The sequence below is a fragment of the Symphodus melops genome (assembly GCF_947650265.1).
Source record: "Symphodus melops genome assembly, chromosome: 13".
Classification (NCBI taxonomy): domain Eukaryota; kingdom Metazoa; phylum Chordata; class Actinopteri; order Labriformes; family Labridae; genus Symphodus; species Symphodus melops.
Genome location: NC_136703.1, coordinates 6704626 through 6765573, shown reverse-complemented (window position 1 = coordinate 6765573; position 60948 = coordinate 6704626). Strand labels below are relative to the sequence as shown.

At 40.4% G+C, this 60948-nt stretch overlaps 2 protein-coding genes across 8 annotated transcripts in view; one reads left to right on the top strand and one right to left on the bottom strand.

Annotated features, from left to right (window-relative positions):
• The first annotated feature begins 417 nt into the window (after positions 1-417).
• LOC306833673 (oxysterol-binding protein-related protein 2-like) lies at positions 418-22595 on the top strand. The gene is made up of 14 exons (XM_079359106.1): positions 418-531; positions 9060-9422; positions 11215-11335; positions 12846-12921; positions 14138-14272; positions 14379-14476; positions 14614-14796; positions 14954-15061; positions 15990-16079; positions 16329-16449; positions 16763-16888; positions 17350-17473; positions 17669-17759; positions 18084-22595. Exons 2-14 carry the CDS (start codon positions 9386-9388, stop codon positions 18184-18186), a joined length of 1413 nt encoding a protein of 470 aa, XP_079215232.1. The 5' UTR covers positions 418-531; positions 9060-9385; the 3' UTR covers positions 18187-22595.
• An 8127-nt stretch (positions 22596-30722) lies between these two features.
• Positions 30723-60948, bottom strand: part of bsna (bassoon presynaptic cytomatrix protein a) — a 141755-nt gene continuing 111529 nt past the window's right edge. For 2 of the 7 annotated variants that reach the window (XM_079359081.1, XM_079359082.1), the window contains 14 exons: positions 56283-60948; positions 55579-55620; positions 54847-55017; positions 54104-54360; positions 52484-53420; positions 47912-50414; positions 46563-47054; positions 44843-45168; positions 41745-41838; positions 40448-40579; positions 40110-40165; positions 37840-37976; positions 37318-37411; positions 30723-33010 (listed from right to left, as the gene is read on the bottom strand). The exon at positions 56283-60948 is cut by the window's right edge and continues 650 nt beyond it. In XM_079359081.1, coding sequence (XP_079215207.1) covers positions 40125-40165; positions 40448-40579; positions 41745-41838; positions 44843-45168; positions 46563-47054; positions 47912-50414; positions 52484-53420; positions 54104-54360; positions 54847-55017; positions 55579-55620; positions 56283-60948 — 9661 coding nt within the window. In that variant the 3' untranslated portion in view covers positions 30723-33010; positions 37318-37411; positions 37840-37976; positions 40110-40124. The remainder of the gene's footprint in view (positions 33011-37317; positions 37412-37839; positions 37977-40109; positions 40166-40447; positions 40580-41744; positions 41839-44842; positions 45169-46562; positions 47055-47911; positions 50415-52483; positions 53421-54103; positions 54361-54846; positions 55018-55578; positions 55621-56282) is intronic. The other 5 variants (XM_079359083.1, XM_079359084.1, XM_079359086.1 and 2 more) reach the window with 3 other exon arrangements.

The window sequence follows — 60948 nt, the reverse complement described above, 5'->3', positions numbered from 1 at the left end:
AGCTAAATTATTGATGGGGGAGATACCACACAATGGCAGAGCCGATGTCTGAAACACAGAGTTTGAAATGAACACCAGCTTTTCCAATGACAGATGTTACACAGCAACATCCATGGTGGTAATACAAAGAAAATGTCACATTTTCTAAGAAAATGTTTACTTGTATGTTTTGTGTAAAAAAAAAAAAAAAAAAGAAAGATGCCATAATATATCATTTGTGTTCATTGTAAAGTTTTAAAAAAACTCCGAGATTTGCTTTGTTGTATGTCAACAAATCATGAACTTATTTACTGTAGAAAACACAAAGGAGGAAGTATTGGTTGACGCCTTTCATTCTTAATATTAGCCAATCAGCGTGTTTTCTTCGTGGCCAAGCATTCCGTGCCTCACACATCATTTGCTGCCGGCAATATCTGTCATACGTTTAACCACGCCCACATTACAAGCGACTTCCGCCTCTGTGTCAACCGAAGGCTATACACTAATTTCTGTTCATGTCTGCGGACTTGACACGCTCCACACACCACCGAGGTAAGACCACAGCAGCTTGGTTGTCTCAGGTCTTTTTGTTGCGTGTTCAAAGCCACACATTGTGCTTCATCTTTTGTGTACTATGACAATGAGGGTTGCTAACTATGCTACTTAGCTTACTTTTTTTTTAGCCGAGCTGCTAGCTGTCAAAAAGGGTTCACAGAGTCCTGTCAGAGGTAGAGCTGTCAGCTCGGTGTTTGTTAAGGACTATATTAGTACCCCATCTGCCTACTCAATTGCAATGCCCTTGTTTTAACTTGTTGGCAGGGGGTTGTTGAAGTTTAAATTTGGCAAGCCAGTTCATCAGTAACTGGACTGTATTTGCTAACGTTAGCAAGGAAACTGTTCACGTTAGCATAGCATTTGGGATGGGTTATTCTCGGCACCTCTTATTTGTGTGGACAAGTTAACAGCTTTTAATGGGTGACATAACTACTCCATGTAATCGCGACCTCTATATTATACCAAAAAACAAAAGAAACAAAAAACAAAACAAAACAGGAGGCTTCTTGTGATTTTTCAGAATTATGACTTTCACTTCTGATCTGCCAAAGGTAAAATTCGAGCTCGATTAATGTAGTCACAGGAGCAAAGGGTGGAGGAAGATATGGTATATAACTGAGAAGGAGAGACAAGTTACTGATTGAAACCTCTCTGCCTTGCTAACGTTTAAAGAAAACTGTGATGAAACTAGCAGCACTTATCTCATGCAGAGCTTAGGTTAAAGTCACCCCTTATCACTTTTTTTTTTTTTTTTTTACAACTTCAGCCACAGTGGGAATGTTCCCCTGCCTGTTTCTCCATCTCTATCTCGATGTGACCAACAGGGCAGACTAAACACAGCTTTGTCTTCTCATGTCGGTGCACTGTAAGTCATTGACATCAAGGTTTTCACTGACACAGCAGCAGGATGTTTGTCTCTTCTCATTGAGCAGCACAGATTGTGTTGCTGACCTCTGATGGTGACTGTGACCAGGAAAAGTACAACACACACAAAAGTCAGTTCAAGAGAGAGAGACATTTGCATCATTTTGTTTAGTGTATAAACAATATTTAGACTACCTCAGGAATATTACATTACAAGACATATGAGAGTGCAGACACATGTCTGATACAGTAACCGCTTACCACGCTATTCCTATTTCACAATTACTACACAATTACAAAGGAAGACCTGAGGTGATTTGTTTGTATGTTTCCACTCTTGTAAAGCAAAGCAGTTTCAGTTAATCAAAAAATAAATATTTTTTGTCATTATTTTGATATTTTTTAGCAATTTTGTTTCTTCAATCAAGTGCTTAAGAAAATTGTGGGGAGAAAAACCCCCCAGCTTGTCATGGCGCTATTATGTACATACAAGTTGCAGCATTCCACTTAAAAATACATCATACACAGTACAAATCGGGACAATAACATTGACGATGTAACTATGTAACCTTTTGGATTTGGATTTTTACATTTGTGGGAAGGTAGGTAGCTGCAGGCTTATGGATGGATGGACTTTATTGATCCCAAGCTGGGAAATTGTGGCATTACATCACCAAGACATCAAATACACAATGTTAGTACTTAGTAATAAAACAATATAACATGGAATACAAAGTAGAAAAGCACTACAAATGAACAAAATATAACAGATAAGAATAAGAATAATATATACACCAGGATTTAACTTAAATATTCCAGCTATTCAAAAATGTGAGAAATTAACTACGTCATTTGTAAGTCATTTTTAACTGAATGTAACCGTACGATGCTGGAGTAGATGAACATGTGCAGAAAACAGTGATGACAGTTGTAAGTCAGCAGTATTGATATAGAGAGCAGAAATCAGTGATACCTGTAATAAAGTGCAACAGTTAGAATAGACAAGTTATGAACTGAAACTATTGACTATCATGATGAATTAACAAGACAAGATATGACGTGGACTTCAGTGATACCTATATTCAAGTGCAGGAGTGTCGACAAGTTAGCAGGTGAAACTGTTGACTAATGCCTACATTACATGAGACACCAGACCGTTCTCCCTGGAATTACAGCTGTTGTCATTTTGTTATAGGTCTTCCTCCCAGAGGCACCCTAATTGCCCCCTCAGTTAGTTGCTGTGGAAATTGTCTCCATTTGGCTGCCTTCCATCCGACAGAACAGCAGAGTGAAGCAGGTCGCCATAGATAAGAGATGTTTGTGTTTGTGTATTTAGTGGTTGCCTTAAGTGTTGATTTTGTAAACACCTTGCAGGACATTTCAGTTACGCGTGTTTGAGTTCCTGTGGTTACTTTAGGGAACAGGAAAGTGATTTTGTAAGGCATGTCTCAAACACAGTTGAGAGGGATGTTGCAGTGATCGTGGTGAAAACGCAGTTTAAAGCCGATTTTAACATAAGTTACAAAAAAAAAAGGGTCTATTTCTAAAATGCATCTGGATGCAGCAAAATAATTGTTGTAGATTTTAAAATGCTGCAGCCTTTTAACTATTTTCTTCATAGTCAGTAAGCATGTGAAAATGCACAAAGCGAGTCCTCACTCACTTTTGCAGTTGCACCGTCGCTGTTCATGTGTGCCATATCTGCAGTGTGTCGATTCCACATGGGGATAAGGCAAAGTTTGAGTTTACAATAATCTAGGCAACCATCCAGGCAACAGAGAAGCAATACTATATAATTTATGATACAGAGCAGTAACTAGCAGCCAATCAAAAACCTGTCTGATACATGGGCAGTGTTTTGTTTTGCTCTTCTATGATTGGCTCACCGTCACTGGGAGTGCATGTTGGGGTAAAAAGTAAGATCTGGCCTTTTGTGTGCTGGGCATGAAATTATTGAAAGATCTTTAATTCTTCAATATAAAACCTTGCAATCATTATTTTCTGAGATCTGTCATTTGTTACAACCTTTATTTAACCAGGAAGAGAAACTTATTGAGATTAAACATCTCTTTTTCAAGAGTGTCCTGGACATAACAAGCAGCAACACAGAGTTGCGCAAAAAAAAAAAAAAAAACTGAAAGAAAGCAAGCACAATGTTATTCTGTGTAAATTCAAAGGTTATCTTGTCCTGATAACCTCTCAGGAAAAAAAATCAGCCCAAGTGTAGCTTTACCAGCTGAACCAATCACACAACAGGGTGGAATCGCAAATGATGTTGATCACAGAACTTGCCTTTGTGCCTGTGTTTTACATGCAGTACTGAGCTAGGAGTGTCACCGTGTTTGCATTTCAGGGTGGACACCTACAATAAGTTTCAAGGTGAGATGCTGAGCAGATTTTCTATCTTTAAACCTGTGTGAAAGTAAGACTCATCCTAGCAGGTTTTACCTCCCGGCAGCAGGTATTGCTGGAACGTGCTGACTCACGCTACACTCAATGGTGGTTTGTGACAGACTGTGTGCTCAGCATCCTTCTCAGAATGAGACAGTGTTGTGTTCCCCGAGGATAATACACTGAGTTCCTGCAGATAAGAACATGAGGGGAGCAGGCTCAATTTTTTTTTTTTTTTAAAGAAGAGACAAGACAGATCCAGTTTTTACACTGAAAGAAAGAAATGGGAGACATTGATTGAAAAATGGCTGATAGCTTTAGTTTTTGCCTGTAATGAAGGTCCACAGTTATAATTTCTTTGGCCGAATAACTAATGTAATTTAAAACTTGCACTTGCATTAAACATGTTTTGATCGCAGATTGATTTTTATATACACACACAGTCTCATCCTTCTGTAGCCTTCTTAAACCAGCACATGAGCTTGACAATATTTGTGCTGCAACATATCCTGTAATATATATATAGCAATACATATACAGCAATATACTGTCGGCTGTTTAAGCACTTTCCCGTGTTGCTGAGTTTGTCTCAGCTCTGTTATTTCTGTTTACATGTTAGCTGTTTGGGTCAGAAAATGCTGGGGCTAGCTAAACTGCTATCTGTGCATTCCTGTGTGTCCTGGACTCAATCAAGGTATCATCTGTTTTGCTGCTAGTTCTCTCTCTGCACACCAGGATAGATGCCGTTTCTTCAGATGTGAAGTGTATTAAAAACTTGTTTGTAGGCCATTTAGAAAGATGAAAACTCGTGCTTGCTAGTCTTGTGATTTACCTTCATTTCTGTCCCCCCAGACAGCACAGATCAATTCTGCTGTGAATGTTTGTATATTAGGAGCTCATGAAAGATAAAAGTAGCAGAAGTGAAATTTATTTTGTTGTGATATGATGGCATCCGAAAATCACATCTATTTGTAGGATGTTTTTCTGTGTTGTTGAGATGAAAAGAGGAAGTCAAGGATGTCAAATTTCCCTCAGAGACATCACCTGACTACAGAGTCACCTTTGACAAAATCAGGTGTGTTCGAGGGAGAGAAGTTCTGTGAGCCTCTAAAGACATGAGTCCTTTTAGCAGCCATGTTGTAGTTGTATTATACTGAGTAGTCATTATGGGATGTTTGGAGTTTATGTGCAGAGGTGAAATGGAGACGACACTCATCTCCAGCCTATCAAGCTTCTTTTTATATGATGTGAAAAAAAAAGGGGGGGAAAAAGTAGGGATGTAACGGTTCACAGAGGTCAAAGTTCATACTTTGGTTTTGGGGTCACTTTTGGTCCGAGTTTGTTTCAACAGGAAAAAAGCAACAACACGTCCAGAATTCATATTTCTGTATTTCTCCACTGACAGTGTAGTGCCAGTTACAGTTTGCTCCTCTTATGTTATTTGAACTACCTGTGATAGCTGGTCCAGCCTGTATTAAACATTAATGAAAAAAGAGGAAAACAAAATAATAAAGCAACACAGAAATGAATCACATCTCCTGATTTACATTTAAAAATAATACAACATCTACTGTAAGACCACCACATAAATAAACATGCTATCAATGTCTCATATTTCTGATATTGACGTGTGAGGTCACATGGCTTTAAGTGCCACAGGATAGCCATCCATCTGTTGTCAGTACAGTCAAAAGTGGACGCAGTGTTTAATCTTGCTCAATCACAGCTGATGTACTCCAGTAATGGACCACGGACTGATTTATCTGTGCACAGGATGGGACACTTCTCTTTCACACTTAAAGCCGTCCTTTACTGCTGGAGGCGTGCAGAGGTTTAAAAAAGGCATTAGCTTCTGCAATGTCTTTAACTCTGCTTGCTTTCACCACAAGAGGACGTATTCATCATATGACTACATTCACTGAACTGGGACGGTGTGGGACGAACCAAAATACTGTTACACTTACCTATTAAGAGTATCAGGAGGTTGGAAAAATCTAAAAGAAAAGGACATTTATATCCAACAGAGATATTCAATAGCCTAGTGTTTCCAAAGTAGACGCTTGAGGCTGGTTTCAAAAGAGCCACAAGTCCCATACACACCTCATGTTGGAGTAAAATGTCCATTTTGAAGGTAGACATTAACATGTTTACAGCCTAATGCGGGGAAAAACAAAACAGCTGCAGCTTTTTGCCTGCTGTTAGGTTGACAGAAAGTTTGATAGTCAGCGTTTCCAAAATGGCACCTGCCATTGATAGGCTTCCAAAACAGCCATAAGAAACCAATGGGTGATGTCACTCTGGCTTTGTCCATTTTTATTTACAGTCTACTCTACATATCTATAAAAACAAGGTATATGAACCCCTCTCTATCATCCAGTGTTTTATTTTGAATACCAGTGACAGCCAGTGGCTTGTGTTTGACCACGTATCGGCTTTCAGCTAAACAAACCACTTCACCATTGTTTCTGCTGCTTTGTCAAAAGGTCAAGGGGATCCTGGAAACTAATTCTACAATAGAAAATGTTCAGCTCTGCTTCGATGCAGCAACTGGTGAATGCAGGTTTTTTTCTTTGTAGCATACAGACAAGTTAAGTGAACGATCACACGTGAGATTTGGGGAACTTAAAGTGCTTCCTTTTTCTTCCTGATTGTATTAAAGGTTGGTACATTGTGTTTCCTCACTCACATTGTATCTGTTGTGTGCTGTACAGTGTGTGGTTGTGGAAATGACTTGTGGTATGTTTGTCAGGGTCTGCAGAGGTGTGTCACTGATGATTGGAGGCGTGTTAATAGAATAGACGTGTGTTATTGTGGCTGTGTGCCCACACTGTTTTGTCGCTCAGTGCAGGGCACTCTGTCTCACATGGCAGCAGATCGTGTTTCTTCATTTATTTCTCTGTGTATCTTGTTCTTCATCTTTTGTCGCCCTGGCTTTGTGTTATTGTCAGCCCTCAGAGGACAGCTCAGAGAAAAGTTGCACACACTGGACTGATGAATGGAATTTTCCGGTTTTGTCTTTTAAGTTGAAATGGCCATTGAAGTTTTTGGCTTTTTGTTCAATCAATTGCTATCTGGGGATTTCAGGATTCCAATTTGGAGAACTGAGGAATGTTGGATTGTTCAGTTGGGATGTGTCGGTAATGACCAATTCAAATCTTAATAATGACAGGTGAAGTCCTGTGAAGCCTCTTTGTTCTTGCTGTTGACAGATGGCAGGTTTCTGTCGAAGTGTCGTAAAGTGTGGAAGAGCTCACGAGGAATAAGTTAAGCAACAATAACTCATGCAAATCCGATTTTTAGCTGCATTGGCTTTCTTCACAGACCTATAGGTTCGTGTAATGTGCTTTTTCTTAAGGTTTCAGTGGAGCAGCGCTGGAGAATTGATCCATTAAAGTTACAATTTTGGCTTCTCGGAATCATTAAAGCAAGATAATGGAGATGAAACGGTTACTGTGCCGCATGCCTTGCTGCCGTCTAAGTTTTGTCACATAAATGTTTTTGTCATAGTAATTTGGCCACATACATCTCCTAAAATATGATTATGTATTTCTAAATGTTTTGCATTGTTATATATGTTTAACTCATTTATTTTCATTGACTACCGGTACTTGTTCGTCAAGTGTTCAGAATGTTCAAGAGTTGAGTGTTTACAATCGATGAATAGATGTGATGCTCATACTGTCAAATGAATGACGTCATCTTCATCCTCTCAATATTAATCAAAATAATAACGAGTAGGATTTTTGCCCCAAGCGAGCAGGCCTAACTAATAGCTGAGAGAGACCTACGTGAATACAGAGATGCCCTTCAGCAAGGCCCCATGTGGTTGGGGGTGCCTGAATATAACCTTCTCACCTGACGTCTCTTCATACTTTGAGGCATGTCATGAAAGACCTAATGAATGGCAGTGTCACTTTTCCTCTGTTGCTTGTTCTAAGTTCATCATGTTGCCACATTGACCTCTAGGTTTTAGGTTGATTCTTAGCAGGACATGAGTAGAACATTGAGTACTGATGCACGGATAGATGTGAGATAATCACAACGATAGGCATCTCTTGCTATACAAGCTTAAAATGCAGGCAGGCGTCTGGGTAATGTGTCTCCGTATCCTCAGACTGAGAGTACTAAATGCATTTGAGATTGTTAATATCTGGGACTTCTATGGTGTAAGTATTGGGTTGAAACCAGGAGCAAGCTGGTTAATTTAACTTTCAGAAATGCACCAAACTCGATGGCTGGGTTCGATTGGTTTGTGTAAGTGCAGACACAGTTTTCTTTTCTTCTATTACATGCCAACAAAAACAACAACAAAAGCAAGGTGGGACTTTTTTGTTCGAACAGTTTGTTCTCTTCATCAACAACATTATCAAACGAGGTCGCCCAGGCCAACATTCAAACAAAGTCTAGAGTTAATGTGTACAATATTTCATCCTAAGATCCACTTTGTCTGCTGTTAATATAGTTGTTTTTGTTTTTTTTTAGGTTTGTAAACGCTTTGTGAAAAGTATGCCAGAAATGTTTTAGGTTTTTTTCCGGACAAGAATGTATACTCAAATGCAGCAGCTTGGATGAGAAAGGGGATAATTGACACTTGTTCAACAGAACAATGCATTTACAAACCAATCATGAATAACGTTGCCTGTTAGGCTTTGTAATTTGCTTTGAAGTTGTTAGGACAGCATGGTCAGTTTAAGTTGGTGGCTGTCTTGAGTTTACAACATTTGATAGCCGATGCACCATCAGAAGCTAACAAAGACCAAGAATTTTGTCTTGATGGTGGTTTTCAGATGATATAATCACTCGACTAGAAAACTCTTTTGCACTCAGCAGGTCATAATAAACAAGCTTGTTGCCCTGCAACTAAGCAGTTTATTTTAGAGGGTGTACCAAAATGCTTCTGATAACTATTAGCTTGAATGCCCAATGAGACTGTCTTCTAACCATAAACAATAGAGCATAGTGCAAGTAAGCCCGAGCCACCCAAGACCTTCCAGAGAGGCGTGGTTGAACACAGCTCATTTGCATTTAAAGCTACAGACACTGAAACAGCCTGTTTGGAGCTGCCCTGAAAAAGAGGGGTTTATAAGCATGATCAAATACAGGATCAGAGTGGATTTATAAAAAGGAACGTCATCCATGTTTAAGGGAGCTCTGAGATTAAATTAAGACTACTTCAATGATTTGTGGACGAGGATAATAATGTAACCCTTTAAGAATCTTTGTTCTGACCTGAATCTCTCGATAACTCTTGTTTCTCTTTGTCTCTGCAGGTTACTAATTTATTTCCCTCAAAGAAGTCAAGGAAACACAAACCACACTTTGAAGTAACTTCAACTGTCCAAGGCCGGGGCCGTCTGTCAACCAAACAGCAGACATCTCCTGGATTCATCCTACTGTGGTCACACCAGCTGCTTGAACAAGCACCAGACTAAGTGTGGGACATTGTATTTTTAATGAGCGTTTTCTTGCTTCTGTGGTGACTATCCAGAGGGATCTACATCGACAAATCTTCTGATCTCTGTGAGACTGGATCCAAGTAGAACATGTGCTAGGAGTTGAACATTTCTGCGAAATAAGTCGACTGCTTCTCTCGAAGATGAGCAATGAAGAGGAGTTCTTTGACGCCGTCACAGGTGAGAGTGCGTGTGTGATGCTTCGATGACGATATGGTCTGATGCAGTTATGTATATATATATATATATATATATATATATATATATATTTTTTTTTTATAAATCAGCATCTGATTATTATTGTGACATTGTTTATGCTTCAAGAGCATGAGCATGCCTATCATAAAAGCCTAATGCTAACAGAACCCAACCTGACCTTGTCTGAGTATTAGCTCAATAATTCAGAGGTCTGCTGCCCTGGCTTATGATCAGTGATGTCAACAACACCTTGTCTTCTGTGGGTGTCTTTTAGCTCGGTGTGTGTGCAAAAATAAAAGAGAGAAAAAAACCAAAATGCATTCAGTTCAGTGAGTTAATTTGTCTATGTACTCAATACAAATTAGAACAATTATTATTGTTATTATTATTATTATTATTATTATTATTGTTTTTCAATAACAATTTCATTGAATTTTCAAACAATCTAACAGTGAGCCGACATGTTCAAACACACAAACGAAAGGATGAAGATCAACCACTACAAAAAAAGATGACAATACCATATCTAAAACCAGAAAGGGCAAATAAAGTTGAACATAAAACAATTTTTACTGTCTTTCTAATGTATCCAGCACAGATGACTGTCACATTGGTCAGCTAAAAATCAACACTTAATTACCTCATGTTGGTCCTGATTGGAGGAAGTTCACAGAAACCATCGACTTGTATTGTTTCAGATTTCTGCTGCTATGGAGGGACGAGGTTGTTTAGGTTTAAGTCAAAACCTACAAGCATGCTAATGTTACATTTACCATATCAATGCATTAGCTAATTTAAAAAAGTCTGCATTCAATGAAACTAATGCTTATAGTGTTCCTTTGACTCATACATTTAGTCTGAGGCGCAGCTCGATGAGAACTTTACCGTCTGACTCACCAGACTCTGTAAAGATACAATTTAGAAGTGTAGAAGTGTTTTCCAAAGAGTGTTCATCCTTTTGTGGCGCTTGAAACACCTGGAAGTTAAAGGAACTTCACTCACCATGAAAGCAACTTTCTTGTGATGTTAGACAATAAACATGTTTGTATTACTGATCTTTAAAGTTTAAACACGACAACGCCTCTTTCTGACCAGTTCGTGATGTTCAGTATTGATCTTTTCTTGAATATAATATATTCATGTGAGAGGTTTTGCTTTTTATGTATACTGTATCTAACATGACGTACGTGAGGAACACACCTAGTACCTTTGGTGTCCCACTGACATCAGAGAAGGTGTGTTAAATAATAATGAATCCTGTTGTTTATTTTAAGCTTTTGTTTCAGCCCCACCTGGAGATCACTTGAACTCCACCTTGCAGCACCTAATACTCGAACGCCTTGTTCATGTCCTGGCATAGAGCCAGGTGTAATTCACACACGGGTGCATTATCGTCAGGCACGGTAATTCTGCTTCATACACGAGTGTAGTTCAGACCAGAATCAACAGACAAAAACCTTTTTTTCTCCACACAGTTTGTGGTCATTTATCCTCGAGTTAGCCATAGCTGTGTAAGGAAGAAGATCGTCTGCACTATTTCAGGCAGTCAATAACATTTGAAAGTCAAACACAGGCAGAAGTACTTGATGTAAAACATTATGCAAATGTAAAATTCATAGGGCTGTTTAAACTTTAAACAAAAACCCCACACTTTCTTTGTCTTTAACGGTTGTCAGCGCTGCAGTGGTGAATGAGCAGGTATTCGGATCTTTGGCTGCCAGTGTCATAAAGTGTCAGAAATATAAGCTCCTGTCACGTTTTTTGTTCCCCCCAGGCCTGGATTCTGACGAGTCGTACGAAGGGGTGTCAGAGGCCAGTTTCAAAGATGCGATGTTTGACAGCAGTCAGAAGAACAATGGATCAGTGCCGCAGGAGAACGGCATCAAGAAGCACAGGTACTGCTGCATTCCTGCAACACATTCCTCCTCGATTGTTTATTTGTTGGTTTGTTTCTGTACTATCTCTTTGCTCCGAAACTATTAGAGCCTCCAACTGAAACCAGTTTGATGAACTGGGCAGGGTCAAAACTCTTACTCATAAGGACGTAGTGCCCTGATACAACTACGTTACATGATCAAAGCTTATGTGTGTTTTATTTGCAGACATTCAAGTTCTTATTTCCACTCATTCAAATGGATAAAAAGTTATTTTTAATTTGTATTAACTGCTGACTTAAAGCTGTATTTCAGTTTTTAGTAAGGTTTCAGTTCCATTCATGTCGACAGCTTTGATACAGCACTGAAGATCACCTTCAGTGCATCCAGAGACCTCAGGGAAAAGGGTGTGGATTCTGGAATAATTCACACTTTGTCAGCGTCATGTGTTTTATTACTCAAGGCCAGAACAAAACCCGAGGCAGGACAAAGGAAAGTTGCAAAACTCAGTATGTAGCAAACCACAAGATAAAAACTTTACCACGATAAATCTGATCTCATGTATAAAAATGTACTGTATCCTTCCTTACCAGTAACTCTTTATACCTCGGGGGGTTTTTTTGTTTTTTTTCGAGGGGAGATCTCCTGTGGGAAGAGGTGACCTACCTAAAACAAAATGTGCAGAAGTCGCGGACAAAGCAACACAGTTTGCTGAATGATGCGATAATGTGAATATTTGCCTTCATATCAATGCTAGGTGTCATTCAACAGAATCAAACGATCAACAAACATCCCAAGAACAGTAAACGTAATGCAGCAGTTTAATTACATGCATGTAGATCGGATCAGCTGCTTGCAGACATTTTAAGCGCCGACTCCAGTCACAGGACACAGACGTCACTCCTCCCCTCCTATTGGTTGAGTTCTCACATCAGCTCACTGGGACTTGCTGTGGAAAAAATACTGCGTGTCTGGCAGGAGAAACTCCGGAGGAAGTTTGAGCGAGAAATTCATCTGTTTGCATTCACACACACGCAGCTCCTCCAGGAAATATCAGGAGTTATCTGCAAGTGTGAAAGCCCTATTAAAAGACACTGAGAAGAAGACTTTCAGACAATGAACAGACATTGTTCATTGTATGAATCTTAACTGCTCATGTTCACGAGTGCAGGGGGCAGAGTTAAAAAATCGATACTGCACGGTTGAACTTGTGTTGCTGTTTTTTTGTTGTTGAAACAAACTTTATCAGTTCATCGTTACTAACTTGTCAGATGGCAAAGCTGATCTTTCAAGACACTTTGTACTTATTGTCACATATTTGGGATGCTCTCTGTTGGCAACACACTGTTGTTGATGTGTACGCTGCTGCTCTGCAGATAACACAGTTTACAGGGGGGGTGCTGACTCTTCTCTTCCCTTGTAGTCTCTTTTGCAGTCGTGCACTTGAAGATTTATTACTGTTTGAGTGTGCTCCTTTTTCTGCTGCTTTACATTCAAACCTTGTAATTTCGTTCTGTTTTTATCCCTCCAGGACTTCATTACCTTCGCCCATGTACTCCAGAAACACAGTCAGTGTCTGGAGTATCCTGAAGAAATGCATCGGACTGGTGAGGACCCACAGATTTCAAATGCTACTATATATGTATATATATGTATGTGTGTATGTATATATATGTGTGTATTTATGTATATGTGTGTGTGTGTGTGTGTATTTATGTGTATGTGTGTGTGTGTGTGTATGTATGTATGTATGTATGTGTATGTATATATATATATACACATACACATACACATACAGTGAGAGAGAGTGTAAACAACAGCATTAATATTCCAATGACAGATACATTCTATACAGTAGAGTGACACCTAGTGGGTGACTGATATAAAGATGTGACTCGATAATAGAGGCCCTCAGAGCTCAGTGGGGTTTAGGATCAGGTGTTTAGTAGATCGCATGTAAAGCTAAATCAGAAGTTGGTCTCCAAACTCACTATGAAAAAGAAGCTGCTAACAGGTGAAATACTCAGAAGTGTGACTGAATTAAAACATTTAGAGAGCGAGATTTTTTCAATCGAGGACGCACCACCGTCTTTTACATCGGAGGTATGGAAGCGTTTTGGCTTCCTCGAAACAGAAAATGAAAAAGCTGAGAAGATACTATACAAGAAGTAAACTGTGTGCAAATGTTGCAAGAAGACAGAGAACTACAGAAATAGCAGAACCAACGTGATGCAGCATTTAATCGACAACACAATAAGAAGCTGCAATCAGCTCCCCTTGTTGAGCGAAAAAAAACATGAAAAGGCCAAACCTCAACTGACAAGCGGGTTTGAATCCTTTAAAGAAATCTTTTTCAGTTATCATTTGTCTACTGCTCATTGTAATTGTGAGTTGCTACAAGTTTGAAAATGACAGTCTGCTGTTCTATTTAGCTATGATCATCATTCTGCCATCATTTCTTACCTGATAGTGATGGTGATGCTAAAATTTAAAGAAGAGCGCATCTTGTTTGTTCAAAGTCCCTAAAGATGTAGAAGTTAGTTCAGCGGGATGAAGCCTCCATTGTCAGGTTGTGGCAGCTCTTTGAGAGGTGAATCTTTCCCATGAGTTGGCGTCGTTTCGGGACATTCAGAGACGCCCACAGGCAGCATCCCAAAGCAGAAATGACTGCTTCAGTTTTCATGCTCACAAACTTTTTATACTACATTTACTCATTTTTATTTTTTTCGGAAATGTGGCCTGATGATTAATAAAAGTCTTCTGTTGTGTTACAAACTCATAATGAATATTATTAATGCTTTATACGATATTATATTGTCACAGGAGCTGTCCAAGATCACGATGCCCATCGTCTTCAACGAGCCTCTGAGCTTCCTGCAGAGAATCACAGAATACATGGAGCACACTTACCTCATCAACAGAGCCTGCTCGCTGCCTGACTCCATCGAGCGCATGCAGGTCAGACACACACACACACACACACACACACACACACAAAACAAAACTAAACAAACACATCTGCTCCACCATGTCACTCTCATAATCTGTTTTTATTCGTCTTCAGGCAGTAGCAGCTTTTGCAGTGTCAGCAGTTGCGTCTCAGTGGGACAGAACTGGAAAACCCTTCAACCCTCTGCTGGGAGAGACTTATGAACTTACCAGGTACTTACACAAACTCTCTCACACACACACACACTCACACAAACACACACACGTTCACTTGCACAAAACAATGTTTTTCTAAGATCAACTGTTTTTAAAAGGTTGATTTGTCTGCTCTCCTCCGTTTCCTTCTGCAGAGAGGAGCAGGGTTACCGGCTTGTATCAGAGCAGGTATCCCATCATCCCCCAGTCAGTGCCTTCCATGCAGAGAGCCTGTCAGGGGACTTTGTCTTCCACGGCTCCATTTACCCCAAACTTAAGTTCTGGGGGAAGAATGTGGAGGCTGAGCCTAAAGGGAACATCACTCTAGAGCTACTGAAGTGAGTCCAAAAGAGTTGATGGTAAAATTGTGTGTGTTCATATAAACAGTTACTCATGCTCTTTTGTCTTGTCCCACCCACATGTTCTCTCCATCTTTTTTTCCCCATTCCTTCATGTTGTTGTCCTCCTTTCTCGTCCCTCCTTCTTCTCCTCCAGACACAACGAGGCATACACGTGGAGTAACCCTTTCTGCTGTGTACACAACGTGATCCTGGGCAAACTATGGATAGAGCAGTATGGCACTGTGGAGATAGTCAACCACAGGTAACGTTCAAGTGTTGGCAGTTTGTTTGTAGCACAAGTGACTCTGAAGTCTGATGACCAACAAGAACAAGAAGCTTGAACACTATTGAACACTAAATATCTTGTTCTGTTGTTTTAGTTGATCCAATGTTAGAAAAGAGTTTTAATGCATCACAACATTATATAGCTCTCTGTGACAGCTCATTATTTTCAGACTGTCCATATAACCTGTCATGTAAATTTAGGAGGATATATAACAGAAAAGCATGGCTCGCTGATAGCCTCATGCTTATGTCACGAGCTCCATGTGCAGCCACAGTCATCGTCGCAGCGGTCGTGGGTTCAAATTCAATCTCGGCTCTTTGCTGCGTCTTTGTTAAGTGAAGGATTTTTTTTTTTAAATATTTGACTAGATTTTGTAACGCTGTTGTACTGGATTGCTGTAAACTAAGTTTAACATTTTTTATTTTTTTTTTGGAAGATGATAATAAAGTGCCTTCCCTGTCCTGTCTTAGTCTGCACCCGTTTGAACCATGGTTTCTGAAGTTCAAATAAAGGACAGTAAAACGGTCTGTTCATCGTAGTCCTGGTCGGCGCCTTCATTCACTCAAAGCGCTTCAAACTTCAGCTTGTTTTCTCTCTTTACGTCTCCTCAGACTAACTATTATTCATGCAGGCAAGCTCTGCAGAGCTTTTATTTATTTATTTTTTACCCTTATTTTGTTCACACTTTTTGTCATGTTCACACGCTTGCACTGCTTCACACCAGCAGCTGTGAAGCAGCCGTCAGATCCCTGTCTCTGCATAATCAGCTCCCAAAGAGCCTCCCTGTTGCTCAGGAGGAAAGTGTCAATACCACAGTTATAAGTCGGTAGTTTTTGATCTTGCTTTAAATGAGCTAGTGAAGGGATGTTAGCTTGCTCTCCTCACCTTCTCTTTTCTCTTGCAGCACTGGAGACAAGTGTGTGTTAAATTTCAAGCCTGGTGGGATGTTTTACAAAGAGCTGCACAAAGTGGAGGGATACATCCAGGATAAGAGGTCAGAGTTTATTCTGATGATGTTACATCATCTACAGTATGCAAGTTGTGGTTCTGATCTGCCTCTTCTTTCTCCTTCCTCACTTGTTTCTGTTCTTTCTTCTCCTCTCTGAAACTCTTCTCCTGGACTCCACTCTGTCTCTCTCCTCATATCGTTGTCTTTTTTCAACAATCACATGTTTTCTTTTCTTGGTCTGCCTCTCGGCTCTTTCTACTCCCTCATGTTTTCTGTCGACATCCCTCCGTCCAGTAAAAAGAAGCACTGTGTCATCTATGGGAAGTGGACTGAGTGTATGTGGAGTGTGGACCCTCAAGCCTACGAGGCCCACAAGAAGTCCGAGAAGAAAGGGGACACCAAGAAGCAAAGAAATGTGAGAATGATTTAAATAAAGACTTTACATTTCCGCCTTTATTTGAACACTTATTTATCTTGTCTTATTTTATCTTGATTTCCTTCTGCTGTCAAAAGCTTTCTGTGTGGTCTCATTAAGGTAAACCAACAGGCTTAAATAGTGCTGAGGTCTTTGGTCTATTGAGCTTTAGTATATATAGTAAAGTGTGTTTAGCTGTCCCTGAAATGTGACACAGCTGGTACCTGTATGTAGAGCGTATCAATGAAGACACTTCCATTTTCCCTGACCATGTTGTTCACACAGCAGCCTTAATGAACAGGATTTCTTCCAGGAGGAGCAGGAGGGTGCTGACAACGATGATGCAGACGACATGCCTGAGGTCCAGGAGACGGTGTCTGTCGTGCCAGGGAGCACCCTGCTGTGGAGAATAGATCCCAGACCAGCACATTCTGCTGAGGTATTATAAATAAGACACACTCAGGGAGATCCACAATGAGTGGTTCAGAGACATGAAGAAAGGAACAAATATTTGTTTCATAAAGTTGGCCATTTTAAAGTTTGGATATTACCAAAAATTCGATCTTTCATCTTTTGCTTGTCCAAAACAGAAGGATCTGATGGATTCATAAAGGAAACCGTTCATCAGCTTTTTAAATCAACAGAATCAGAGTTGATGCTAATTAGAAGGAAGTGTATTTTTCCTTAAGCCTATCAAACAAAAACCTCTGTTGTACTCTCTCTCTCTCTCTCTCTCTCTCTCTCTCTCTCTCTCTCTCTCTCTCTCTCTCTCTCTCTCTCTCTCTCTCTCTCTCTCTCTCTCTCTCTCTCTCTCTCTCTCTCTCTCTCTCTCTCTCTCTCTCTCTCTCTCTCTCTCTCTCTCTCTCTCTCTCTTCCCCCCCCCTCCCTCCCTCCCTCCAGATGTACAACTTCACCAACTTTGCAATGTCTCTCAATGAGCTGGAACCTGGTATGGAAGCCATCTTGGCCCCAACGGACTGTCGCTTCAGGCCTGACATAAGAGCCATGGAGAATGGCAACATGGGTAATTTGATTCCAAAGTAAAATTGAGTTTTGTTTGGCTAAACATCCAATGTCTTGTTGGGCCAAAGTGCATGATAATACTGTCATCTGCTGGACGTGTGTCGCTATCGCATGCGATCTATTAAGATCCAACTGTGCACTCTTCACCTGACATGATCCGTTAGCTTAACGTTTTTTTTGCGTTTTTCATGTGCAGATGAGGCCAGTCAGGAGAAGGAGAGACTGGAGGAGAAACAGAGAGCAGCCAGAAAGGAGAGAGCCAAGAACGGAGAGGAGTGGTCTACAAGGTGGGAAACATGCTGCCACGTGCACACTGAAATGTACTGGTAGACATACAGGTGGTCAAAACAGATCACTACTCCTGGGCTGCATGGTGAAAGCTGTGAAATATTTGCCAGATCTTGTTACAAACACACAAGTACAACAAATATAAGTCACATATACAAACATCAATAATACATGTACAGTATAGATATAAAAAGCAAAGTAGAAATTTGAAAAAGCTGAAAAATGTTTCTATTCCTCGATATTTTTTGGCTTGTGCTCAACATGTTGTGATGCATTAGGCTGGTGGATTCTGCAGACTGTTAATCTGCTTGTCTGTCGCTCAGGTGGTTCCAGATGGGCACCAACCCATACACTGGCTCCCAGGGTTGGCTCTATACTGGTGGCTACTTCAATAGGAACTACCAAGATCTTCCCAACATCTACTGATAGCCGTTAGCATTCCTCCTCTTATCACCTGCGAAGATCTGCCTGTCAAGAAACGGAGTTTTCAAATAACCGTTTCCATTCCACACCCTTCATCATCATCATCATCATCATCGTCTGTTATCTGACTGACAGATCAGGGGGACCTACAAAGGAGCCGAATCCCTTCCTGTCAATAGCGGTCTCACATCACGGCCTGCTTTGTGTCTACTGCGTCTTCAGGTGTCTTTTCCTTCAGAAATCGAAATCTTCTCTTACGTGTTTTCTCAAGTGACGACCAGCAAACCTTTTCCATTTCTATGCTTCGTTGTCTCCAAAAGCACAAGAACTATTTTATCTCTGACATGACTAAGTGGTCAAGAATTGCACACTGAAGCTATTGTACATGGGGGTGGGGGGGATGAATAAGATCCATACTGAATGTGGAATGTTTCTCAATCAAACCCTCTCATCGGAGGAACCTGCCAAGCCCTCGAATGGCAACAGCGTCCTTCAAGAGTTAATATAAATAAGAAAAACACAATTAAATAAAACCTAATCATCACAGTGATGGTGCTTTGAACATGGAAGGACACCCACTGAACAGGAATCGGGGAATGTGAAAGATTCCCTGAGGATGGAACTTGAGGATGCTTTGTCTCTTGTGGGAACAGTCGAACACTCGTTATATGAATGCAGATTTTTAGGAACAAAATTTAGTCAAATTAAATAAAAGAATAAGCTTATTGGTCTTCATGGATCAAATATCTGGAACACTTAGACTAAGGTGTATGTATCCATATAAATCAAGACAATGTTTCCTCTTTGAAAGAGAAGAAGGTGCAACCTATGTGGGATCATAAAAGAATCCACAGGAAACAAAAGAAAGAATAGGGCACAGGTTCAGTGACATGTCTGAATTGTGACTAAACACTCTGACTTCAGCTACTGTATCCCTGTTAGAATAGCTTTTAGTATTAACCCCAGTAAAAATGTACAGTATGATTAATGGTATAGTCTGAGAGCACAAAGCGAAAGGTTTCTATGCAGCTTGGAGAAAGCAGCTTGTCTAACCGTGCCTGCTTCTCGTACGCCACAGCTGAGGTTTACTGAAACAGGCTTCACACGTCATATTTTAATCTTCCCAGTGGTACATCTTCTGAGGGAGTTGTCTTATGCCCAAGACTCACTTTAGAAGCATATTTGTGTTTTCATCTCCAAAGGGAGGTCAGAAGTCTGGCTGAAGCTGCTCATGCTGGTTCAGTCTCCTACTCAAAGGTACTGACCAAGATACCTGTTTGAGTTTATAGCAGGAATCTGCTGGATCTAAAAAGAAAGAAAAAGAAGACCAAATCTGGTTGTTAGTCTGCATGTGCATGAAAATCTGCACATGGAAGTCTAAATTCACCCCACAGAGTTAAACTCGAACTGACTGGATCAAAGGATTTTAAAGTGTATATTTAGTACCCACGTTACACACAAGCACCACCTGTGTTATTCAGAGTGGCTGTGGGGATAAAAGAAGTTAATGAAAGTAATACATGCACATTTATCATGTGAATGAATGTCTAAATATGTACAGACACTTGAAGCCATATTAACTACAAGAGTGAACGATTGTTGTGTGAATGATGTGAATCTAACAACGGCACTCTTCGACTCTTTAACCTTTATTAATCTCACCGTCTTCGCTTGAATGAAAAAGAAAATGTTCTTCATGTCGGTGTAGTATAATGTGACGTGTTGGGGAATCACTTTTTCTGCTGTTCAGTTGGATTTGATGTTGGGAATGGTTGGGTTACTAAAACACACACCTAGAGGGTCACTACCAAGGTCACTCGAAGGAATACAAGCTCACTTCAAGAGAGAAGTAACATGACTCAAACATGGATGCTACAAGAATGAAAACAGAGACACACGATGACTACAGAGACTTAAAATAGTATAGATAACAACAACAAAGAGATGTAATGTTGTTTTAAAGAGGCATGTCATGTTTTTTTTCTTTTCAACAGTAAGCCTTTGTGCTACAAGCTATCCATGGCAAATTTAATTTAAATATTTCAAAAAAACCTATCCACACGATACTTATAATAATGAATAATTAAAGGTCAGATATTGTGCAAAATGCACTTCAACATGTTTTTCTGAAACGATTGTGTGGCCCTCGTCTGCCCATAAACCCCTCCACTTATGAGAAGAGTCCATCCTGTCTGTATTTTGCCTGCTCCTCTTTTGCTCAAAGATGCCGTTTGGAGATTTTGCAGTTACCTCTCCTCCAGGTGGATGACACCTCCACAGCTAGGCATGATCAAATACAGGACCAGAGTGGATTATTAGTAAGGAACTTCACAGATATGTTTTGGGGAGCTCTGAGACTTATTTAAACAGTTTTAGAAGATGGATAATATGTGACCTTTAACAGGAAAATACACACGTTAAAACAGTTTGTCAGCAGTTTGACATCAAACATCTGAGCTCAGTTAGACATCCATTTTTCTTGGTGCCGTGTTCAATGAAATCCATGTTTAACCCAGCTAATGTTGGAACTACAGCAGCTCTAACACTTCATGCTAATGTTGGAACTACAGCTGCTCTAACACTTCATGCTAATGTTGGAACTACAGCAGCTCTAACACTTCATGCTAATGTTTGAACTACAGCTGCTCTAACACTTCATGCTAATGTTTGAACTACAGCTGCTCTAACGCTTCATGCTAATGTTGCAAAGACAAGATAGTTTGATATTAACTCTCAGTATTTTTCCCTCAATCCATCTGAGAATGATCTCATTTCCAATTTGGGGTTGAACATGTAGAATGTATTCTGATATTATATTTACAGATTTGTGAAGAAAAAAAAGTTTGAATGTTTATTGGAAGTGTTCATTTATAATCAGAGATTGGAGAATGAATCACGTTCATACTCCTTTATTTCATATTGATTGTATCATCCTTGGTTCAGAATTTCAATCAGATCAATCACTATGAAGAAAGACACCAAACCATCCGCTCTACAGGTTATCATAACACTTTAATTCTGGGTGTTGTGTTTTTACTGCAAATTCCCGCTTGAAAGACCCTTTGTTGAAAGAATGAAAGTGGTCTCTCGATTTCGCCCGCCCAATGTAACATAAAATGGCAAAAATCTACTTTGCTGCCCCATTGTACATAAGATAAAATAAACAAATTCCTTTAATCCCTGCATTTTACCAAACAGAGGTTGAAATGTCATTTTTACATCAATGCATTTAGAATTATTTTGTATTCCTCTGTACCTACTCTATGCAACATTTGCTTCCTCAACATAAACAGTAATGTCTGATGTGTCAGTGTGAAGAATCCCTAACACCCCTCACCACCGCATTCCTTCAAATGATGACTCTGCCTTTTTTTTTTTTTTTTGGTTTATAAACACATTCCAAATATTTGGATGTCACTATAACTTGAACTCGTGGGCACTACAACCAGCCTTGTTTCACATCTTGGACCAATTTTTTTTTCTTTTTTTCGTTTTAAAATCTAAACATTGATGTCAAACTTTGTACCCACGTTTCCTTTTGATTATTTCATTTCCTTTTGTTGTTTCCTTGATGTGTGTTATTTATGATATTTCAGGTTTTACAATGACACTTATGAATTTGTTTAGTCTTTCATTGAGGCTCTTAAACTTTCCTTTCACTTAATAAATACATTTGATCTGTTTAACGAGTAACAGAGCATTTAAACTTAAGACTTTAACATTGTTCTTTGAACTTACATTTTACTGATGCTGTCAGATCTATTGACCAATACAGTGTGTATGAATACAGGCTGTGTTGAAACACTTTCTGGAAGTGTAAACCCAACATGAGTCATTTCTGTATTTTTGACTTTTCATTAAAAGGGTTGTGGTCACAAACACTACTTGTGATGATTATAACAGGTCGATGTGAGAATAACATGGTTTAAAATGCTACAGTAGTAAATAATAAATGAAGAATCAAAAGATTTTCATGGATTTTGACAGCAGAGTAATTTCAGCGGGTAAGCGGGCAGTTGTCATAGTGAACGTATTGAACATAGAAAATTCATCAGTTCTCTAAACATCCAAACTTTGCTCCGTCATTAGACTAGATTAAGTTTTTGTGTTGCTTTGAGTGTCGGTCCCTCTGTTGAGTTTTACCCTCCTTCTGTTGGACTGTATCACACGGTGTTGATGTTATATATAAATATGTGTACAAGTGCTGCACAGAGGTAATCACAAGCAAAATGGCATATTATTTTGTGCAATTGATTTATTTTTATAGTATTTAAACAGTTTTTGGTGAGAACAATGTACCAGATGTTTTATTTGGAGGTGGGGGACAGTTAGAAAGTCATATCCAATCTGTGGACAGCTTGGTAGAAACATCAACTGGGGAAATGTCTACTAATAAAAAAAAACTAATTTCAGTTTTTGACCATGTCTCCTTCTTTTATAAACGGGCACAACTGTACATACTGTACTGAGGAAAAAACACCTCTGAAAATGAACATGGGTGGAACAGTGGTAAAAGGGTTTTAATTGGGCTGAAATATCACTTGGAGGTATTCCATCATCTTAACTTACCTGAAGAAGCCAGGCTGAAACTATAGGGCTGCCGTCTCCCAATCAAGCCTCAAGTCGTTCTACTAATGCAATCCAGCCTTATCTAATTAAGGCTGAGTCAAGACAGGCTTGCATAGCTTTGTGAATGACGCAGGGTTTATAAGAAACTCAAATGAGTGGAAAGACAATGAGGGGAAAGACAGGGGAAAGTTGATGTTGGTGGTACAGTTCAAAAAAGGCTGGTGATAGAGCTGTATGAAGAATTCAAAGACATTATAAAAAAAGACAAAATTGCAGACAATAGTAAGGCCAAGGCGTTGACATAGAAAAATGCTGACAGTATAAGTCCATGTCTATTGTGTCAGCGTCGCATTGAGTCTAATGGAGGAGAAACTGGCACACAATGTGACATAACATAACCAAAGCAGTTTTCCCTGTCTACACAAACACCTTAGCAGTGTAAGGAGTTCCTGATCTTGGAAGGAGTTTTCCAATAGTTGAGTTTTCAGTGACCTAAAACTCTTTTGCATATGGAAGCCAGAAACGCACAGAAAAACCAAGCCCACCCTCGGGTCTTGAAAATGAAGCACATTTCAAAGTTGACACTGGAAGTCATATACACACAACAGCCAAAAAAAGACCTTTAAACAGGAGAAATTAACATGTCCAAAAAAGGAAATAGATCTGATTAGTTATTGTCACCACTGGCACATAGTTTGAGGGGGATTTTTTTTTTTGTCTCCATTTTGATTTTGAGAACGATGTGCATTATTCATTGTTAGGCACATGATTGACAGGTGGGCGCTACTTGGATGGTCACAGCATCCAAGTCAGGAAGTTGTTCTTCTGACTTCAGTGTATTTTGTTGTGTCATTGAAATGCCACATATCCTGACATCAACAACAAAAGCTCAATTTGATTTTCTTCACCCACAACTAAAGGGGGAAAGGTCTCAGTGATGTGCATCTCTGCGGAGGATCTAATAATATTCCCATGATGAAGAAAACTGTGATATTCCTCTGGTACCTGAGGGGACCTCTGGTACCTCTGGAATTCCTTCACTGTAGATCTCTGATAAATTTGATATCTCCCAAGGTGCATCCCAATATGTAATTGTGGAGATGTTAGAGCTCACTTGTCAACTTGCTCCTTCATTCATTACTTGGCCATCGGATTGCGAGAAGCGGTCCCATGTAGTATTCTTTCACCGAATCTGTGCCATTAATGGCATTGTAGGAGTGACTGATGGTTGCCACAATAAAATCAATTAGCCACCTATCAGGTTAGGGGAAAATCTAAATAGGAAGTCCTTCTACTCAGTCTTACATCAGGGCATAGTTAATGACCAGGGGAAGTTCATGGACATCTTTACAGGCCCTCCAGTGTGGGAACATGACTCCAGAGTGTTTCCAACACCTGGAGTGACTCCATGTTGGCCCTACAAGCTCCTGCGAGACACTGCTTACATCTCCCACAACTACCCCTTCATCATCAACCCCAAGCAGGACAATGGAGCTCTAACAAAGGACCAGCAGATGAACGCTCTGATCAGCAGTGGCAGAGTCGTGGTTGAGCAGGCTTTGGTACTCTTGAAGTGCAAATGGAGGGAGCGAAGGGGATCTTCAAAACAGTCATGTGGAAATCATTGTAAAAATTATTGTTGCCTCATGTGCCCTGCAAAACATGTGCATCGCACTGGCAGATGAGACATGCAATGAAGATCCGCACAGATGTCCCAGACGGTGTGCACGGTGTGTATGTGTGTGGGCGTGCATGTGTAAAGATGCTTTTGTCTTACTATGAAAGTCTGTTATTGTGAAAGCTTGTATCTACATGTTGAAACTGTTTTTCTATTCTTTTATGTTAAGCACTTTGTAACATGCTGTTTTAAAAAGTGCTATATAAATAAAACTTTACTTACTTACTTACTTAGATAGATAGATAGATAGATAGATAGATACTTTATTGATCCCGAGGGAAATTCAGGAATTACTTACTTACTTACTTACTGACTTACTTACAGGAGAATGAGAATCAGGACTGAGGAAGCTCAGTCTGTACAAGCCGCTACAATTTAATTCTCCCGGAGTGATTAAAAAGTACTTAGATTAATTCTGCCTTCATTTGCTCAAGGTTACACCAAGGCCTCGGATCTGGCAACTAAGACAGCTTTCGCAGTTCCTATTACAAGAACATGTACATCACAAAGCCCTCCAATTAGCTCATCAATATCATGAAAAAACTGAAGTTTAATCTTTCCTCTCTTTGTTGTGTTTTTGTCTTTCACTTTTTTTGTAGCCCTCTAACAAGGCATGCAACTTCCTGCCTATCTTCTTATGGTCAAATATTTCATTCAACTTGTCTGTCAGTTTTTGAGGAATGTCTTGCCAGAAAGCAATTATTTTGCTTCTGGCTTGTTTGACCTTTTCATTTAGCTCGGATTTTTAGGAAGGTTGTCATGGCTCTCTGAGGTACTTGCAGTCAGATCTATGAGAAAAAGAGTCTCCTCCATAGTGAATGTTTTTTGCTGTGTTAAAGTGGTGGGGTTGTCGGAGGTTCTGCTACTCTGACCTACAAAAAGATACAACAAAAAACAAGATCAGTAAGTGTCTTCCCATCAGGCACAGTTCCCTACATCATAGTTATCAAAGGCCAGGAAATACAATATTCATTGTAATTCCATTCATAACTACATAATGCTTTCATACACCTTGTCACATCAGTCATCTTAAAGATAGATAGATAGATAGATAGATAGATAGATAGATAGATAGATAGATAGATAGATAGATAGATAGATACATTATGGATCCCGAAGGTAATCATATTAAATGAGGGGTCTGTGGTCTAATGTGTGTCAGTTAAGGGGTAAATGATGTGAAGAAGTTTGAGAACCACTGATGTGCACAACACACCCAAAACTTAAGTTAAACTTCAAAACCAATTCTGCTGGAGGACTCATGATTGTTTTAATTGTAGTTAAACAGCTGCTGAGGGGTCAGAGCCTTTTTGGACAGGGGAACTGACACTCTCATATCCAGTGTTTATGGATGCTATTTTCCCAGGGGCCATGCTTGGAGAGGCAGAGGTGATTTAGAAGTGCCTGTGGGTTTAAGGAAGGGATTAGAATGTTAACATGATTAGCATAGTTACACTTAGCTATACTAAGATACTGCCGATGAGTGACAGACATTTGGGCATATTTTGACCATTGCATGTACGATGCATGTATTATTCTCCCATGTGAAATGTTATATAAAGGTAAATATATATAGGTTGTGCATGTCAGTGGTTCTCAAACTTGTTCAATCATGGATCAATAAACTGACACCCATTTACTTTCCTTGGCTTTTATCTCTAGTTGAGTGTTTTATCCCAACAGCACTGTCCACAAGAACGTTTACTATCGTTTAGCGTTTTACCTTATTTTTAAATTGTAATGTATTTTGCCAAACTAACTGTACAGCACTTAAGTTGACTGACCTGACTTGAAATGAGTATTTGTATTGTAGAAGGACTCAATGAGGTTTATCCCAGTCAATTAACAGCCCACAAGGGTTTGTGCTGGGGGATGTTTTTTTATGCCATTGCAAACTTTGCACATTCTGCAGCGGTTTGAAGTTATCAGCCTTCGGGGTCCTTACACTTGCCAAGCAACTCTGGGTCAGAAAAAAGTGTGAGAAAAAGTGAAGGTTTTTTATTGCAAACAAACTAAAAAAAACAGCTAACGTGCATAAGATGTTAGTCCTTTAAACAATACGTGAACAAAGACCTAATAAATAGATTAATTATTCATCAAGTTAAGGAATAAATGAAACTCGATGAGAGGATGTGGTTTGAAATACTCATAGTTCGAATAAGAGCTTACACACCAGCTTCGTTTTGTTTTTATGCATTTGTCTTTTATTTATTTTTCCTGATTGAAATGTATTGTAAGGTCATAATTTGTCATTCATCACATTACATGGCATGATGCACCAGGTCTACTACACCCATTTACAGGAGGAATACACGGAAACATACACAAGGTTTTACAATGGGGAAACAGGAAGTTTAGCTCATTGCACTTACAACAGTGAATGGAACACTTTGTAGTCGTTTTTAGGCTCTCAACCTTTTTCTGTGTTTTATTTTCACCCTCTTTTTGTCATACAATTGGATTATTTTATATATTTATATTTTTTACACATCTCCGGTTTTCAAACACCCTCTCACCCCTCTTCATCTCTTCCATCACGCCATAAAACTATCCCTTGACCCCGCCCCTCCCCCCATAAAGAAATGACATGGAAGCCAGAATATTTCCCCCCTTTTTTTAGTTTTTCATGTTACAAACACAACATGTATAGAAACTCTACACAGACCAATATGTTTTTATTTCTTTTTTTTCATTTCCGAATACAACTTTTTAATGAGTTTGAAACAGTCCGCACGAGCCAGCCACATACATCGTACCCAATGATTCTTTGTTTTTAAGTAATTGTTCAAATCAACTCGATTGGTGTTTTGTTCCGTCTTTATACACACGTGGTGCAGGGACGTTGAGACTTCCAAATATACAAACAGACACACACACACACACACTCCAGCGTGTGCCTCTCTCATGCCCGTGTGCATGTTGCATGTGTCTGTGATGCTCTTAGTTTGAGTCTTAGTTTTCTACATGTCGTAAAGGAACACATCCTTTATGGCATTTACATAACAATATAATATTGTTAGTTCAAAGTGAACCTTGGTCAGTTTTAATCTGGTATTTACACTGAGGAGAAAAATATGGCAGACCGTGAGGTGGGAGGTCAAAGAGGTTCAAAGGGTCAAGGTTGGGGGGGTGGGGGGGAGTGGTGTCCCAATCATGCACTTGTAATTTTACTTTGATGATTCATTACAGGTGAAAGATGATTTAACGCTCCCCGACGGTGTTACTGTGAAAGATGGACTTGGTAGATTTCCTCTCATGTTTTAGTTTATTAAATCATTCCTCTTTTCGTTTAACAACCTCTCACCTATAAAACATGTATTTATTATCCATTTATATATATATAGATATATATCTATATATATATATGTATATTTGTGTTTTGTTAAGTCTTTCTCCGGCCCTGCTATACATCAACTGTCTGTCACCACTGCTCATGCAGGTACTACACTACATACTGTACAAGCACTGTTTGCTACCTTTTTCTGGATAACACAGATTTAAAGACAAAGTCAGCTTTTGGGGTTTTTCTTTTGAAAAACAGATCTGATGAGAGCCAAATATCTCGTGGCTTGGTATATTGGATTTTTTGTATTTTATTGCAAAATTAAAGAGTATCATTCCAAACACATAAAACTGTTCAAGGAAACTTTAGCTCTGAATATTGAAACAGTACTTTTTTTTTTTCACTCAGGATTTTCTTCTATTGTCAAATGGGTTAAGGGGTAAAAGGAAAAATTAGCCCATTTCATTTCAAATCTGTTCACACCATATAACATAAAACACAACTCTATGTTGTACATTTAACTGTTGTCTACATTTGTGCTTTAGGCACCTGTTCAGAACAGGTGATTGCAGTAATCTTGATTGGTTACATTTTTTGGCTCTAGACAGACGCTGCAGAGCGTAGACAGAGACCACTACTGGCTTTAGGGCAGTAACAGAATGGCTTTCTTCAGTAACCAGTATTGTGTTGTTCAAGCCCTTGCTGCTATGCATATTTAAGTCACCCTCAGTGTTTTCACACAGGAGAAACAAAAAAAGGAACATTTGGATATTTACATCTAAATGGCTGCTTCATTGGCATTTTACTAAATCTCTGTAGTTATTACTCGCAGTGGGACGATTACATCTGTGTCGTTAGGCTGAACATCAGATTTATTGCACCTGCACAAATCATCCATTATTTTCTAACGTGTAATTGAATGTCTTAGTTGTGATTCTTTTAATTCTTGCTTTCCTGAGGCAGAAGTTATTTAGTAATATCTAATCTCAAATGTTTTACAAACTTCCAACACATATGACTAGTGGAAATTGGTATGTTGAGTAAATTTAAACTCTTTATCCAAATGTGGATTCTACTTCGACAAGCGTTTCCTCTTTTATCCTTTAATGGTTTATTCACTGATCTGATGGCAGTGTACCTGTGAAATCACTGCTCTAAGCTTTAAACAGCTTGATGGCAACAAGCAACCTGTGAAGGAGAAATTGGATCCAAACACGACCAAAATTAAATGATTTCTGTTTCAAGTCTGTGATTCGTCTAAGCACTGAACTGGCATTTCCAGTCTGGAACAGGAACGACAATTTTACACAACAAATTTTACACACTCATGCGTTCAAACATCCAGGTCTAATAATGGCGACTCCAAGAACTATCTTCCCCAAGAAAATGGGTTTTCAATGTGATTTATATTGGGCTGTGCATAAATCAATATATATCGATAAAATCTGCATAAACATAAACTTTTCATGTCACATGATTTCAAATAATCTCTTTCTTTACTCCCAGCCTGCTCTGTAATGCCTCGCTGTATGATAAAATAAATTCTAACATAAATAAATCCTCTCATTAATGCTTAACAAAATATATTTATAAGAACTTCTTTTAAAATGTCAGTGACTTCAGAAAGGTTTAATAGGAGTGAAGATATGTTCTTTGTACTGCATAAATCACTATTTTTAAAATCTCTATTCTTCATAAATAACCTCTCAATATATTTGCCATGTCACAGCATGTTGGCTTGATACATTTTTAGATAGTTTTGCTATTTTGTTTGAGGTACAGATATTGATTTGTCCACAGTGTATTTAGCTTATAAATCATAATCTGTCGTGGCAGTGCACTTTGCAACGCTCAAACACACGCACGCAAACTCCCAAACACTTACACCAGATAGTTCCCTGTAGGAATGCCTTGAATAGCGCTTCAACAGAAGCCCTCAATACTATTCAATATGATATACATTATTATCTATCATCTGTGTATGTAGGTATTTGAACTGGCACTGTGTTTGACCTAAATAATCTTCTTTTATTTCTGTCTCTGCAACATGAGAACAAGGGCACATTAAGGTAACTGAGCATGTGTCATTTTGGTGACTGATGGTGGTAATTGTAAAAAAAATAAATAAAAACAATAAAAGGACCTTCTCTTTTTCACACCTCTGCAGACACAAACTATATATAAGGGATATATTGCAGTATTTCTAAATGTATTCTTTATTCATACAAATAATGTGTTTCGATAGATCTCTTGACGTCTTTTCTATACTCAACCCACCCTGCCCTTGATTTTATTTTGAAATCCCTCTGGCATAAGCACCAACGAGAGAGAATAGGGCATCCTGAACATGCCAGGTGAATACAAGTAATATAAAGGTCCTTCCTATTATTTCATAAATTACTGGTAACCTACAATTTACACAAACAAAATCACAGAATCTCCTTATTTTAAACTATGGGGACTTCCACAACAAAGTAATCAGGTGTGATTAAACAATGCTTGTGTGAATATTCCTGTTTTTGTGTTTCCACTTGACTTTTCCTCCACATGCTTCTGTTTCCTTTCCCCAAATATGATTCATTGCATAGAAGGACTGGAGATGAGAGGTCGCCTCTTCTGCTCACCATTTTTGTCGTAGTTAAACTTGTGGTTGTCTTGTTTTTCTTTTCTTTTCTACATTGTATGATGGTTGTTAAATACACGCATACGGACCTTCACACACTTACATACAAACATTAGGAACAGAACAATATAGAGGTGACTTTGAGGTTTTTTTTACCGCGCCGGGCAGCATGCGAAAGTTCCCAGCGAGCGTTCACACAGACAATATACAGCAGAAGTCGGTTGGTTCGTTGAAGGCCTCACAATATTTGGCCCGACAGAGTATGTTTTGAGTACTGAACCACAGATCCCACAATGCACTGCAGGAGCAACAGCAGGGAGAACACTGACCTGAGAAGTATCCATGACAACTGACAGTCTGAGAGAGAGGTTCTTTTTTTTTGGGGGGGGAGGGGGGCGGGGGGGGTTGCGTTGCAGGTCTGGACGCCACCACAATAGAAAATGAGAAGTTAAAAAAGGCGAGTGGCTTTGTGACACAACCAAGTGTGATGTTTTTGGTTCCTCAGTCACATAAGTGCTGACTTCTTTTTCTCTCTTTTTCGACACTATCTAAGAGTGTGCTTTCCCGTGCACTGTGCACAGTTGAGTGAAGACACATGCTGATACACACTTTACGTGTAAGGAGCTAGACGTTGCTTTTTTTTCTCGAAGACTCCATCCATCTCGGATGGTCAGAAGAATCACATCGAAATCCCAACCCCCTGCAGGTTGCGGCGTGAAAGTCCAGTTCTGCTGTGAAGTGTGACGTGTTTGCTTTTCAGTGCCTCTCTGCTGTCCTGCAGTGCTGCGGATCAGTCCCCAGCTGGCTCATTCGAGCAGCTTTTCACTCCGATCGGCTGACTGAAGACATGATGTCTCACTATCGGTTGGAGGAGGAGATCTGGGTGGTACCAAATGTTTGTTCATCGTTGATCTCCTGTTCTCGGATGTATCAGTACAGAAGTGGTACATTATTAGAGTACGTTTTGTGGTAATTGAAAGTCAGACTTATGGTTCATCAGTGATAAACTAGACAGACGGAGGCAACACATTACTGTTCCACCAACTTTTAAAATGACACAAGATTGTGCTCTTACTTTCTTACCACTAACTCTATTGCTTATGTAAGTATTGATAATAAATAAGAGTCAGAAAATCGACTGGGGGGGCTTGATGAAGCTAACAAAACATTACAAAAAATAAATAAATAAATAAAAAAACAATATCACTTAACAGTTATCAAAATCAATGAAATTTAAAAAATAGAACGTAATCTCACTGTGGCCAGTGTTCCAGCTGATATTTCTACATAAAAAAGGGTGATGAAAACATGTGTTCACATGGTGCAATAAAAAATATGCCACTTTCACTGGAAAATAAAACGTTTAAAAATGATTAAGGCGATATTGGTAACCTGTAACAAAAGAATAAATAAAACCCAGGCAAACTAAAAAAAAAAGAAAACTAAACTCTAAAATAGAAAACATTAAAAGAGGACACAAGAAATGATAACCACCTAAAACATCAAGTGAAATATGAATATATGAGGAGCATGTTGTCGAGCAGTTGCAGAAAAGCACTGCAGGTAAATGTTGTCTTAATGGCTTTATAATGGCTGAAAAACAACCCAACCACAAACAGCTTCACACTGAATACCAAGCCAACTTTAAAAAACACAAAAGGCTCTTTATAATCCCGTGGCTCAATTCCTGTGTGTTGCTCCAGAAATCTGTCTTCTTTGTTATAGTTTACATTATTAAGCCAAGGTGTGTATCCCAGTTTTCAATGGCCTCTGTTTAGTAATGATGAACAGTGTAAGGTCTTGGATATAAAGTTCCATGCATTCCAGATTCCTACGTCTTTTTTTTTTTTTTTCATCCACTATACACTTCTTTAAAGACAAGATTATTGAGCGGGTGGGTTAGAAAGTAAGTCGAAATCAGCATTCAAGAAACACAGACGAAGTCGAAGAAGAGTGGAAGCAAAAGGTTTTCCGATCTGGAATGTAGATAGAAACAGAGCAAACCGTGGACAGCACACTCGTTCTCGGTGTGTGTACATCATTATTTTAAGTCTTATTCATTCAGTATGACATTTCCATTTATTTCCCTCCTGACAGCTGATGTAATTAGAGGTCTTTCGTACCAGAAAAGCCTGCATTTCTTCGTTGAGTTTTATTCCTCTCCCCCTCCTTATTTTCTACTTATCGAGGAGATAGAAAAGAGGAAAGACTGCATATGTTTTGTTTCTTTTAGTGTGAGCACAGGACTGTGAAACCAAGGATCCTAGCATGCCATGATGCTTGTCGTACGGATACCATTTTCCGGTTTGCAGAAGAAAAAAAAGCTGCTCTATAAAGAGTGAAGTCATCAGCATATTGGAGAAGAACTGCATCATTTCCTTCCATCAGCGCTGCACTGATTAACCATCATGGAGGTTTGACGTTGCAGATGTCTTCCATGGGTTCTGCTTGTCTTCAACAGCTGTACAAATCTCAGGTGATGTAAGCATCTCTCCCTCTACTGGCATGGAAGAAGAGTAGCAGCTGACTGCCAGTTTCTCTCATCAAAGGCCCAAGGTGTGTCTCACTGCTACAGTTCCATGACTCCACTGTAGTTGGATGGAGTCTACTTCTTTGGCTGGAGACACTGGATGGAGGACAGACCTTCTGAGGATGGATTTTGGCTTGAAATGATCTGTGTAAAAAAAAACAAATAATAAAAATGAGTCAAAACTATTGAGCACCACCCTTTAAATATTCTCCTAAAGGGGGCAGAATAATCTTTGCACGAAAAGTTTAATCAGTCTTCAGTTGAACAACATAGTCACCCCTAAGAACTGCACAGCAACATCAAATGTCAAACTGTGTCAGGCCGGCTGGACATGAAATGAGCAGAAAAATGTGTTTAAATTGATAAGTTAGCTCGCAGTAAAGCAGAAAGAGTGAAGGAACTACCAAATCAATGGTCGGTATCATTCTACTTAATCGTAGAATCCAGTCAGAGATTTTGTGATCACTAATGTAATGAACATCTTGACACTTTAAAAGTACATACAGCCTACAAATTGTTTAAAAACACACGGCAACTTGTGTAGCAGCCTCTTCACCTGCTGAACCTTTAATCAGTGATTAGATACACCTGTGGAGTAAACCACATGTAGAGGAACTCAACATGTTTCCCCTCAGGATCTCACTTAAGGGCTACAATGCTTTGTGAATAACTGTAATCCTTAACACGATCTAGTCTTAAGTTTTAGGAGAAATTCTTAGAGAATGTCCTGATTCTAAGTAATGTCTCAGTACTTTGTCTCTATGTACTAAAAAGCTTAATAAATACAGCCACTGGTGGGTTTTAAGAACTGTTGCATTTGAGATATGTGAATTGTTTAAACTTGCATTTGTAAGTATTCATGATCGAGTAAAAGAAAACATGATGCACGGTAAATTCCTTCAAAAGCTTAAACTTAGGCATCAGAAATTAGAAGCCTTCAGGGTCTTATCCCAGGATGTGGTTGGTCCCTCCATGAACTCCTGTAGCAACATGTTTCCTAAAAGGATATACCCATCATTTTAGAATCCCTGCCTTCCGGTTTTCTTTCTACTGTCACTGACTCAGATTAGCAATGTGCGTGTGTAGAAGAGCTCAGGACCAGACCTAATCTGTTTCAGTGAGCACAGATGAAAGGGCTGATACACAAAACACACACAGAACCACAAATATAGGCACAATGATGCACACAAATATATTCGAAAATGAGCATGAACAAACACACAGACTCACTGCACTGAAAGAAGGTTCTTAACTGGTCGGTTAGGACCAAAATGTGGGCCACTGAGTTGTTTAGTGGGTCGGGAATGTTTGTGAAGCACCTCTTAGTCATGTTTGGTTTGCTAATTTTGTTTTTGTTTTGTTCCATCAAATGTTTTGTACTCTCTGAGCTCCAAACTGCACATTAAAAAAAAAAAAGTTTTATATCTGAGAGTTGGTGGGTCCCAAGGCTACTCCTGTTGATAACCACTGGGATAAGTATGTACACATGCTGTTATATTATGTTTTTTAGAGAAGGGATTAGCATAGAAAACCCTGAAGGTTAACAATGAAGGATAGTCAGGATGAGATTTTGCTTCGAAAAAACATTATAGGCCCTGTGTCCAGCGTTTTTTTTTAATAATTGTTTCCAATGAGTATAGAGAGCTGTTGTAGCAGCAGGTGGCTGCCTGGACAGAAAACTCGGCGCCCAACATCTTTTTTTTTTTTTTCTCTGTGTGCCTCTCCTTCTTTGCGCTTCCACTCTGAAGCCTCCAAATTGAAAATCGCTCTTTTGAAAATATGTTTTTTTCCACCTATACAGATAGTGTCCCACATCCTTGTTGCTCTGTGTCTGTTTGGGAAATAAACAATATTAAATATAAAAACCATACTGTAAAAAGTAATGTGGCAGTGTCTGACTTCCTGCTATCCCGCTTTCGAACATAGAGCCGGCACCTGGAAAAATGCTAGGTGGACATGGGACTTTACACAAGTACGGGAGCAAATTTAGCAACATGATGACTTGATAACTAACCATGGTGATGGATGGATGGATGGATGGATGGGATAGATAGATAGATAGATAGATAGATAGATAGATAGATAGATAGATAGATAGATAGATAGATACATAGATAGATAGATAGATAGATAGATAGATAGATAGATAGATAGATAGATAGATAGATAGATAGATAGATAGATAGATAGATAGATAGATAGATAGATAGATAGATAGATAGATAGTTTGGGAGATGAGAGAGAAATGTCTTTGCAGCAGTCCCATGAAGCGATTTATCAGCGCATCGCTGCACAGCACACAGTACGACAAGCTCAGTACATTATCTTTTATAGCACATATTCTGCACAGTCTGAAATACAACAGCAACATCAATGCATGCTAATCCCCAAATGGCTCTGCACCAGAACACAAAAAACCCTTTCAGAAAGGAAAAAAAGCATCTACCAGATGTTATTGCTTTTTCTTTTTTTTTCTTTACTAAACTTACATAACACATTTCTATACTTAAATCAAATTCCCATCCCGCTAAATGAGCTTATAAGGTATGTTAAAACTTCAATGTATTAGCACATTTATTTGTATGCATTTTAAGTTGAAAACCAAGAGTCCTCTGTGAGTTAGATGATTAAGTATTGCCTGTGGAATATACATATATGAACATATTATGGTCATGTCAGGGAAACTCATAGTATGTGGATAAAATAAAATAATGTTTTGGTTGTGCATAAATATACACATATGCACACGTCTCTGAGATTAATCTCATAATGGGTTACACATGCACATTGAAAATATCTCCTCAGGGCCTGATTCACATATGCACAGCTTTTTATTTATAGAGCACCTTTCACAGATAAAAGATCACAAAGTGCTTTACAACAATAAAAAGGGGATTAACACTTAAAAACAGAAACAGCAAAACAAACATATAATATGTAAAATAGATAAAAGAGTAGAATAAAACAGCAAAAGGTCAATCAAAAGCCTGTCTACATAAAAGTGTTGTTAACTGCCTCATAAAAATTTCACAGGAGTCTACCGATCTCAGGTTTGGAGGAAGCGCATTCCACAGCTTTGGTGCAAGAATTTGAAATGCACCACGGGTGAGACAAACAAGACATTATGCAGTCTTTTGAGGAGGAATTTAGTCATTTCTATGCCTCTTTGCAGAAACTTTCTAAATCATAAACATTGATAAAATCAATCATCAATCAATCAGCATCTTTTTTTAGTAAGTAGGTTTTTGTGAAGAACATTTATTAGTTACAGTCTTTAAGGAGCATTAGCATAACACAGAACATTGCTAGCTCTGGTCAGGTTAGCATGGCACAACATACCTTTAAAGACTTTCTTGCACTATTTTAGTTAATGTTTGAATATTTCTGCCAAACTCCAATTCTATTTCATTCATTTTTTTTTTTTTTTATCCTGACTGGTTTATAATGATGTTTTATTGTTTTTGTCATTCTTCAGTTGTAATTAGATGTCTGCTCTATTACAATGCAGATAAATAAACCTGTCACTGTGTTCTCTCTATATTCAAAAAGACATCAATGAGCAATGACAGTGGAGGCAGAACAAAGAAAAACTAAATCAGGTTCTCTGAGAGATGCCTTGTTTTTTTCAGGGCTCACTGTCTCACATTGAATGTTGATTGAACAAACACCCTGTTCAGTGTTTTCAGCATTAATGTTCTCTTTTTGATTCATCAAGAGGGAGGAGCTACACACATCGACTCTGATCCTTTATTATTCGGAGTTTGATTTTCAGAGTCAATTTGCCCTTTTAGATTTTAACTAAACAGCAGTTCATTAATTACCAACATGCCCCTGGAAAAAGAAAGACTTTTTTTTTTCTTTGCACATAGCCTATATGAGAGTTGTACGATGGCACACGTGTTATTGCTGCATACTTTGTTGCAGCCTGCTGTTTCCTTATTTAACTCAAAAACATTTATCACGTCTTCTACTACTACAGGCGTTTTTTATTTGTTTCTTTGTTCAGACATATGATGTAAGTGTAGCTGTTTCTTTATTTGTTAGCTGTCTGCTTTCCGTTATATATATATATATATATATTTCTAATATATATTTGTGCTAGTTGCAAAGCATTCCCTTCTCCCGAGGTTTTATTGATAACTTCATCAGCAACTAGTCGACTCGAACCTGAAGTCGAGCAAACCCCTAATACAAAAACAGAACCAAAGCACATGAAGTGAAAACAGCAACAGTCAACCTTTCAAATGATTAATTGTGTGCCTTGTGTTTTTGGTAGCTCAAGGTGACCTTCAAAAGTTATCTGTGTCATCCAAATTACAAATCATGTAGTGGAAGTATACTGGTTAAATAATTAACGAAAAACAAAGTCTTACCTTGCAAACACATGTATAGTGCTCATGTAAAAGGGGTAACATTTCTCCATGGAATCAGTTAAGTGAAAGGTTACTTACTGTCTGGCCTGACAGAGAGATCTGTGAGTTCTCTCTGTCAGTGTGCGCTCAGCCATGAGACATGAAGTATCCAGAGGAGTCCAGTCCTTGTTGGCTGCAAGAGAAGGAGCAGCATTTAAGATGCAACGTTTTTTGAATGTAAACATCCATTCAAATTAATAGACTTAAGACTGACTGGTAATTCATTCTAATTAATGACAGTGCGACATAAAGGGAAATCGATTCACATGTTTATGACTCGTGAGGATAAATGACATGATTATCATCCTTGTGATACAGTGTCTTGCCAAGCCAGTTCTGTCAGACCGTCCCATTGGCTTTGCATTCATCCTAAAGATGATGCGAAAGTCATAGAGAGTTTTGGTTTCTGAAAACTTCAACATTCTTTGTGTGGCTTCTGCTCTCCTGTGTGATGGAGTTTTAATGGAATTAAAACGGCTTGCAAATTAAAACTTTCATACTGATAGCAGTAATGAACACATAAAGTGAAGCAGTGTTAGCTTGAGAAATTGAAGCACTCACCAGTATATGCTCAGCTCTTGTCAGCATCCTCTCTCTCCTTCCTCTCTCTCTCTTTAAGTGAAACATAAGCAGGGGGAACTTCACAGGTTTTTCTGGTACAAGGCCTCATAGAGTCAACATTTCACATTTACATAGTCCTGTAAACACATGGAAACATTCAGTCAGGTGAGGTGACGATTTGTCAGCTCTGAGGTTATTCAAATTAGATTGTCACATACTCAGTTCAAGAACACTTGTGTAGGCCTATTTCATTGGGATCTATGCACTGTTCAATCAGAAACTGGTTCTCCACTAACTCAAGACAAAATGCACGTCATTCTCCAAACCCAACATTGCAGAAGATGGTTGACAAATCACAAGTTTGACAAGACACAGCATTTTAAAGAGTCACAGAATACAACATATTTTACTTAGTGTGTGTCTGGTTAGATCACAAACTCACGTTCAAATTCCACATCAGTGGATTCCTCTGAAGAAACAGAACAAACTTCCCAATGCTGAGCAGAAGACAGCTCATTGAGGCTGTCTTTTTATCTGTTCTGGATTATGGTGACGTGTCTGACACCATGCCGCCACGCTTGGTCCACGAAATTCTATTGATCACTCTGCCCTCAGAGTAATTACAGGTGACAGTTAATCCACTCATCATTGCATTTTATATGAAAAGGGTTGGCTGGGCCCATCTTTAACTGTGAGACACAACAGGCATTGGTTTTTATTTATTTATGCAGCCTTAATTGGCAAAATGCCGCCATGCATCCCTTTTTCATAAAACCAGTCTCATAGTCAGCGCTCAACACGTTCCAGTGACTGGCTGAAGCTTGAATCCCACGGGCAAACACTTCACTTTGAAAAGCTGTTTTTAGCTTCTTTGTGCGCTCGCATAGAACAGTGTGCAACAGACTTTCAAACTATGGGTCCATTTGAAACTATGATAACAAACCCTGCCTTCAAAATGTAACTGTTTTTTTACACTCTGGAGAGATGCCAGAGTGTAGCTGCTACACACTGCTACACAGGGAGCGCACCAGAGCTGTTTGGGGGTTTCAATGCCTTGCTCAAGGGTACATCGACAGTACTTGGGACGCGCCCTGGCACCAGTTTCCATATTTTGGTCCACATCGGGACTTGAACAATTCCCAGTTCCATGACAAATGGCAAATGGAAATGGGCGATGAGAAAAAACAATAGAAAAAATAGAGAAAAGGGAAGAGGCGATGCTTTAAGAAGACTGATTTCAGTAAACTCTCTTCCTCTCTCTGCTGCCCACAAGAGTCAATACACAGCATGCTAGAGCTTTCTGTCAACATCCCAGTAGACCTGAACTGGCAGCATCTCAAAGACAGAGATTCATTTTTACGAGTGTTGCACTTGAACTGAAGAAAACAATAGTATCCGGTCCTTTTTCAGAGATCAATTTATTTGTACTACATAAAAATAGTTTGAAAAAAATGAACAGAATCAGCTGCTCATTGTTAAACAAGAAAATAAAAACTTGTTTCGTAGTTTGATTGATGATTGATGTTTACGGCCCTGTCACACCATGCAGACGGCAAAGAACTAGCGGGGACGAAAGCCGCCTGGGGTGTCACCTCACGTCGCCTCAAGTTGCCTTTTGTCTTGGTCAAAAAGCTGCACTAGAACACACCACAAAAGATAGCTGTTCTGTGCATGCTTGAAAGTAAAAAACTCCTGACGGCAGTGGTCTGTTGTTATGCTAGTCGCTGCTTGCTGCTCGTTGATCGTGCGGTCAACCAGCCGACCACAGTAATCGGGAATGATGTCTGGGAACAAGTTGATAATAGAACTTGTGTTGTTAGCCCTTGTTTTTCAGTGGAAAAATAAAATAAAAGGCTGAGGCGTCAAATAAGGAGTAACCAAACCTATGGATGAAATCAAGGATACTACAGCTGCATGCTCAAGGGGCTATGCTGAACCTGGGTCGAGAGCTGGAGAGAAATAAAACCTCTGAATAGTCAAATCACAGAGATTCCGCTCACCGACCGATACAACATGTTGACAGGGGCAAACAGTTACAGACGGAGCCAGACACTGCAAAAACTAAGGCGACAACCGCTCACCGACGGTCAAACTAGGACAGACAGCCGACAATCTTCTTTAGAGTCCTGCAAGAACACATCTGACATGTGGCTGCAAGAACTTCAGGGGATCAAACCCTTGGACAATCTGTTTGAGAGCAACAGACTCCATCAACTTAACCACATCTGTAGGATTCATATGATAAAAAGAACATGAGAGAAACTGCATACCTTCAAATTAGTACTTTAGAACAAGGAGGAGAACTTCTTGCCAAAACCGGTAATAGCTGTAAAAAAAAAAAAAAAAGAGGCAAAGAGGTTAAACATACACATATACAACTTAATCTGACATTGTGTTTTATTTATATATAGGCCTATCAGTTCTTTGTAATGCTATTTTTTCTTTTAGTAGTTCTTTATTGACTGACAACATGACACATTAACAGTCACTTCAAACTGAGTGCCAAGAGTCTTGTTTGACATTTACGCTAATTTAGTCATCAATTAGGTCAAATACTTAAAAAATATTAGACTTTTAACATGGTGAAAATTGTTGTTGAGTGTCATACCTTCTCCTAGTTTGCCAGCCTGCTCAGCGGCACTTCCTGGCAGGATCTTGGACAGCATCCCTTCTCCCTCCATGCCGGGCTGACCTGCGGCTGCACTGCCTATTCCTCCTGGCCGAGGAGCCGCCTTGGAGCCTGGATGGGGGAAAAAAAAAACAGAAAGAGGAAGAGATAATGACATGAAATGAGAAGGGTAGAGATAGAAGTATTCTGAAGACATATATAGGAGGGATCTGTGCCGAGGCTAATATTAGATGGCATCTAACTGTGTGCACATTTTTCACAAGATGAAATCTCTTTGTGTCAAGTCCTCGACACTGTTGTTGCTTTTCACTAAAAAATGCTTCAATTGTGTTATTTCACCCTGTAGGAATTTTCCCTCTTTGAAATCAAGAAGTACTTGCTGTTTCTTCCCATTAAGTTTACTTATTAGCTTTACAAAGCAAAAATTTGCAAGCATACAGGCAAAATTTTGCCAAAGAAGTGACTACAACCGCAGTTTACCAAACTTTTTTTTTTTTTGCAGGGCCCCCACTTCTGTAGAGGAAGTTATAGTTAAATTTTAAATAAATTTGTATTGAATGTGGAAAGGAATCAGAAACACACCTTGATAAAATACATTTTGAAATTATTTTTTATGAATTTTTTTTGCCTTTCAAATTAACTGCGGAAATTACCATGATGACTCAGTAAGTTTTGTATTTATTTATTTATTTTTTAATTAGCCTATGTCTTTTTTTTCTTTTTTTTTTTTAAGTGAGCTGATCAATACATTCAATAAGGTTTCCCAGAGGGAATATAACCTTCATGAAAATCAGCAGGAGCAAAAACAAGTTCAATGTATTGATAATGTTACATATTTCATTATAGGTGATGCAAACATATTGTTACCTTGATGACTGTATTATTTTGCTCTTTCAGGCTCTTGCCCTGAGAGCTGCTTACTTAGTGGCTGCCTTGGCACTTGGCTTGACATTTAAACTTACTGCACTTGCAATACCATTTCAATATTGGAAAGTGAACAGCCAGTTACTTACGCTATATTTCCTCAATGAAATATCTGACTTCCACACTTGCTAATTAGTAAGAACTCTGAAACTGTTCTCCTGCAATGAAACAAAACCCCCCTCGATGTTTTCCTCTGTTGGATAATCTGCAGATTAATCTGTCTAGTTGAGACTTCACACACACATGTTACATAAAAGAGGCAGAACGGGAAGCAGCCGGTAAGATATTGGAGCAGTGGGTGTATCACTGTGTGTGTGTTTGTGTTTGTATGTGTGTGAAAATGAAACCCTACCTATGCCTGTAAGTGGGGGCTGGGCTGCTTTATTAGCCATGACTGGTGCTGCCTTTGCTCCAATAGCTGTTGCTGGAGGGGTGTCTATCTTGGCCTACAAAGAGAGAGAGAAAGAGAGAGAGTATAAGACAGTGTTTTCAAATTGTCAAATCACCAGAAAAGTTATCTTATGACACTATCAAAGAGGTCTAAGCTGTTCATCATGTTGTTTTTAAATACCCATCAATACCTATCATGCATAATCAAGAAAAAAACAGTCTTTTCAACGGGCAGAAACCCCTCAGTGTTTCACAAAGCTGATGATAGACAGAAATGATAGAACTATGAAATTCATCTCTATGGGTTAGAGGGTAAGGGTAAGGGTCTATTTTTTGTAGTACCATCTTTCTTTTCTCAAAGCCACAGGATTGTCATGGTTGTTTATAATCTGTTGGACATTTGAATAATGTTATTTTCTTTCTCCATTTTATGACTACAAATTAATATTTTTTCCAAAAAACATCAGCAATATATACAAATAGTTACCCAATCCACCTGTCTTAATTAGTAATAAGGACCTTATTTTCCCATCTTTTTATCTGTCAGGGCAAGTAATGTCAATGACGATGACATGTATAGACAGCACTGTATGTAATATGCACAGGCTGGCAAGGAAGTTCTCTTGGCGTTCAGATACAGTTAAGGTGAACCTTTTTAGACTTTTCTGTATCCCTCTTCATATTGCTCCCTTGTGGGTCAAGTTTAAGAAAACAAGCACCCAGAAGCTCCAGGTTGCCTTTAATGATTGTATGCTTTTTTTGCTGAAAAAACCAAGAGGGGGCAGTGCGAGTGAAATGTTTTGTAATGTTGGAGTCAGCACGCTCCAAGCTCTGTTGCGAAATCTGATGTACAAATGTATCTGCCGCCTGAATGATTCTCAAAATATCATTACGCTGCTGACAAATCCTCATCTCAGTACTGTACAATAAAAGTCACCTCTGTGGAAGCATTGATATAATTTTCTTATACCAATGTTTAAGCTCTATGTCTTTTAAATGGACCTTAAGTCAATTTATCATGATAAATCACTATAAAAGTCTATTTTACTACTACATAGCTACTTTGTGTTCCAGTGCCCGTATCCACAAACATTCTGAGAATCCTCTCAGAGAACACTTAACTTAGCTTAAAAAACCCCAGCAAGGAGTCTTAGTTTAAGAGCAATGTCTGAACATTCAGGGAAGAGACTTTTATCTTAGTGAGGAGGCGTGGTTGGCCCCCGCTAACCTCCTTTAGCATTGGAAACACTGGACAATTCTTTACAAAAGTGGATGGGAAAGTGCTGGCCAACAATTCCTTGAGGCCGCAAGTTTTAAAAAGGGATTCGCGCATCCGAGTGTTCATGAAAACTAACGATCTGTTGGAAGAGAAATGTGGAGATGCTTTGTTGTTATTTGATGTTGATTTAATACGAGAAATTGTCATAGAAAACCTTGTTAATAAAAAAGAAAAGGGATGCAGATCATGACAGTTAGCACCGCAATAATTTGCCTTGAACAACTTTGATCATTCTTAAACCCCGAGGTAAACTCTGAACGTGATGGTGATGTTGTAAAACGATCAAAGTGAAGTGATCATTTGTAAGATGCACTTAAAAAGTATAACGCCTACAAGATATTTGAAATCACATTCCAATTTGTGCAGCAGCTTCTTCACCTGCTGATCGTTACATCAACGTGTGAAGGGTCTTAATTAGAGATTGGATGCACCTGTGGAGCTGACCGCATGAAGAGAAACTCAGCATGCATGTCTCACTTTGTACTGAAAAAAGTCAGATAATGAAATGTCTGCACAAATCATGTGTGTCTGTTGTGCCCACTATGAGTCAAAAATATTCTTCATGTAGTGTTTGAAGGACATCTCTCATTTTCTCCTCAGCCTGAGAAACTCTTAAACCTGTCAGAAGTCCTTCTCACTACTCCTCACAGTTTTACACCTTAGGAGCTCTTTTAAGGGCTGAGACACTTTGAATAACTTTCATCTTTACAAGGATCTAGTCTGAATTTTGACTTTCTTAGTACTCCAGAGGCTTTGTGAATATGGGCCCTGGTTTTTATATTCCTCATTTTGCTTCTGGTCTTTGTGTCACTCATATTTAAAAAAAACATTTTCATAAAATTGATTTAACAGACTGGAGTGCCAAATTATCACATTCTGTATCTGTTTCGCCTACTCCAGTCTAGCTGCAGAAAAGCTGAGTTGTTGCATCAGGTATGGTTTAGCTCACAGAAGTTCCTTATTTACAGCTTTTTAGTCAATGCTTTTAATTACACAATGGACCGAACATAAAAATGTAAGTGGATGAGTTTGCAGACTGAATAATAATCATGAAAAATACCATTTACAGTTTATGGCTTCCCTGTTAGAGTTTGTCACTGGCAGAGCTTTCAGAATATTTCTCAGACACATTCCTGCATAATTTGATCTCAGACCATATGAATTATTTCACTTGGCTCTCCCTGCGGATAACACAACAATGCAGCAATATGAAAATCATGAACGCTGAGGGAAACCATGAATAATTTGGGGAATGGGGATATTCATGTGGACGTCATTGGCACCACATTTATATATTTACTGAATACAGAATACATTCAAGAAGAGAATAATTAAAACATGGGACATTTAACATTTTATGTTATATTAAGGCAGTTAAACTCTAGTTCCTTATAGATAAACAAGGATTTATGATAACGGAGACGAAGAAGTTTCCAAGCTGTCATTTGGAGTGTTATTTTCCTGAATGTCTAGCAGAGAGTGAATCAGCTACATTCACTTATCAGCTGCCTCTGTGTTAATCAGTGTTAGATAAGGGCTGCCAGCAGACGCACAGCAGAATATAAATAAACTATCAAAACTGGTAGGTGTTGAACTCTTTTCTCTGGAGACAGGACGAATGGGAAACAAGCCGTAAAGATGAAGAGGGAGGTGGCAGACGATGTAAAATGTTTATCTTTATCTGGTGTAACGGAAATAATACCCAATCCTTCGTCATATTATTATGAAACCACAATTATTTTTGTCAATTCTTTCATCTACTCCTCACTTTCTGTACTCACCATTGCGGGTGGCGTCGTTCCTGGTGGACCTGTCTGTCTGGCCTGCCCCATTGGTCCACCGGCTGGTCCCATCTGCCCGGGCTTTGCTTGGTTCTGCCCCATCCCCATTCCTTGTCCCTGTGCTGGGGACTGCTGCTGAGGACCAGAAACCGCTGACGCCCCGGGCTGCCCTGGTCGGGCTGCTGATGTCTGGGCTTGTTGCTGGAGCTGGGTCCTCTGTCCTGAAGTCCCATCTGTCTGTGCACCTGGACCCCCCTGTCGCCCTGTTCCCATTGGGCCACCAGTGGGTCCCTGAGCACGGGAAGCGCTGCCAGACCTCGAGGAGCCTGGAATAAAAAAATTGACTTCCTTTTCAATGAGAAATTTGAAGTCAGTGTTTCAAACTTTCCTGTCTTACCACATGAACTAGAAAAAGGGAAAATAACATCTGTTTCTTGTCTTATTGAACGGTTGCTGGAAAAAGATTTGACTGATCATTGTTAGTCAGGTCCAGCATATTGAAATAGGTAATATTGCTTGGATATTACTACCTTTCAGAAAGCCTTTGTAATACTAGAGTTCTTGTCCACTATTACACAACTACAGTGTTGAATTCACAAGTGTATGCATATGTTCTTATTATAAAAAGGACATCATCATTATATAGTAGAAGTTGAAAGGTGAAATAGTAATTTAGGGGGGCATGCAACATATGTTGCTAGTAAAGATTAAAACAGTGAGTTATTGAGAATACTAGTAAGAAAACAGCCACAATGGAGTCCTGGAAGAAAACATTTATATGAAAAGTTAGGCCCGTAGTAGTTAAAACTGTAGATCCCTGAGGTGACAGCTGATAATAAAAGAGTGTCTAACTCTGGATATTACATATTGTTGCCACAGACCATAAACAAATTCACAGATATTTTTCCCCACAAGATAAATGCTATAGATGCTCTTGTAATGATTTATTGTATACCATATTGAAGAACATTTTGTTGCAGTCTGTTATTAATCTGTCACTTTTTCATTTAGTACAACTCATGACCCTATTTTATTATTTGTGTGACTATATATGTCTGCATTTTTATAATTCAAAAACAATTTGAGTGAAAAAAGATATGCAGAGAAGATAGTGATTGTACAAGAAAATTGATAAACTACTACTGATTTAGTAAACTCTGCAGTAATCAAGGACTGACATTAATGGGAAATATGTAACTCTGACACATAGTGTTTAAAATGATAACTAAAGTCCAAATTCAAGACATTGAAGAAAGCTGTCTCCCCCTGCCTCCTCATTCCTAGAGTCAATGTACACGCAGGTTACCACACAGAAGCTTTTGAATCGCTCTTGAGACCATTCTGCATTCTTATCCACCTCCAATATTAATCCAAGTTTTACCACATTTCTGGTCCTGGAGCTTATTTAAAAAATGCAGAGGCGATTTAGGAATCAGTCATATCTAAACCAATTAGTTTGCCTGCTTCCATTGCTGCGACACCTATGGGTTTTTTCTGTTTGCCTGGCAAACTGAGGGGTTCCAAAACAACCATATGGGGATGCCATTCTGTAACCATTCTGCGAGGATATACTTGCTTCTGCATTGTACTCACTTACAACATAGCATGTTTCCTCAATGTCTATAATTTAAAAATGATTTTTATCTTCAAATTCAAATATTGTTCTATCAAACTTTCACAAACTGCTGATCTAATTAAGTTTTAATAGTACCGTGTGTACCTGGTGGTTGGCCCTGCATGTCTCCTGGCGGCTGGGACTTGCTGCGTGAGGAACGGTGAGGGTCTCCCTGTCTTGAGGAACGCTGACCATGGTGGTGCCCAGATGGATCCCGGGAGTAGTCAGAAGATTGGTAAACTCCAGACCTAGACTCTCCTCTCCTTCCTGAAGATGAAGATCGTCCTGAAGGGTCATGACGCATTGATGGGTCTTTGGGATGCCCCTTAGATGACCTAGAGGCCCTTGGCTCATCTGAATGACGTGATGATGTATGTCGGCCAGTGCTTCCATGATGTCGGTGGTCACGGGAGTGGCGCCCTCCATGGCCGTACTCATCCTGGGGCCAAAGGTCCTCCTCAGGAGGCTCATCATAATCATGGTAAGTGTGTTTGACACCATGCCGGCTTCTCCCAGATGAATGACTGCTGCCGTAGTGACGAGAACTGGAGCGTGGCTTCTCAAACCAGTCCGTTTCTTCTTGACCCAGATGGTAGGCTTTGGAAACCGAAAGCAGATCACAGTCAATCTCCATGTCGTTTGGAGACAGCGGCATGCAGGCTGAGAGAAGGAAGGAGACAGGAAGAAGACCAACAGCATGCAAAAGAAAAGAATAGGAGGAAGAAGACACAGAAAGAAAGGCAGAAAATAAAAATTGTACATCCATGCAAAATACACTTCACATCACTTACACACATTACAAGCTAATATAAACAGGATAAAACATACACTGCAAAACTGTCACTTTTGGAAACATTTTTATCTTGATCATTTTTTTAAATTAAATTTCAATGAAGAAAGTTTTAATATCTGCTTCTTTTTATGATCTAGAGAAAAGCCCTTTGTTTTGATAGTTATAAAATATGACCAGGCTATTGTTTTAGATAAGATTTAGAAACAAAACTGTTTGTGAGGAACAGTATTGCAGTGTATACAAAAAATTAGTAAACCAGAATGCATGTAAACAAAATTTTAAAACAGATATAATTTCAGATAAAATCCTGTTAAGAAAGAAATGCTTCTGTGCGTGCAAAGAAGACCTTTCAAGTGAATCAGAGTGTAGCGAACGAAGAAAACGGCCACGCCGAAGAACCATGCGAATATTGGACAGACAGACGACTGGACGGACAGGCGGAAGGATGAACAGGCAGGCAGACAGACAGACAGCAGTCCACTGATAAGAGAACTCCAAGTGACTCTCAGGAAGAAGAAAACATCAGCATGCAACAACTATCTTTTTTCTCTTTCTTTTTCTCGTCTAAGCCTAGCCTCCGGGTGGGTGGGGGACTTTGAGATAAACGGTGGGGGCAGTAGTAGGTAGTGAGACTGTGTGGGCATTCAGCCCCCACAATTACCTTCACTGTCTGACACAGCGCAATGATAATCGTCTATAATGTATGTATCATCCGATTTGTAGACATGGGTCCGGGGAAGGTCCCGAATGTGGTCTTGCACATCTGGTAGCGAGTGGCTGGAACCATATTGGCCAATATAGTAATGATATCTACTGCTCCGACTGTCATATGGGTCAGGACCTAAGCTTGATGATCGCCCAGAACCCATAAACCTCCCCAGAGGACTGAGCGGGCTCTCCTCTTCAGAGAACTGCCGGGTTGGGTGGCGCCCACGGCTATAGCCAGATCGATAGGAGCGATCATCCCTCTCGTAAGATCTGCTGCGATACCCAGAATAGTCCCTGGATGAGATCTTGTCCATGCCATAGCCAGTGGAACGAGAGCGGCCGGTGGAAGTATAATAAATCCGATCGTCGTCCTCCACCATTGAACCGTAGTGTCGACTACCATGACTGGTGCCACTGCCATTTTCGTAAGCACTCCTCTTAAAGCCGTAATCTTCTATCAGCTTGCGCCCTCGGATGTTAGCAGAGGGATAAGTCCCACCTGCTGTTGAGGAGTAGGAGGCCAGGTCTGCCTCCACATCCCGAGCCTCCTCAATGGGGGAAAACTTAGAGATTTTTTGTTCCATGCTCCCCAGTTTTCTGTGCTTGCTGCGTTTGGTGGACATGACAGCAGGAGCCAGGAGGCTTCTAGTGGATGACGAAGGTTTCTGTACCCCTGAGCGGATGCTGCCATGTTTGTTGTCGTAGTCATAGTAATAGGGGGATCCCCCACCCATGCTAGAGCTCACGCTGCTGCTGCTGCCCCCTAGAGGTCCGTGCCTGTAGCTGCTCTTACCCCTGCCATGGTGGTCGTACAGATCTTCCTGCAACGCTGCTTCTTCTTCGGGTGCCCGGCCATAAGAGGAGCTGCCAATTCCCCCACGTGTGGTGCTGCCAATGGTGCTGCTGTGGCCATGGATGTCTCCTGGATAGCGCCCACTGCCGCCGTGATGCATCATGTCCCCTGTCATCGTGCCCAGCCCGTCTTTTGCCGTAAGCTCACTGACATCATCAATCATCATGTAGTTCCTTGGAATGTTTTGCTCTAAGCCAGGAGCCCCATACATCCCATCTGCAGTGCTGTATGTGGAGGGACTGTCTACAGAGTGCCCATAGGCATTGGAAACTGTAGAAGTATACTGTCCATAAGAGCTTGCTGTGGTGGTAGTGTAGCCATAAGTATTAGCAGTGGTTGTGGTGTACTGGCCATAAGAATTAGCTGAGGTTGAAGTATATTGGCCATAAGTGCTTGGTGGTAGTGTAGAGTACCCACCATAGCTGCTGGACACTGGTGCTGAGCCATAAGGCCCATAGGAGCTCGCCATAGTTGTTGATCCAGTGTACTGACCATAGGAAGGGGCACCACTAGAATAGGTAGCATCCTGGGCAGTTGTAGTGACCACAACTGTTGGGTTACTGATCGTCTCATAGTTGGTGGGCATCTTGTGCTCCAGGTCAGCCAGGGAAGTCTGTCTTGGTCTTCCTGGATGGACTGTAAGAATGTCAGCTTGGGGCTGCCCAGGGTATGGGGTGGTTTGGCTTGGGTAGGAGGACACAGCGCTTGGATAGGGTGAGCTGTGGGTGGGGTATGGGGGCTGACCAGGTGGTGCAGGCCCAAAACCTGTATGGCCTGGCTGGGACTGAGGTGCAGCTGGTATCCCAAGGTCTGTCTGGGGGTATGGGGGTTGAGATTGGGGGTAGGTGTGGGAAGGGTAGGAGGACTGAGACTGGTAAGAAGGTCCTGGAGGTGGGGCATGACTCTGGAGGGGTGTGGGCTGTGGCAGTGCCTGGGACTGAGACACTGTTGGATAAGGTGGCTGGTTAAATGTTGAAGACTGGTACGGCAGACTTGATTGCTGAGTTGGTGCTGCCGGTTGGCTCTGGGGGTACTGACATGAGAGGAAGGAAGAGGTTGGTGGGTACTGAGCTGCTGTGCTAAGATCGCTGGTGAACTGGCTGAGAGGGGCAGTGCTAGGCCTTGTTGACAGTAGGCCATTGGTCTCATGGGAAGCAGCTGCAGCTGCCAAACGTAAGTTATTTAACTCACTATCGGACATGTAGTCCCTAGTGTCCCCCATACATCTCAAGTATGCAATATCCCTCCTCTCCCTCTCCTTGACCAGCGTCTCTTTCCTTTGATGGATTCCCAGCTCTAAGTATCTCAGTTTAGCATCAATCTCTTTCTCTTCTTCTTCAAGTTCAGCTTGTTGCTTTCTCAGCTTGGTTGACTCTTGCTCCACGGCCTTCAGTTCATGGGTAAGGTCTTTGAGGAGGCTGGCTTTTGCAGCAAGGCCAGACCTGGAGCAGGGCTTGAGGCTGGGCACGGAGGGCAGGTAGACCTGTTGAAGGGTAGGTGTCATCATGGGCAGATGAGCTGCTGTGGTGGTCTCGTCGGGAGGAGGGCTGGGCAGGGTTCTCTTGACCTTACGGAGCAGTGAGCTCTGCTGTAGAGCTGCCAGCTGGAGAGAGATAGAGGGGAGGGAGAACATGGGAAGGCAGAGACCCATGGCAAGAAAGGAATTGAAAAGGGTAAAAGATGTGGAAAGCGACCATTGAAACAAGTGAAATGGACAGAATGGAAGACATTGTGGAAATGAAATGCAAATGTGAGATAGACAAGATTATGATGGCAAGAGACAATGGTGGGATATTTGGAAAGATGATATGTTTAAAGAAGTTGAAGAATGAAAAGCAAAACATTTGACCAAAAATGCAAAACAGAGAGGGGAAAGCAAAAATCAGTGTGGAGGGGAGTAAGCAAGGAAGGAGAGTTGCATGAAACAGGTACAGGACAAAATATAATGGAATTTAAAAAGGAATGGGATTTAAAGGAACAGAAAACAAAACAAAAGGTGGTAGATGTATAATTGCAACGTTTTCAAGGCAAGAAAGTTGAATAATGTAAAATGACAGATGATTATCAAAACAGTTAAACAGGACAACAGGCAGGGGGGGGAGAGAAAAACTCAAATTGAGGAAAAGATTAACAAACAGAAGAGGTATGGAGAGGTAGTACAATATACAAGGGAGACAAAGGACACATATAGACACAGAGACAAGGACAACGGGAAACAAAAATGGAGCTTGTGTTAGAGGACATGGAAAAACATTTTACGTAAGTTGCAATTATATTGCATTATTCTATTTGTAAATCTACAAAAGCCCAGTCCATTAAATAAAAATGTGGAAAGATTAAATCTAAAAAAAAAAGTGTGCCATAGACTGTTTACTCAGCTTTACTGGAAACTGCCTACTGTCATACTAGTCAGACTAAGAATGATGTAACAAGAGAGTGAGTACGTAGTAGGTTATGAAATCTTATAATACAAATGTATGTGTGCCAGAAATCGCCAAATGTGTACTAGATTGGTCAGATTTTTGTCACAAGAAAGCACACTGGTCATACTAAACTGTCTGATAACCCAATACAGTTCTCAGACTATCCAATGGCAGAGCTTGCCAGCCAAAAAAGGCAGAAACACATGCGCATCACTTATTCAGTCTTAATAAAATGCAAGACATGATGTAGAAAGACTCCCAACATGATGGCTCACAAAGATTAACTTTTCTTATTTGTTTGCTATATGCATTAAACGACATAATGTTTGTGTGCCTCTGCGTTTCTTTGTGCATCACATCTAGAGCTTGCCAGCCAGCCAACAATAAAAGTAATTTGCAGTACGTTTTGCATGTGGTCAAATAACATCTACGCCGCTGCATATATGTAATAATCATGTATATTGTTAGAGAATTCTATAAGTGGCTGGATGGTCAAGCTACTATGGTGCAATTTAAATCGATGTAGCTAGGACCGAAAATTTGTTTTTGATGCAGCCCTGTGACCTGCATTTTAGAATGTTGCGAGGGCATATAAATGATCAGAGAAGTTGACAGTATGCAGTTTATACTGTCTGAGTAAGTAGTAGGCAACACCTTAGTAGCTACATGGTTTTAGACGCAAGTGTCAGCTTTTTAAAACTTCTGGAAAGAAATAATAAACTCATCAGGATATTTTTGGGACAGCTGTGTCTGACAAAAGGCATTAAGTTAAAAAGGGTCAGACAATTAGGAAGATGCGCTCTTTCTTGCTCATTTACTAATCTGTGCACTTTATTCTCAAATAAAGGCAAATAAAAAAAGGTTTTTAATCAATGTAATAATGTCAGTTTATCATAGACATAGGTAATCAGGGATTTGGACTTAAGCATCAAGACTTTTGAACTGAATTAAATAAAAGGATGAATTATTTCTCCTTCTGCAGTACTGTTAAGTTTTTTTGGTGCCACTGAAGTTGTAGACTTCCAAGCAGGCAACCTGGGTTTGTATTGAATGTCTGGCTCCTTTCCTGCATGTCAATCAGCACTCTCGATCCCTCCCCAATGTCTGACTCTGTTCACTAACCTATCTCTAAATAAAGAAATATAAAGCCCAAAAATATACCTTAAACCTTTTTAGCAGGTTGGTAAATCTAACTTTTTTTTACATTTATGTTTTAATGCGTGTGCAAGGATTGTTTAAGTGACCTTACCTGGCTCTGGAGCGCTTGTTGTTGATAGAGGGAAAGCCTGGCCTTTGTGTGTTCGTCCATGGTGGGGCTGAGGGGCTTGGGATCTGACATCGACCTTTGAGTGGTCTTGATGGGTCGGGGCACAGAGGGGTGTCGCTGGGGGGACTCAGCTGTATAGGACTTCTGCTGAGGTGTGACATGGGCCTTGTTCAGCCTCTCACTAGACAGAGAATTCTCCAATAGACGATGAGGGGACACAGGAGAGACAGGGGAGTAAAGGACTTGTGGAGATTTTGGGGTAGACTGCTGCTGCCGGATTATGCTGGAAATTGACTCGTTGTGGAGGTGGTTGTGAGGCTGATAGTTAATGTCGAGCGGGTCAGGGCGACGGCGCTCAAACTTGGCTGCATTGGCTGCAATGTGCTGCTGCTGGCGCTGCTGGGTCAGAAGGTCAGCAGAACCAGATTGTTGTGTTCCACTACTGGTGGAGGAAGAATATGGACTGACCGTGGTTGGTATACTCAGCTGGGGAGCTACAACTACCTGTGACTGGGCTTCAGGGTCAGTCTGGCATGCTAGAGACTGACCTTTATGGGTCCTTTCAGGACCAGAGATGTAGTGCACAATCTCTACTTTGTTTGGGTCTGGTAAAGTCACATGAATTGCTGGGGAGACTCTTCCTAGGTGCTCCACTTCTGTCTGACAAGACATTTCCCTGATGGTCTGGATGGCAATACTTGAGGATACCATTTTGGATGTGTCAGTTTTGGAATCAGAAGCTCCACCAGTAGTGGCTGCATTGCTACCACCAGCAGAATTGGACTCAGAGTGGCGTGAGAAACGAGAACGTCGACGGCGGATTGGCTGTCCTGTCTCAGCCTTGTCCTCATCATCATCTGTCTGCACAGAGCAGTCAACACTGCGACCACGCCTTCTGGTGCGATGACGCATCATATACCTGGGATAATGAAGAAGAGAGAGGAGCAAATTATTAAAGAACCAAACAAATAACAGTAAAATATTTTTTATACCTGTTTTAAGAAAAAGGTTATTTGAGTTAATTCATTTTCATGAAACTATTACTTTTCCCTTTTTGTCAAGGTATGGTATTCCTTGTGCGCAAGTCAAAAAAAACATTGTGGAGGCTGATTAAAAGAAAAATCCAGGGAAGGGGCATGTTCTCATGGATGGCCCATGATTTACATCTTAGTTGGATGGCTTGATGCTGACACATAATGCTGAAGTACCTTTAATGGGCTAACAGAATAAGCATTGCTAAAAACACCCCATCTTGCATAAGTAAAATGGTATAACAATGTGTTACAAAGTAGAGCACATCAGCAGTTAACAGATAGAAATAGTTTATTTACATATCTACATTCTGTAAAACTACAGTTGTTATTGGTAACTCAGTTAGCTGAAAGTTTTTGCCATGAAACATTGAAGTTAATAGAAAGAGTTTAAAAATAATCCTTGCCTCAAATAGAAATACATATGCACATTTTCCCATTCAAAAAGTAATCTCTACATGCACTCTGCATTTACACTTACCTTATCTTACACCCACTAACACACACCTCTATGAATCATTTTACCTAGTCATTCCAACCAACCAACGTACTAACGCACACACATCTTTACCTCTCCTCGCCATCTTCATCATCTGTCTGCACACAGCTATCCACAATCCTGCGTGGGGAGCTGTAAAACACCACACCATCTCCGTCCAAGCTGTCCCTACTCAGCCTGGTCATGGAGCTGTGTTTCCTCATGTTGCTTCTGGTCTCCATATGCTCCTCCTGGCTCCTAAGACAAATCTCTGAGGAGGAGTTAGGGAGGGAACGAGAGCCTATCTGAGAGTCGGTGTAGGGGTGCATCGGCTGGCCATTCATATCCAGCTGGAGAAAAGAGGATTGTTTCAAGGTTAATATGTTGATTGGTTTACCCCTATCCATGTTTTTTGAGACCAAATAAAGCATTGGTTTTCAAACATATATCGCTGATTATCTTTAATTCTTATAGATATTTTGAAATCGCATCAGAATATTTCTTTTTTGCATTTAACTATGCAGTATTTATTATAACAAAGCCAAATGTTCTTTGCAAGCCTTATTTGAGAGTTGCAAGAGTAAGTATTGGTTGCTTGACAAAACATTTAAGCTTGTGCTTCAGAAAATATATTGAAGAATTAAAGGCTGTGGCAGTGTACAACTACAATTCTGCAAGCATGGCCTGTGCCAGGGGTTACACATTAAAAAGCACACGTCATAGGGGCAAAAATATACAAGAATCGGAAGCTATTATGCCCAAGAACTGAAGCCTTCAACATCAATGACATTGTGCATCATTGAAGGCAATCTGACAGTGGTCCTATCCCCCCTCACCTGCACGCTCTGAACTGCTGCAGCTGTTTTCTGCCTCTTCTGCTCAACAAGCTGCTGCTGGAGCTGATGCTGTAATGATTGGATCTGGTCTAGCTGGGACTTCTGCTGGGCCAGCTGCTCCCTCTGAAGGACAAGTTGTTTCTCACGCTCATTTTGCTGTTGCTGTAGAACCTGAAAATTGAGGGAGGAAAAAAAGAGGCACAAGTGGCCACAAATGAGAGAGAAAACCCAGCAAGAAGCAATACACAAGAGGTAGATGAGAGTAGACAGAATGAAAGCAGAAGTAATGAGCAAATATAAAGAAATATAAATGATAGGAGAAAAGACAAGTTTATTCAAAACAATGAAAATGATTTGACCTTTTGTAAGTCCAAAAGCAATTTTGCTATTGCAAATCATCAAATCAAAAGGATCCTGATAATAGTGATGAAATTAAGCCATTCATATGCTAATGAATTAGTTTTGAAAATGGTTCCAAGTTAGTCAAACTTTTATATATTGCAAAAACAAAAATGGAAGCGAAACATAAATAATGTGCAGCATCTTCTACTTATTGTTGTCAGTCAAACAATGCTTATAAGAAAATATTTAATGAATTAACTTTTTTTTGCATAAATGACAGGCTTGAATAATTAAGGAGTTAGGTTGTTTTTTCAACTCATATTGCAGGTCATGAGATGCATATTAAGCATTCCATTTCGAGTTCATTCTCAATAGGAAAGGCTTTCACACCTGCTTAACAGAGTTTACTTGAAAGATTTTCAACTGCTTGTTCTACCAAAAAAAAGAAGAAAATGTTCATGTTAGCCCTCATTTAAACTACTTCACAAGGCAATTATGAACTGAGGCAATCATACAATTACGTGAACTTGCTATTGCTGTTTAAAACATTGAAGGACCCATTTTTCTTTAGCAAATAAACCATATTAACAAATGGCATATGAATACACTTTATATGTGTCTTCTTATTTAAAATCAGACCAACCAATGGGACATGAAACCACTTAAATCTTAGCATCATCAATTTCTATCACACATACATACTACAGGGATAATCATGCAGACTTAAATTACAGAAAAAATGACCGGCAAAGTACACACACAGGCAAGGTAGAGTAGTCATTTGATAAAACATAGGCGTGATGAAAACATTTCTTTTAAAATTATGGTACAACTAACTGTAAGAAATTTTAACAAAATCTTTTAAGGGAATATTGATTTATTTTCCTTGCAAAATTTCTTGAGTGAAATGACTGCATTTTGAAATATTATTCTGTATACGTTTTTAGACATGCATAAAAAAACGTACTTTGCACATCAAAGACATGACATTAAAATAATAAAACAATAAAATTATAGAGACAATAATAACTAAATGACAAACACCACAAAAACACAAGCCAAGACACAAACCAAGACCCTGTTCCTCCATCTACCTGTTCCTTGATGGTCTGCAGCTCCTGTAACTCTCTTTGCACCAGTATCTGCTCCTTCTCTCTGTGCATCTTCAGCTCTATCCTTTCCCTTTCAAGCTCCTCTTGCAGTCGCATTTGCCGAAGTTTCTCTAGCTCTACTCGCTCCCTCTCCATCTGCAGGAGCTGTTCCTGCTGACGATGAAGCCTCTCTGCTTCGGTTTCCCCTTCCTTGTGTATCGCACCTGGTGGAGGGAAGGGAGGAAGTCCTCCTGCAATGGGTAGGCCACCAGTGGGGGCAGATGGGCCTGCTGGAGGCTGAGTGTAGCCTTGAGTGTGTGATGGTGCTAAGGGTGGATAGCCATGAGCTGCTGCTGGAGGAGGCTGTTGTGAAGTTGCCATTTGCTGTTGTTGTTGACTGTTCAGGTGTGCCTGGGACAGATTTATTGGCTGCTGTTGTTGCTCCATTGGAATTAAGACTGTTCCTTGTACTGAGGTAATTGCTGATGATGAGGTCACTGTGGCACCTTTACCAAGGTACACTGGTTCTTCCTGGACTGTAGAGCTACTTGTCATGGACACAGGTACTGGGGCACCCACTGGTGCAAAAGTTGTTGTAGCAGCAGCAGCACTAATGGCAGTTGTTGATGTTGTTTGAAGAAGACCTGGTGCTGGGTAAGAGACTGGAGCTTGTCCAGATAAGGGCATTCTGGGACTCATTGGCAGTCTGCTAAGACTAGATAGGGGCACAGGTGTCATGTTAGGAGAGGGGTATGGCCTGTAGACCCCCCTTAATAAGGGACGAAGAACAGAGGCAGGCTGAGTTGTGATGGGAAGTGTAGAAGCTATGGGGGTCTGAATAGTAGAGTAGATCATCCCATCAGAAGATCTAATGGCAGCTGGGTACATAGCTCTGAGACTAGCCTGCCTAGCATTGATAAGGTTGGTGAGTGCTTGATTGTGGGAGATTGGCTTCCCATCAAGTCCAAAAAGAAGGTTCTGTCTCATGCCAAGACCTACTGCAAGTCTTGTAGTCCCAGGCCCAGTTCCTCTCCCCAGACTACCAAACTGCATCAAATCTGGGTTGCTTCCATACCGATCAATAGAATTGAGTGCTGCACACATTCTGCTAATCTCCCTGGCAGTTGTAGCACTGTACTGAGCCAAGTTGGCTTCTTGAAAACTTGCAATATCTCGAGGTGAGTAGCCATAGTCTGAACTGATGTTAGACAAGGAATTATATCTCCTTATGGGCAGTGTTTGAGCTGTGATGTCTCCTCCATGCCGTAAATCTGTATAGGAACCATACTGCATCCCCATGAACCCTCCATAGCCCTGCTTCATACCAGTTAGATCCATTGTGAGTTCTCCTGAGGTTTGAAACTGGGGTTCTAGTTTAGATGGGTAGGACTGCAGACCAACCTCAGCCAGGTTGGTATCTGACATTGAAGACTGCAACCTACCAGGGAAAGGTAATGTGTAGGCCTTGCGTCCATCCATTTGATACTCATTATCAGATTCATAGGTAAGAGGTGGGGCAGATGGAGGCCTAATGCCCTCTTTCTCTGAACCACCGACACAGCTTCCGCCAAATGGAAGTCGGTAAACAACATCACAGCAAGCTGGCTGATTGTCAGGTTTAATTTGACCTCCTGTCAAATCCATAGCATCCTGTCCTTCTTCTACCTTCATGAGCTGTGTCACTGCTCTTGACTGGTCTGGCGCTCCATCCATCTGTACCACCATGCTATGTGGTGATTTACCGCCAGACATTAAACCAGGAGGGCTAGGTTTTCCTTTGAGCTCAATGGGACCAGTGCCATACAGCTCAGGATTAATGACAGGTGATACAGCACTCACCACAGCCGAGGCAGTGCTTGTCTGGCTGACTAGTAAGTCTTTTTTCAGTAAAGGTGGGATCTGGCCAGAAAGACTGTACCTAGCCAAAGCGGTTGCCTGTTGCTGGTGATGTTGCAACTGATGATGATGCTGCAATTGCTGTTCAAGGAGTTCTTGTTGCTTTTGCAGCTTCTCTTGTTGTTTTTGTAGTTCTCTCTGCTGGACACTGAGGTCCTCCAGTTTGGCATCAATTTTTGGTATTGATGGATCAGTTGGAGGTGGTTTGTTCTGAGAAAGACAAACAGCAGAGCCAATGCCCTGACCAAGATCCACTCTGCTTTGACTAGGATCACCGTAGACCATTGGATGTTTGTGCTGTGTCATGAACATGGAAGCAGCCACAGTGACACTCACAGTGGTTGGTGTGGTGGTCTCCTGTGTGTTTAAGTTCATTATGAGTGGCTGTACAATTGTTGAGTGTCTGCCTCCCTCTGCCCCACCATGATATTTCCTGCTTTCAGTGGCCAAGGAGGTGAGATCCATTCCTTGGTCAGTCATGATAATAGGAGCCATTTTGGTGGCTGTTCTGAGGTCTACAACACTTCCACCTTGGATCATATGTCCCTGTTCTACCCTAGAGGTGCCAGGAACCGTAGATATTCGACACAGGGAGATGTTATCCATTGATAATGACCCCCTGGTGTAAGTACTTGCTGTGGTGACCATACTTGTTCCCACATTTACCCTCTCAACTCTTTGTGTTCTATAGAAGCCACGTGTTGGAGATTGTTGATAAGGGGGTGTGTCCGGAGGGCTGCCACAGGGTGAATACGTTTCAAATGTAGACTGGCGACTAAATCTGGTCGGCGAAGACAGGGGAGAAGTTGCAGTGTTGACTGTCATTGGCCTTGCAGGGCTTTGAGGTGGTGAGTATGGGGCATCCTGTGACGACTGCTGTCGATAGAGCCTTGGAGAGGCTGATCGATGTGATGTTTGGGTTCCCTGAGCCGTCACTGGAGATGTAGGCCCAGAACCAGCTGACTCCATTCTTAGAGCTGAACTAAAAGTCTGTGTAGAGAACTCTGCTGTAGTCCTTCTGGAAGGTGAACGGGTGGGACTCTGTGGAGGCGGTGATGGAGAAAGAGGAGGGCTGGTGCTTCTATAATAAGTAGTATACTTGGGAGAACGTGGCTCAGCAACTCGCTCAGCAGAAGATGTTGAACTGTCTCGAACTGGGACACCCTTGGTCTCCCCAACTCTCCTTGTAATCACTTCTCTTTGACTGTAGGCTTGGGTAATCTCTGCAATCTTGCTGCATACACTTGAGACTGTAGCTGAGGATGTGGCAGTACTTCCTGATTGTCGACCATAAGTACCAGACTGAGTTGATGTCATGGTGTGGCTTGAACTGGTCTGAGAAATAGTCACTGCATCTCTTGCATACACTCCATAAGCTGCAATAGTTGTTGCAGCAACTGTTGGGGTTATGCCATTCTTTCCTGCTTGGGTTTTGATCCTGTCTTTGTGCCCATCCTTTGCAGAGAAGTGTTGCGTCACCCTGACATCAGGAATTCGACTTCCAGTCTCAGCAAAAGACACAGGAGCTGAAATCTGGGTTGGGCTCGTCCCTGGAGTTAGGAGCGCATTGCTTTGTTCGAGTAGCTTAGCAAATGCTGAGCCTGTGTCTAAGAGTTGTTTGTCTGGGAAGGAGCTCTCAATCTCAATCTCTACTTGTTCATCGGTGGCTTGTTGCATCTTGGTGATATTCTGAGATGTTTGACGGATCTCCTCATAAATATCTGTTTCTGTTTCAGCTACATCGTTGTCATATTCTGTTTGCTCTTCATAATCATACTCATCATCATAACCTTGTCCATTGACATCCTCTTCGTAGTACTGTCCATGTCTTCCATGTTGCTGCTGTTGTTTTTGTTGCTTTTGAAGCATCTCTGCTTTCCTCATCATTTCCTCATAAACCTCCTCAGCACTCTTAAGAGGTTTGGAAGTTGAAGATGGTGCTGTGGTTGTTGTGGTTGTTGAAGATTTTTCTACTGGTGAGTAAAGAGACATAAAGGTAGGCAAGTTATACTCGCTACCTGACTTGTAAAGTTTGGACTCGTATCCTTCTGCCTCTGAGTCCAGACTCTGTGGGGAATATTCAGAAGCAGAAGACCGATGGAGCTCTTCCATTTCTGCAGCTTGTCTTAATTCTTCAGTTGGAGAAGCATCTTCAATAGGTGAGAGATTGCTCGGTGGTGTCTTTGACCTCTCTCTACGCCTCTGAGCCCTGAGCTCCTCCTTATCCCTTTTGGTTTTTCGTGCCGTGCTCCTTATTCTTTGCTGTTCTACTTCCCTCATCTTCTCCTGCTCCCTTAGAAGTTCCTCTTCCTCCCTCAGCTCATCTTCTTCTGAAGAGTCTTCAATTGTGGGAAGGAGAGGGCCATGGGAGCGGTGACGGGCTTTTCGCTGTTGCTTGGCCTCTTCCAACCTTTGCCTCCTACTAGGACTACTGTCACTGTCCTCCTCCATTGATGAGATGGAAGTAGGAGATTGGCCTGACCCATATGAGGATGAAGTTGCTGGCAGGGTGGAGGAGTAGTCCCCACGTGAACGCTCTTCTGGAGATCCTGTCAGGCTCTCCATTTCTAGCTCTGGCTCCCGATCAAGACTCAAGTCATTTTCATTGCTCAAATCCATGTCTCTGCTGTAGCTATTGGTATTATTAAGTTCAATTGTTTTGAAGCGCCTCAGGCCACCCTGGGATGCCATCACATCTTCCTCACCTTCCTCTACTGAACCTTTATAAACATCAGTAGAGCTCTTAGTTTCCTCCTCAAAACTGCTGGAGTGG

What these genes read in the sequence shown, in the direction of transcription:
- LOC306833673 (XM_079359106.1), top strand. Translation starts at nt 9,386, where the DNA reads ATGAGCAATGAAGAGGAGTTCTTTGACGCCGTCACAG. An exon ending in AACGGCATCAAGAAGCACAG is followed by an intron (nt 11,336 to 12,845) that starts GTACTGCTGCAT and finishes TTATCCCTCCAG; the next exon opens with GACTTCATTACCTTCGCCCA. An exon ending in GGATACATCCAGGATAAGAG is followed by an intron (nt 16,080 to 16,328) that starts GTCAGAGTTTAT and finishes CCCTCCGTCCAG; the next exon opens with TAAAAAGAAGCACTGTGTCA.